This window comes from Nicotiana sylvestris, chromosome 10 (genome assembly GCF_000393655.2).
Source record: "Nicotiana sylvestris chromosome 10, ASM39365v2, whole genome shotgun sequence".
Taxonomy (NCBI): Eukaryota; Viridiplantae; Streptophyta; class Magnoliopsida; order Solanales; family Solanaceae; genus Nicotiana; species Nicotiana sylvestris.
Genome location: NC_091066.1, coordinates 49,945,562 through 50,017,650, shown reverse-complemented (window position 1 = coordinate 50,017,650; position 72,089 = coordinate 49,945,562). Strand labels below are relative to the sequence as shown.

General features: G+C 37.6%; 4 protein-coding genes across 7 annotated transcripts; 3 read left to right on the top strand and 1 right to left on the bottom strand.

Moving 5' to 3' along the window:
* Positions 1-17,210: 17,210 nt before the first annotated feature.
* On the bottom strand, positions 17,211-36,786 carry LOC104238294 (uncharacterized). 4 transcript variants are annotated; one of them, XR_011403162.1, is made up of 3 exons: positions 36,582-36,786; positions 33,588-33,695; positions 29,602-29,921 (listed from the first exon to the last, which is right to left on the bottom strand). XR_011403162.1 is itself a non-coding variant. In XM_070160661.1 (2 exons), the coding sequence occupies exons 1-2, from the start codon at positions 34,791-34,793 to the stop codon at positions 17,269-17,271; spliced, it is 1,218 nt and encodes a 405-aa protein (XP_070016762.1). In that variant the 5' UTR covers positions 34,794-35,084; the 3' UTR covers positions 17,211-17,268. The 4 variants fall into 4 exon arrangements, 3 of the variants coding, with proteins under 3 accessions (XP_070016762.1, XP_070016761.1, XP_009790923.1); XM_070160661.1 differs by lacking the exons at positions 29,602-29,921; positions 36,582-36,786 and adding an exon at positions 17,211-17,280 and having other exon boundaries at positions 33,588-35,084; XM_070160660.1 differs by lacking the exons at positions 29,602-29,921; positions 36,582-36,786 and adding an exon at positions 17,455-17,516 and having other exon boundaries at positions 33,588-35,084.
* Positions 36,787-39,963: 3,177 nt separating this feature from the next.
* On the top strand, positions 39,964-44,926 carry LOC104238296 (laccase-14-like). The gene is made up of 6 exons (XM_009792622.2): positions 39,964-40,150; positions 41,482-41,633; positions 41,742-41,986; positions 42,086-42,214; positions 42,807-43,754; positions 44,599-44,926. The coding sequence occupies exons 1-6, from the start codon at positions 40,031-40,033 to the stop codon at positions 44,727-44,729; spliced, it is 1,725 nt and encodes a 574-aa protein (XP_009790924.1). The 5' UTR covers positions 39,964-40,030; the 3' UTR covers positions 44,730-44,926.
* Positions 44,927-49,726: 4,800 nt separating this feature from the next.
* Positions 49,727-50,719, top strand: LOC138879311 (uncharacterized). Its single transcript, XM_070158917.1, has 2 exons — positions 49,727-49,995; positions 50,089-50,719. The coding sequence occupies exons 1-2, from the start codon at positions 49,727-49,729 to the stop codon at positions 50,717-50,719; spliced, it is 900 nt and encodes a 299-aa protein (XP_070015018.1).
* Positions 50,720-54,280: 3,561 nt separating this feature from the next.
* On the top strand, positions 54,281-54,775 carry LOC138879310 (secreted RxLR effector protein 161-like). Its single transcript, XM_070158916.1, has one exon. The coding sequence runs from the start codon at positions 54,281-54,283 to the stop codon at positions 54,773-54,775; it is 495 nt and encodes a 164-aa protein (XP_070015017.1).
* Positions 54,776-72,089: the final 17,314 nt, after the last annotated feature.

The window sequence follows — 72,089 nt, the reverse complement described above, 5'->3', positions numbered from 1 at the left end:
TAATAAATATTTTGTTATTGAATTTATTGTATTGAAAAATGAGATGACAATTGAAATTTATTAAATTAATACGATCTAATATATTTAAATAATTTTGATTTCAATTTAATTTAATTAATATTTTTTAATATTGATCGCGTACCGCGCGAGTACGATTACTAATTTTCGGAATAGATATATTACGGTTGAGAACTTAATTCGCCAATTTTTCTATGTAGTATCGAAGTAGAAACCATGTTTTGAGTAATGGAGATATGATTTTCAGGTATTGGTATTGATATAACAGAAGGGGGAATATTTGGAATACTGGAGACGGTAAGTTGTGTATTTGCATATTCATCATGGAGGGCTTCACATGATGTGGAGTGATTATGTTGCATTGGAAGTGTAGAATTGATTGAGTGAATAGGTTCCTAGGCTATTGTAGCATGCATTTTACTGTGGTTAATGCTGAGTCGGGTTGGTGAAAAAGAAGGGAGTGGTCGGTGGCGAATGAGTTGTCTTTTGATGGTAGGTTTTTGTGTATGCTGTGTTAACACGTGGAGCGTGATTGTTACGTGGCTTAGTGATGTTTATTTGCATAAGTAGGCTACAGGTTGTTTCTAGGTTTTGGGTAACCAATGCACTTTAATCAGAGGTATTAGAAGGAGGAGTATTATTGGGGTTTTTGGTCCGTGGGATATCGCGAGAAGGGAGATTTTGTATGCCCGTAGTGATAGTGAGGTCTAGTTGGGTTTTTTTTGTTTCTATACCCATTTTGTGTCACATTTTAATTTGTGCCCGTTTTACAAAAAAAAAAAAAATAAGTGTATCCGTTTTTTCGTATAACTTCAGCATACGGGACTGAAGTAACAAAGGCAATTACACAAAACTTCAGCATTCTAGTAGCTGGGCCTGAAGTTCAGCTCTAGAGCTGAAGTTTTTGTGTTGTAACTGTTTTTTGTGTTGTAACTCGAAAATTTCAGCTCTAGAGCTGAAGTTTTTATTTTATAACCGGCGAACTTCAGCTCTATAACCGGGAAACTTCTTGTCGAACAATTGTAGCGACCTGTAGACACAACGAACGAAAATTTGTTCAAGTATATCGTCAAGCACATGGGCTGCATCAAAATTCTCCTCTAATTCAACTTAGCTTCTGTTTAGATGCAATTCAGTCAGTGTGACCCGTATCGGTGGTAATGTGTCGGATTTTCGGTGTGTAAACCTATGCGTAAAATTTTCATAAGGTATTTGAACAAAGAATCGCATGCATATATAGAATACACCAAGAAAAGATGAAGAAGAATAATAAATCCAAATTCATCTAATTTGTAATCTCTTCAAATTTGCCGGTAAGCACAAAGATGAAGAAAAACAAAAACTTCAGCTCTAAAGCTGAAGTTTCCCGGTTACAAAAGTGAAATTTTTATTTTATAACTGGCGAACATCAGCTCTAGAGCTGAAGTTTTTGTCTTTGTAACTGGAAAACTTCAGCTATAGAGCTTAAGTATTAGTTCATTGTATGTTTACTACCCCAAAAGACACTCTTTTCACATAATTTTTACCTGGATTCGTTTACTGTTATTGTTATGGCCCAGTCCTCAGTTCCTTTTCTTTTCAATGGAACGATGACATAATATACAAACCTGAAGTTCATCATCCAGGAGTAAAAGCTAGATAGAAAACAAACTTCTGGTGCAATATCTCGCCTTCACAAACGGTAGCAGTCACACAATGTCACATGGAAATCATTTAAGCATGAGATTTTGTAAGCAAAGTCAACCTATTGCACCTTTTAGCAAAAAAAACATATTACACCAGCAGATCATCTTTTCTCTAAGGTATTAGACTAGTAGACTAGATAGAAAATAGCAGCAGAAGAAAGCAGAAGCAGAAGAAGAAGAAGAAGAAGAAGAAGAAGAAGAAGAAGAAGAAGAAGAAGAAGAAGGGGAGCTGAAGTTATTTAAAAAGTGAGTACAATTTAAAAGTTTTAAAAAAAATGGGTATAGGTTAAATGGGGGCGACCAAATAGGACACCCCGTGTAACTTTTACGTCTAGTTTAGTATGACTATTAGCTAATATAGTGGGATGTGGAGATGGACAAATGATTATTGGGTTTGTGGGTGTGTATCAGTGGGGTCCATTAGAGTGTCCATATCCGTTAGAGCTTGAAATTTATTAGCTGTGTTATTAGTAATAGTGGGCCTTTCAGATGTAGAAGAGGTAGAGCATTGTAATTGGGCCTGGACCTGCCCATTAGGTTTAGGAAACTTACCTGGTATTGGCTGCTTCTGTGCCGTTGTCGCCTCTGTTGCTGAGTTTGTGTGGTTCCTTGGCAAGTAGAATTGGCGTAGGTGAGGTCGCTTAGGAAAAGTTACAGTTTTTCATTCCATTTCGGTGTGGTGGAATGACTGTGTGATGGAGGCGAAAAGAGCAGTGTGGTTGTAGACGAAGGAGAAGGTGAGGGAAGGGTAAGGAAGGTGCAAATCGAAGGTGTATGGCCAAAACGGTCGCATTTGGTGCAAAGGAGGTTTAGACCCTCATACAGTTGTGTTTGCTTGTCAGGGGCGGCCCGACGAATTTTGGGTCCTAAAGCCAAACTTTAGGGGAGCCTTAACTTTTTAATTTTTCTTTTATTATTTAGTTGAAATCTATATTTTAGCTTTTATTATATACAAAGTTATTAATAATTTTCTTATAATCAATAACTCTTAATAAGTATTTCTCAATTGACAATATAACTAATCCATTTAATCTTTCTTGTGCCATTGTTGTTCTTAGGTAAAATTTTATCAATCTGAATTTTGAAAACTTCTTTCCGTTGAAGCAACGGTACCACAAGTTATTAACATTATTCCATAAGCAATTTAGGCATTTGGAAAAGAATTAAATCTTTTTATTTGACTAAGTGTATTAATTAAACTGTTATCTTCTAAATGTGCTATTTTTTTAATATTTTTAATTCAGAAAATAAATTTAAACCATTAATATCGAATTGATTATTACGTTTTAAGGAACATTCACGATTAAGACAATTTTTTTTCAAATTTCCAACATCTAGTGATCTTAGTTTTTACTGCTAAATAGAAAACCAAAAATATTTTCATATGCTTCGAATTGTCCAAATCTACTTTGAAGTGAAAAATAGTCTTGTCTATTATGTATAAAAGTAATCAACTCTAAAGGACTCTTTGAAAGATTTTGAGATTTCATTATCAATATTTGTATCAAATTGTTACTTCCTATTTATCACACATTTCTTAAGAAATTCGGGTTCGATATTCATTTCAAGTGCAATTTTCTTGGTAGAAAGAAATCAAACTTTTTCACTGTACAAAATTCTTTTTTAAACTTATACATAGTCTATTAGGTGTAACAAAAAATGGGGCCCCCACAAATACGGGGCCTAAAGCGATTGCTTTATTTGCTTTATGAAAGGGACGCCCCTGTTGCTTGTGATGACAAATGTGTATATGTGTTTTGAGCGGTTTTTCTAATGGAACCTCGATACAAACACGTGCGTACCGGCCCCTTGTAGTTGTGATCGTGCAAGCATCAACTTTTAACAGTTGTCCCAATTTAGACCCTACTTTTCGTAGGATTTCCAAATCGTAGAACTCGGTAGGTAGTTCAGGGAGTCGCAACCATATAGCGGAGTATGTGAGTTATGTGTTGGAGGCGATGAACTTTGACTCCCATTTGCGTACTGAAAGGAAATGATTTAATACAAATCAGGGGCCTCCGTGAAGAGCCTTATGCATGTTTTCTTCTTGTTGGAATTTCATTAAGAAAAAGTTAGAGCCTAAATCAATTAGAGGGATCTGCTCAGTAGGCTGCCATAATAAGGTGAGCTTGTTTTTTAGTAGCTGATGCCCTATTTTCTTGCCAAAAACTTTTACAATGACTGAAAATTTCCATAGGGTGTATAGTCGAGATTTATCATCCACTGTAAGGGGTTTAAAAATCTCCTCATCCATATCAGGAATAGTACTTTCATCCATTAAATCAAGTGTATTTTGTTGAGGAGTTTGAGTGCCAGTGATGTTTGCAGATGAAGTGCTCGAAATCAATATATCAAGGAAGGTCTTGTGTGGGTCCAGTTTTGGGGGGTCTACTATCTGCATGGAACCTAAATTTGGTGGTTCGCTGGGATTGTGTGAGATTGCATTATTGATGGTGGGGCAGTCATTGAGAATATCAGAGCATTAATGGTGGAAATTTGGTGGATTGGAAAACTAGAGAAGAGTTATTGAAAAGAGAGAACAACCAGGGAATCGATTCACCACAACAACCAGTTTTTTCATATCCCTCGTCTCACAATGCAAGGCCCACAGTTTCCTTATCCAACAACACCACTAATCTACACTTCCCAACCTCAATCCATGGACCAGCCACTCAAATCATGGCTGGAGATGGGCCTTTAGGGTTATGCACTGATTTTCACACTGGAGCTCAACAACCAGGAAGTAGTTCTTCTAGTCCAAAATCTGATACATCTTGCCGAAATTGTAACCGAGGGAATGCGATTTGGCATGGAAGCTTATGCTCAATCCCAATGATATACGACCCAAACACCTCTACTATCGTCCACCAAGCATCCACTTCACAACTACCTCACTGGTCCTACCCCATGCACCATCCACCTCCTCATGTGAATCCCAACATGAACCTACTACCCTTTTATACTCCACACTACTGGGGTCCAATATATGCACTGTGGTTTCAGCCAATAAACTCATTCAACCCATTATCCCCTTATTCACCCCATCCAGCATGTACGACCCACTGAATCCACAAACCACTCCTCCGTCGACACCACCCCTATCTCCCAACGCACTAGACGCTTAAACAAATCAGGAGCTAGTGGAGATACTAGCGTAGATGAGGGAAACACGCACGGAGTTTCTATGGTTAAAGGGTATTCATACCTACCACCTCAAAGAGCAGTAGGAAAAAAGGTTCATACTCAAATGCCCGCCAGAGTTAGTCACATGTAGTCTAAATTTTCGTCTGACGATGAATCGCAAAGTAGGAAAATATGCCATGGCATAATTTGTCACGACCCAAATCTACTAGGTCATGATGGCACCTATCGTGGTACTAGACAAGCTGATACACTAACAAAACCAACCAATAATTCCATTTTAAGATAAATTCGAAGTTATTTAACAATAAACCTTCATAAAGGGATTAAGTCAAAACAATAGTGCGGAAGAAAGCCCGACATCGGGGTGTCACTAGTCCTGAGCATCTACAAAGGATTGTTCAATAACATTAAGACATATACAGACTGGAAAATAACTAATAACAATCTATAGGAAGACAGGAGGGAGAAAAGCAGGGTTGTAATCGCCGTACAACTACCTTACTAACTCCAGCAGATCCGCGACGGATGAAAACAACACTCACTAGCACGTCCAGCAATCCCTGGATTTGCACACAAGGTGCAGGGAGTAATGTGAGTACGTCAACTCAGTAAGTAATAAAAGTAAATAGAGACTGAGCAGTAGTGACGAGCATTAAAACATATACAGTTCATATCACGAAATCTCAGTAGAATACAACAGGCTTCTAAATCAGTATATGAATCAAATCATCCCGTTCTAAAAATCCTGTTTTCGGTAAAAATCATTTGAAAATGTGTAAAATCCATTTAAAACACCTTTCAACAGTTTTCAAACAATGTGATGAAATAGTGAGTAAAAATGATGAAAACATAGTCGGCCCCTCGGGCAAAACTCACTCGTATATAGCCCCCTCAAGCAACATAAATCATAAACAGCCCCGAGGACACAACATGAATCAAGAACAGCCCTTCGGGCAAAACATCATATCACTCACTCAGGGTACCCACGCTCACTGGGGGTGTACAGACTCCAGAAGGGCTCGTACAGCCCAAGCGCTATAACAAGCCACCTCGTGCATAAATCAATCAGGCCCTCTGCCTTACAAAAATCATGAATCAGTAACAACATGATGTGGCGTGCATCCTGATCCCACAAATATCCTCACACACATGCCCTCGGTCTCACTCAGTCAGACACCTCTCAAGCCACTCGGGCTATTAGTAAAACAGGGTACTCAGCCTAAAATATCATTTTATGCATCAAAAGGAGTAATAAATACTGAGTTATGAAATCAATAAAACATAACATGACTGAGTATAGATCTTAAGTCAAAACATTGAGGAAATAATAAGGAAAAGCCCCTAAGGGTCCAAACAGCTTGGCACGAGGCCCCAAATATGACATTCAACCCAAATTATAGAAATTCTTTCTAATACACAAAAGTATCATATAGTTTCAGTCAAATATGCAACTATTTAGTTTCTATAGGACGGACCAAGTCACAATTACCAACGGTGCACGCCTACATGCCCATCATCTAGCATGTGCATCACCTCAAAATAGTAAAACAATGTGAAATCTGAGGTTTCATACCCTCAGAACAAGATTTACAATCATTACTTACCTCAAACCGGACAAAACACTAACCCGCAATGCTCTTGCCTCTCAACTCGGCCTCCAAATGCTCCGAATCTAACCAAAATCAGTATATTATCATCAATATAGGCTAAAGGGATGAATTTCACATGAAAATAATCAAAATAGATCAAAAATCCCGAATTTGGCTCAAACCTGACCCCCTGGGCCCACGTATCGGAATCCAAAAAAATCGCAAAACTAGAAACTTCTTTCACTCCCGAGTCTATACATACCAAAATCATCAAAATGGGGCCTCAATTGGCCCCTCAAATCCCCAATCAAAACTCTCCAAAACTCAAGCCCTACCCCTTCAACTTCACCCTAAATTCTCCACTAATTTCATGATTAAATAGTGGAAATATCATCACAAATACAAAATACAAAGCCCAAGTAACTTACCTCGCTGATACCCTTCGATTCCCTCTTGAAATCACAGCTCTAAGCTCCAAACTCGTCCAAAAATGGTGAAGAATGGACTGAAATTCGCGAAGGAGATCTTATATACTTTTTGCCCATAACTTCCGCATCTGCGGTCCATAAATCGCTTTTGCGACGCTGCTTCTGTGGTCAAACCAACCGCATCTGTGGTTTTCATTTAAACACCCTTATCCGCATCTACGTCCATATACCTGCACCTGCGGTCACGGAGGAGCGCTCCTCCTTCCGCACATGCGGTCTCTGGCCTTCTCAGCTGTGGCCGTTTCTACGGCTGCTCACCCGCTTCTGCGATCATTGCACCTGCGGTCCCCCTCCGCATGTGTGGTTATGACAGCTGAAGGAAGTCTTCAGCACTTCCTCAAATCCCATCCATGATCCGTCAAGCTCCCGGATTCAACACGAGGCCCTCGAGGTCTCAACCAAATATGCCAACAAGTCACATATGACCATTCAAACTTATTCAAATCTTCAGAACGCTCAAAACAACATCAAAACACCAATTCACCATAGGATTCAAGCCTAAGGATTTCAAAACTCACCAAATTCCGCACACGATGCCAAAACCTATCAATCCTCATCAGAATGACTTGAAATTTTGCATGCATGTCACAAATGACACAACAGACCTACTCAAATTTTCGGAATTCCATTCCGACCCCGATATCAAGATTTCCACTACCGACCGAAAAATGTCAAATTTTCAATTTCACCAATTCAAGCCTAATTCTACGACGGACCTCCAATTTACCTCCGAACACGCTCCTAAGTCCAAAATCACCCAACGGAGCTAACCAAATCATAAAAATCCAAATCCGAGATCGAATACTAAATAGTCAAGACTGGGTCAAACCTTTCAAATTTATAGGTTCAAGCTGAGAATCACTCTTCCATATCTATTCGGATTAACCTGAAAACCAAAATTAACGATTTACATAAGTCATAATACATCATACTGGACTAGTACTGCCCGAGACCTAGCGTGCAAAGTGAAAATGCTCAAAACGACCAATCAGGTCGTTACATCCTCCCCCACTTAAACATAGGTCCGTCCTCGAACGTGCCCAGAGTTGTTCTAAAAGCCAACAAATCACTGTATAACCTTACCATCCCATATAGGCTCGATAGCACAACATAACTGAAATTTCATAATCCAACCTAGCCCATTAACCTTAGAACCAAATTTTCACTTTCAAAATTATTTATATGATTATAACCTCACATCTATACTCTGAATAAGTCCGAACAAGATTTAACAAACCATATCTGTAACCCTAGATGTAATTACATGATATACCATATAACTCAAACACTCGTAGCGATAATTTTTAATCACAGCAGCTGCTCAAAACAACCGAATACCGATAATAAACCTCTTATCAAATAAATCCCCATTCCAACACTTTCGTATACTGCCAATGATGAAAGAAACATGCAGAAATCATAATCATTCCTCAAATCAACCAGTCATGGAGTTCCCTCTCCTTCGGCAAGAACCATAGTAAATTTCTAAGCCGAATTCCAATATTATCCTTCCAGCATGCTGAAATCGAATCCAATAGTATTCATTCTAGATCCTAATGACCTCATATCACCCAACACGACTACTCTAGTGACATGGAATATCGAAACAATCTAAAGCCACAAACCGTGCAACCCGCGCACCAATAAGCAACAATCCAAATGTACTCAATTTATGGAAAATGAATCAAATGAGAGAGTTGTACCGCAAGCTCACCAGTACTACCACAACATAATTCTAAGAACGCAATACACATCGTAGAACTAGAACAGACGAATCTAACCCGAAAGATCACACCTACACATCACTTCACTACAATGCACTACCCTTTCCAAACACTGGTACACATGAATCACCTCAAGTCACCATGCTTAAAATCATCAACCACGCGCAATTTGATGTCTTGTACCAAAGGTGAATCAGCCTAACCACGGAGAAGTAAATAAAACAATGCCATACCATCCCGAGAGAATATATCCAATGCGCAATCAGTCACGCAACACCCAAATACGCATCTCACTCAAATTCCGCTATAAAGTCCAAATAGAACCATATCATTGGTGCATAAAACCAACGAATCGCAACTCCTCGTAACACAGAAGAGTAACTCATGCATCACTCCAAAACACAAATAAGCTCAACGATAATCGAATGGCACCTCCCTAAACAATAGCAATTCAGAGTCAACAAATCCGACTCGATGCAGAACACACATCCATATTGGTCTACCAATGAACCTCTTATCAAGGAGTTCCTGAATCTACTCCTTCAACTCCTTTAACTCCTCCGATTCCATACGATACGGTGAAATAGAAATGGGCTGAGTGCCCAACACCAAATCAATACCAAAATCAATATCCCTATCCGGCGGCATGCCCGACAGGTGTGTAGGAAACACATTCGAAAAATCCCTCACCGCCGGGACTGAAACAATGATAGAAGTCTCTGCACTGACCCCCCTCACGAAGGTCAAATAAGAAAGACAACCCTTCCCAGCCATCCGTTGGGCCTTCAAAAATGAAATCACTCTACTGGGAACATAATCTGTCGAACCTTGCCACTCAATCCAGAAAGAGCATAACCAACATCACCGTCTTAGCATAACAGTCCAGAATAGCATGACACTGAGACAACCAATCCATACCTAATATCACATCAAAATCCACCATACTAAGCAACAATGGATCCACTCGGGTCTTTAAACCCCCGATAGTCACCACAAGGCCGATACACGCGGTCCACAACCACGACATAACCTATTTATGAGACCTCCCAGTCTCTAAATACATATAGCACACGAATTATTATATCCGATCCTAACTTCACCACCCGTACATCTAACGCACATCTAATACTCGATCATTCCACGAGGGATACTCCTATAATCTTTCTGTTCCACCAAGCAAACTTGAATATCGGCAGTCGATCAACAAGAGAGTGCCCCAATACTAATGAAGTATCTTTAACTCAAACACATTGCCCTTTCTGAAAATGTATACCCTCATCAAGCCACACCAATTAATAATATCATTTACCTAGTCATCTGAAACTGTCCATGCTGCCTAAGAATTCATGACCTTCCTTTCGGAACTGAATTGTGACCTTACACATGCAATTCTCAATCCTACACAACATACCGCATATACCATGCCATCTCATGATAAATATGAGAACTTCATAATCCATTCCAAGCCATGAGCAACTACGTACTTAACTAGCCAAGAACTTTCCATTTGATCCCATCTAGAAGAAAATTACTATAAATCACATGCTCCTCACGCCAGTAGAAAATATACATCTCTAACCATGGTAGAAACCATCAAGAACTCTCCGAATCCCATTTGCACAAAAACAAACCGCCAGGACTGGATCCTTTTAACTCAACCAAGTTACGCAGGTCACCAAAAACCTAAGAGCATTTCCATGAAACACCTGTAGAAACTTATTATCTCATAAGCACCCAAAGAATTAATCATATCCCTTACCATGCTGATCCGACCTAATACCAAGCTATCCTCTATATCCAAGTTCCTTCAAATTGATACTTATCCTCGCCATAAATCTGCAATCCTCAACTTAGACTCACAACATGAGACCCAAGCATAAAACTACACCATCTAAAGGCTCATAAGTCACTGAATACTCTCTTAAACATCCCCAAAAGCACCACATTCAAAATACCTACCCTGAAAAGACTTCCTACGAATCTAAAGCCATTACATTCACCTTCTAGATACTGATATGCAGAATCCATAATGATATAGAAATGCCACAAGTCTTGACATCCTCCAATGTAAACCTCAGTTTCTAGACAAATACACATCCTGAAGATCTCTAATTATTACATGTAAATCTTGAATCCTTTAAAACCATTCTCGGGAGTCATCCACTCTACTCAGGTTTCAATTAATCTGATCAAATGAACCGAATGACATGTGCCCCATTAGTACGGCAACACCTAAGGAAGTAACCCATCCTTCTAAGCAACCGAGTGATATCCTACTCTATACCCATTACATCCCTTACGACAACAACTAATTCATCCAATGATTTGTCATATACCCATAGAGCATAACACACCATTATCCAAAATTTCCTTTACTCGAGTCATCCTCCATCTCAACCTCTGTAAGTCACAACTGATTTGCAGTATACCACAAGCTAAAACTAATACGACGTGCAATCAACGTATCAATAGAAGATTCCCCTACTTGGCTCAAAGCCATAGGTCAAAACACACAAAAACTCACAATGCTCATACTCTATTACTGACATAATACTATAGGGAGATGAAACTAAACCCTTCATACGCTCGTGAAACACAATCATCTAGTACTTCAAATCATCTACAATCTCGCATTCACCCTCATAACAGTCATGCTCACTCTCATAAGCGATCCAAACTCAAATTGCAACACACATATTTCACTAGTAAAAGAGGCTCCCAACAAACAGCATAGGGATCATACAAACCTCAGAACACCACGCGGAAGATAACCCACCTGCTTTGCCTCAAATTAATATCTCTTCATACCCTTCTACTGTCATAACCATCACACAATCACTTAATCTTCCTGAGTCTGAACTCATATCACAACATGAAATCTACTTCACTTCCCAGCTAGACAAATGAAAAGATCCTTCAGCACACCTACAACTCAGGGCTATGCATCAAATTATGATGGAAAACAAGCACTAGATAGTTCTTTCTACCTCAATCAGACCCGCCTCGTCACGTTCAAATCATATGAACGCATCACGCAATCACATCATACTCATCACGTAGTCATCCAGTCATCACTTCCCCTACTAGGGACACTATCGAACATTTAAATCCAAAGCAAGTGCTCACATAATCAACACCTTAGTGCTCAAGCTACAGGCAAAGATCGGCCTTAAGTCTTCCAGACTGGCCCAATATCAACACACATAAATCACATCTCGCCCCTCGTTTATGGAATTACACGTCGTCAATACACAGCTGATACCGAGCGCTCGTGCACGCATACGAACGCATGGAATGAATTCAAAGAGTTACATTTTAAGATGAATCAATGTCGCATGATAAGAATTCAAGAATGTGGGATTTTCTAAAGGTTCTGCAGCCTCTTGAAGATAAGTACAGACGTCTATGTACTGATCCACGAAACTCTACTAAACTTGTTCATGACTCGTGAGACCTATGTAATCTAGGCTCTAATACTAACTTGTCATGGCCCAAATCTACCACATCGTGATGGCGTCTATCGTGGTACTAGGCAAGCCGATACACTTCGAAAACAAACCAATATTTCCATTTTTAAGATAAATTCGAAGCTATTTAACAATAAACTTTCATAAAGGGATTAAGTCAAAACAACAATGCGAAAAAAAGCCCAACATTGGGGTGTCATTAGTCATAAACATCTACAAAAGACTGTCCGATAACACTAAGACATATACAGACTGGAAAATAACTAATAACAATCTATGGGAAGATAGGAGGGAGAAAAGCAGGGTTTCGATCGCTGTACAGCTACCTTACTAACTCCAGCAGATCCGCGACGGATGAAAACAACACTAACTAGCACGTCCAGCAATCCCTGGATCTGCACACAAGGTGCAGGGAGTAATGTGAGTACGCCAACTCAGTAAGTAATAAAAGTAAATAGAGACTGAGCAGTAGTGACGAGCATTAAAACATATAGAGTTCATATCACGAAATCTCAGTAGAATACAACAGGCTTCTAAATCAGTATATGAATCAAATCATCCCGTTCTAAAAATCCAGTTTTCGGTAAAAATCATTTGAAAATGTATAAAATTCATTTAAAACATCTTTCAGCAGTTTTCAAACAAATTGATGAAACAGTGAGTAAAAATAATGAATACTTAGTCGGCCACTCGGGAAAAACTCACCCGTATACATCTCCCTCGGGCAACATAAATCATAACAGTCCCTCGAGAAGTCATCACTATCACTCATATACAGCCCCTGGGGCATACCTCATAATCACTCGTAAACAGCACCTCGGGCACAACATGAATCAAGAACAGCCCCTCGGGCAAAATATCATATCACTCACTCAGGGTACTTGCGCTCACTTGGGCTGTACAAACTTCGGAGGAGCTCCTACAGCCCAAGCGCTATAACAAGTCACCTCGTGGCATAATCAATCAAGCCCTTGGCCTCACATAACAATCCACCTCGTGGCATAAATCAATCAGGCCCTCGGCCTTACAATAATCATGAATCAGTAAAAATATGTTGTGGCATGTAGCTCGATCCCATAAATAACCCCACACACAGGCCCTCGGCTTCACTCAGTCAGACACCTCTCAAGCCACCCGGGCTATTAGTAAAACAGGGTGCTCAGCCCAAAATATGATTTTATGTGTCAAAAGAATAATAAATACTGACTTATGAAATTAATATAACATAACATGACTAAGTACAGATCTTAAGTCAAAATAGTGAGAAAGTAATAAGGAAAAACCCCTAAGAGTCCAAACAGCTTGGCATTAGGCCCAAATATGGCATTCAACCCAAATTACAGAAATTCTTTCTAAAACACAAAAGTATCATATAGTTTCAGTCAAATACGCAACTATTTAGTTGTTACGGGACGGATCAAGTCACAATCCCCAATGGTGCACGCCCATATGCCAGCCACCTAGCATGTGTGTCACCTCAAAATAGTAAAAAAAATGTGAAATCCGAGGTTTCATACCCTCAGGACAAGATTTACAATCATTACTTACCTTAAACCGGACAAAACTCTAACCCGTGATGCTCTTGCCTCTCGACTCAGCCTCCAAATACTCTGAATCTAACCAAAATCAATATATTATCATCAATATACGCTAAAGGGATGAATTTCACATGAAAATAATCAAATTAGATTAAAAATACTGAATTTGGCTCAAACCTGGCCCCTGGGTCCACGTCTCGAAATCCAACAAAAATTGCAAAACTAGAAACGTCTTTCACTCCCGAGTCTATACATACCAAAATCATCGAAATCAGATCACAATTGGCCCCTCAAATCCTCAATCAATGTTCTCCAAGACTCAAGCCCTAACCCTTCAACTTCACCCAAAATAGTAGAAAAATTATCATAAATACAAAATCCAAGTAACTTACCTCGCTGATACCCTTTGATTCCCTCTTGAAATCACAACTCTAAGCTCCAAACTCGTCCAAAAATGGTGAAGAATGGGATAAAATTTGCGAAGGAGATTTTATATACTTTATGCCTAGAACTTCCACATCTGCGGTCCATAAGTCGCTTCTACGACGCCGCTTCTACGGTCAAACCAACCGCATTTGCAGTTTTCACTTAAACGCCCTTATCTGCATCTACGTCCATATACCTGCACCTGCGGTCACGCAGGTTCGCTCCTCCTTCCGCACTTGCGGTCTCTGGCCTTCTCAATTGTGGTCGCTTCTGTAGCTGCTCACCCGCTTTTGCGACCATCGCACTTGTGGTCCCCACTACGCAGGTGTGGTTATGACAGCTGAAGGAAGTCTTCGGCACTTCCTTAAATCTCATCCTTGATCCGTCAACCTCCCGGATTCAACCCGAGGCCCTAGGGACCTCAACCAAATATGCCAACAAGTCACATATCACCATTAAAACTTATTCAAATCTTCAGAACGCTCAAAACAATATTAAAACACCAATTCACCCTAGGATTCAAGCCAAAGGATTTCCAAACTTATCGAATTCTGCACGATGCCAAAACCTATGAAACCTCATTCGAATAACTTGAAATTTCGCACACATGTCACAAATGACACAACAGGCCTACTCCAATTTCCGGAATTCCATTTCGACCCCGATATCAAGATTTCCATTGCCGACCAGAGAACGCCAAATTTTCAATTTCGCCAATTTAAGCCTAATTCTACCACGGACCTCCAATTTACCTTCCAAACACACTCCTAAGTCCAAAATCACCCAATGGAGCTAACCAAATTATAAAAATCCAAATCCGAGATTGAATACTAAAAAGTCAAGACTGGGTCAAACCTTTCAAATTTAAAGCTTCAAGCTAAGAATCATTCTTCCATATCTATTCCAATTAACCTGAAAACCAAAACCGACGATTTACATAAGTCATAATATATCATACATGACTAGTCTTGTTCGAGACTTGGCGAGCGAAGTGCAAATACTCAAAATGACTGATCAGGTCGTTACATAATTTTAACACTTCGGGCGACCCTACCAATACCGGATCAAGAGTAGACATCCATGCAAGCTGTCAATCCACAGATACCACTTCCAATTAATCCGGATACTACATCTCCTTCTAACATGAATTTCATAATCTAAAGTTGTAGAGGTTCCCACAATCATAAATTTAGGCGTCACTTCCGGTCCTTGTTAGATAATCATAGACCAGCTCTAGCCATGCTCCTAGAAACCCACATGCAGGATCATGCCATATTTCGCGACGATTTCCACTTCACTAATATGTCATAGGTATCCGCTAATGGTCTTAGAGGAGGTATAGTAGTATTGTGGCAGGATGCTCTCATTAATGGAAGAATTAAGAATGTCAGAACAGGAAATTCATTGCCTCGTTCAGGTATGTCCCTCTAAACCTAAATGGTATTTATATGCAATTTATGCTAGTAACAATTATCGAGGTAGGAATATTCTTTGGGAAAATTTAATGCATTTCAATAATACAATTGCTCAAGGTCCATGGTTATTAGGGGGAGATTTTAACGAAATTCTAAGATCGCAAGAAAAATTTGGAGGAAGACCCATAAATAATAATAGGGCTGATAATTTTGCTAACTCTATAAACTATTGTAATTTGATGGACTTAGGATACCAAGATAGTCGTTATACATGGACTAATAAATGTTGTCATGGCCATACAATTCTAGAATGGTTAGAACGTGTTAGCCAATTATGATTGGTTAAGTCTTTACCCCGAGGCAACAACGCAACACTTGCCTAGAACATATTCAAATCATTGCCCTCTTCTACTAACTTTGGAATCTAGGAGACCTTTTACTAAAAATATATTTTGTTTTTAGACGATATGGACATCCCACCCTAAGTTTCCACACTTAGTTCATCAAGTATGGGAAAAAAATTCGGATCTAATAAATACCACTAATTTATTCAAAGAGGTAGTACCATACTGGAATAAATATACTTTTGGCAATATCTTCAATCGTAAGCATAAACTATTGGCTAGAATTTTAGGAATCCAAATCCTCAATACATTATCCTACTAGTACTTTCCTTCAGAACCTCTAGAATCCCAATTAATCCTAGAGCATGATAACATCCTCCGCTTAGAGGAAGACTTTTGGAAACTAAAATCACGAATAGCTTGGCTGAATGATGGCGACGCTAACACAAAATTTTTTCATATGTCCACCATTCAATGCCGAAGGAAAAATAGGATAGCTGCCTTAAAAGACGGTGCTTTAACCCAGTTGAGATCCACCAACAAATTTTGGAATATTACAAGAATTTATTTGCAACGGAACATACTCAATCTGCTAAGCGGGTTGAACATGCTCATTCTACCATGCTCAATCATGATGATTTCTTCTCACTGGAAGCACCTCTTAACGACTTAGAAATCACTCATGCTCTTCATGGTTTTCAACCTTATAAAGCTCCTGGCCCAGATGACCTACACCCCTATTTCTACCAAAAATACTGGCAAGAGGTTGGTCCTAAGGTCAAGCAGTTCTGCCACCAAATTTTCTCGGATAAGGTGATCCCTCCTGACCTTAATCATACATATTTATACCTAATTCCCAAAGTCAAGAACGCACATACCATCCAGCAATTTAGGCCTATTAGTTTGTGTAACATCGTCTATAAATTCATCATAAAAATTATTGTTAATAGGCTAAAGCCTATCCTTTCAAAAATAATTGGGCCTACTCAATCTAATTTTCAACAAGGAAAAAGGGCTTTGGATAACGCCATTATTGTTTAGAAAATCCTATCCTATTTTTAAAAAAATGAAAGGCAAAACCAACACCATGCTCTTAAAATTAAACCTTGAAAAAGCTTTCAATCCTTTGGAATGGTCTTTCATCAGGAAAACTCTTCACCATTTCAAGCTCCCTCCTTCAATAATTCAATTAATCATGTCCTATATTACTACTACATCGACTTTCATACTCATTAATGGCACCCGTACGTCATACTTCTATCCATCAAGAGGCATTCGACAAGGTGATCCATTATCACCATACATATTTATAATGTATATGGAAATGTTCTCGCATCTTATTAACACTTCAGTAGATCATCTTCAATGGCAACCTATCCGCATCTTCAAACTTGGTCCAGATCTTTCTCATTTATTCTTTGCAGATGACATCATTTTGCTTTCTAAAATCACCACAAAAAGTTGTCATGCAATTATAGATGTTATTAACCTATTTAATCATCACTGAGGCCAAAAGATAAATTTCAATAAATCAAAGATATTTTTCTCAAACAATTTCTCAGACACTAATAAAAATTTTGTGCTACAATCTTTCTCCATCAAGGAAGGGAACTCTTTCGGAAAATATTTGGGATTTTCCATAATTCAATCACGCCACAAACCGAGTGACTTCCAATTCCTGCAAGACGACTTTAAAAATCGGTTAGCAAGTTGGAAAATCAAATTCTTAAATATGGTGGGACGTGCTACTCTCATTACATCTACACTCAACACTCTACCCAACCATGTCATGCAATACATACACATTCCAACCACTGTAATAAACAAAATGGAGCACTACCAAAGAAACTTTCTATGGGGCGCCACTATTATTCGGAAAAAATTACATCTTATTAAATGGAAGAAAATCACTACTACAAAAGAAAAAGGTGGATTGAATATCCAAAATCTTAGAACAAAGATTAACACTTTGCTAGCAAGCTTGGCTAGGCGGATTTTTTAAAATACCCATTCTCTCTGGGCTCCAACACTCTTAAATAAATATCTTCCGCTCACTAAGGCCACTAATCACTCTTTAACATGGCGCAATATTCTGAAAGGTTGGAACCACTGTCAACTGGGTCTCCAGTGGCGAATTGGCACAGGGCACCATATTAGGTTATGGACCGACACTTGGATCAAATCAGGGACAACTTTGCGATCTCTCCTTATAGGACCACTACCTCAATCTCATCAAACGTATAAACTATCTCACGTCTTAAAACCCCAGGGATGGAATTGGGCCAACTTACCTTTTGAGATCCCGTGGGATATTAAAAAATATTGTACTAAACTATATCGTTCTGTCTATACACAAAACAAGACAACCTCTATTGGGCACTCACAAATAACAGAAGGTTTACTGTCAATACTATGTATAAAACTCTAGCTGATAAGGATATACAACTTCCCAACGAGCCAAATCCTTTCAACGGGATTTGGACCTTGCCAATCCAACCAAAAATAAAAAATTTCCTTTGGATATTACAACTCAATAAACTACCAACAAGACAATACCTCAATTATATTGGCATTTCACAGGTTGCAACTTGAACTTTCTATCAAAATGCACCCGAAATAGCAACTCATATCTTCATAACATGAACTAATGCTAAACTATATTGCCTTACTATAGGAATCTCTAGTTCCGTTCATCATTTCTTAACAATGAACTCCCCTAATCTATGGCTTCATAACCTCATTCACTTTAAAGGGCTTCAACTTCCTCATAAACCGAACACTCGCACCTTTTTATCATTGAGTCTTTGGCATATTTGGGTCACTCACAATCGAAATATTTTTGATCAAAAATCTTAAAAACCTTGTCCTAGGGTTGTTTTACAATGATCAACTGAATTTGCATATATGGCTGCATCTCCGTCCATACCACCAAAAAGGGTTCAACTCAATCTTAAATGGATACCACCAAAATCTAACAATTATAAACTAAATTCTGATGGGCAACTTCTACAAACAATGATACAGATGGCATAGAAGGGGTAATTAGGAATCACTTAGGCGATTGGATAGTGGGCTATGCTGGCCCAGTCCCACATGTTCATTGTCTAACAGCATAGCTGTAGGCACTCATAAGAGGGCTAAATCTAGCCATCCAAATGCAACAAACACCACTGGAAGTGGAAATTGATGCGCGGGAGGTAACCACCCTTTTGGCTACAGATAACTCAAAATATGCTAATCTTATTTCTGATTGCAGTTACCTATTCAAGATGCTCCGTGAGCCACTAGTTTGACATGCGTACAGGGAATAAAATGGAGTGGCAGACCAACTTGCAAAGTAAGGATGTAGGTTGCAAGATGTTGCTACGGTGCAAGTTTTTGTTGAACCACTTTTTTTTTGTCTCAAACCAGTTGTAGGTAGATAAATTGGGAATCAAAAGGCCACATTTTGTACCGATCACAGACACCGGATAAACAACCTATCACAATAGCCAATAACGTTTTGTTAGTACCCAAGTAATTATAGCCGTTGTTGTAACACCTATTTTGCCTATACCTGAATCAACAGCTGCTACATGCATAGAGGATCGCCCATATACTAGCTTTAGCCTTTAAGGACTAGACCTCGTGTGTAACTGCTAATGTATCTAATATCACTATGTGTAATATGGTGCAAGAGCACAACACCCTGTACGCGATTTTTAATTAATGAAGTGTAACGACCCGACCGGTCATTTTGAGCTTTTGTACTTTGATCGCCAGTTTTCGGGCATGACTTGCCCCGTATGATGTATTATGACTGATGTAGATCGATGGTTTTGGTTTTCAGAAAAATCAGAAGGAATTTGAAAGAACAGTCTCAGATGAAAGTTTTGAATTTAAAAGGTTTGACCAAGAGTTGACTTGATTGTATATGATCTCGGATTGGAATTTTTATAATTTTGTTAGCTCCGTTAGGTGATTTATGACTTAGGAGCGCGATCGGAATGCATTTTGGAAGTCCGTGGAAGGATTTGGCTCGAATTGGCAAAGATAGTATTTTGGCGAATTCCGGTTGACAGGTGAGATTTTGATCCGAGGGTCAGAATGGAATTCCAAGAGTTTCTATAGCTTTTTATGTCATTTTTGATGTATGTGCAAAATTTCAAGTTATTCGGACATCGTTTGGTCGGGTTTTTTATCGAAAGTATATTTCGGAAGTTTTTGAAAACTTAGGCTTGAATTCGATGAGTTTTGGGTAATTTGATGTTGTTTGAGGTGCTTTGATGATTGGAACATGTTTGAATAATGTTATGAATTATGTTGGCATGTTTGGTCGGGGTCCTATGAGGCTAGGATAAGTTTTGGAAGAGTTTTTGGAAGCTTTTTGCCGTTTTGAGCATAAGCATGTAATGATCCAAAGGTCCATATTTAGTTCTAGAGATCAAAATTTAATTTCGAGACTTCCAAAATTTTAATAATGAATTATAGGAGTGATCTGGAAAGTTTGGTCAAATTTCATCAAGTTGCGGTTGGGTTTTTGACGCGAAACATGAGTTAATTGTTTAACGAGCGAAATGTATATCGCACTGAGCAAACGAGCTCCGAATTGAGTTTCGATTGAAGGACTATGTTCGTATCATTATTTGTAACTCATAATCGAATTCCGAGTTTGTATGGTGGAGTTAAGAGCCTTTTTAGTGAAAATAAATATTGCTGGTGCAGCAGGATCTGGTGTGCACCTTTAGCGACCAGATGTGGGACTTTTAGCGACGGGAATGGGTCTTTTAGCGACCAGAATCGGGTTATTAATGCTGTTCTGTTTTTTTTTGCTCATTTTCACGTTGAAAGAACACGGCTTGGGGCAATTTTCGAGCAAGAAATCATGGAAAATCTTGAGGTAAGTCACTTGTGATCATTTCTACTCCATAATATTGAATTATCATCGAATAATCCGACTAGATTACATGTTTTTGAGGTGTAAATTGGGAATATGGACCTAGGGATTTGAAAATAAGATTTGAAGATTTGAGGTCGAATTGTTATCGGAATTTAGTAATTTTGGTATGGTTGGACTCGTGGTTGAATGGGTTGTCGGATTTTGTGAGTTTCGTCGAATTTCGAAGCATGGGCCCGGGGGCTGGGTTTGAGAAATTTCGGGATTTTGATGTTAAATTGGATTATTTCAAGTGGGCTTCGCTCCCTTAGCATATTTTAATGATTATGTACTGATTGTGGCTAGATTTGGAGCATCCGGAGGTCGATTCATGCGGGCAAGGCATCACGGGCTAGGGTTTGGACCGGATCGAGATGAGTAATGATTGTAAATGATGTTTTGAGGGTTTGAAACCCCGAATTGCACATCGTAGTGCTAAATTGAGGTGAGACACACGTTGGATGATGAGCGTGGGATCTTTTACTACTGGGGATTGTGACTTGGTCCTTCTCGATTGATGATTTTACCGCGTATTTGACTAAAACTTATTTGTTATCATCGTAATTTGGGTTGATTGTCATATTTGGGCTCCGTGCCAATTATTTGAACCCTTCGGGGATTTTTATCACCATTTCCTCACTGTTTTGACTTATTACTTGAACTCAGTCCTGTTGATATCTGTTGTTTTACAAACTCAGTCACTTTTACTCAGATTTGAAACGTAAATGATATTTCTAAATGATGTTTTGGGTTGAGAACTACTATTTTACTAATGCCCGAGGGGCTTGTGATAATTTTTGGACTGAGTGAGGCCGAGGGCCATATGTGAGGATATACCGAGTGATATGAGGCCGAGGGCCTGAGATACTTTATATGTCACACGGTGGTTTGAGTGATATGAGGCCGAGGGCCTATGATACTTTATATGCCACGCAGTGGCTTGAGTGATGTGAGGCCGAGTGATATGAGGCCGAGGGCCTGAGATACTTTATATGCCACGCGGTGGCTTGAGTGATGTGAGGATATGCTGAGTGATGATGCCACGAGGTGGCTTGATATAGCGCTTGGGCCGTAAGGGGCCCCTCCGGAGTCTGCACACCCACAGTGAGCGCGAGTACCCATTGTTCTGAGTGATTGATACTATGCCCGAAAGGCTGATATGAGTGATTGTGAGGTAGTTCGAGGGGCTAATACTATTCTGAGAGTGAGCCCGAGGGGCTGTTACTGTTCTGATATTGAGCCCGAGGGGCTGGCACTGTTCTAATATTGAGCCCGAGAGGTTGGTTCTGTTGATATTATGCCCGAGGGGCGGTTTGTTGTACATGTTTTGCCCGAGGGGCTGTTTACATTTCTATCATTTTTGTTACTCACTTGTAAATTACTTGTTTTACTTGTTGGAAAAAGGGTTTTTCACTTGATTTCTCACTGCCTTACTGTTTAAAGTGATTTTTATTGCTTCAGTATGGATTGCCTTGTGTTTTTACGTGATTTCTTGCCTTCAGTCTTTATTTATTATTATTACTCACTGAGTCGGAGTACTCACATTACTCCCTGCACCTTGTGTGCAGATGCAGGTATTTATACACCCGGTAGCGGTTTTTGGCTGATCAGAGGCAGAGTTATCGGAGTTTAGCGAGGTGGCTACCGGCGTTCGCAGCACCACTTTTCTCCCTTTTGTTCATTATTCCTGTTTTGTATAATTTGACCTTGTAGTTGTATTTACACCCTAATAGATTCTCGTGACTTGTGACACCCCGGTTTGGTCTGTGTCGGGATGGTTTCTACTGCTGTTATCATATTTTCGCAAATTATGGTTACTATATCTTGTCTTAGAACAATTTATGATATTTAACAGTTTAAAAGAGGTGTTCTGTTTTGGTCTGGCTGGTCTTGTCTTCACAAGAGGCGCTATCACGACCGGATTCGTGGATTTGGGTCGTGACAAATTGGTATCAGAGTCTAGGTTACATAGGTCTCACGAGTCATGAGCAGGTTTAGTAGAGTCTCGCGAATCGGTACAGAGACGTCTGTATTTATCCTCGAGAGGCTGTAGAACCTTTAGGAAAAACTTCACATTCTTGAATTCTTATCGTGCGTACTTGATTCAGCTTGAAAAGTGACTCTTGAAAATTCCTTCCACGCGTTCATATGCGCGCATGAGCGCTTAGTATCAGATATGCATCGATAGCTTGTAATTCCCCGATCAAGGGGCGATATGTGATCTCTGTGAGTTTGATGTGAGGCTAGTCTGGAGGACTTGAGGCCAGATCTTTGCCTATGACTTGAGCACCGAGGTGCTGATTCTGTGAGCCAGTGTTTTTGAACTTATATATTCGGTATCATCCCTATTAGTGGAAGTGAAGGTTGGATAACTATGTGATGAGTATGTTAGTACTGCGAGATGTATCTATATGACTTGGAAGTGACGAGGAAGGTCTGCTGGGGATAGAAGAACTATTAGGTGCTTGATTTTCATCTTGATTCGAGGTGTAGCCCCGAGTTATGGATGTATGAAGGATCTTTCAATGTTTCCCAGTTGAGAGTGAAGTAGATTTCATGTTGCGGTATGAGTTCAGACTCAAGAAGACTAAGTAACTGCGTACGATTTGTGACGGTGGAAGGTATACAGAAATGTTAATTGAAGGCAAAGTAGGTGGGTTATCTCTTGCGAAAAATTCTGGAGATTGTATGATCCTTATGTGTATGTTAGAAGATCTCATGTGTAAGTGAAAAGTACGTGTTGAAATTTGAAATTTCGGTTCGTTTAAGAGAGTGGGCTTAACTTTTGCGGGGATGAATGCGAGATTTGCAGAAGATTAAAACTACTAGATGATCTGTGTTTTCACAAGCTTACAAAAGGATTTGATCTTAATCTCACTATGATATTGTGGCATCAATAGAGTATAATTGTTATGAGTTATTGAGTGTATTTTGATCTATGGCTCCGAGCCAAGTTGGGGAGTCTGTTGTGAGTAGTTGATTGCACAGTTAGGCGCTATGTTGGTTCCAGTTTGAGGCGTGTGGGCAAATCAGTTATGGCTTGCGGAAATTGAGACCGAGGATGACTCGAGTAGAGGAATATTTTTTTTAACAAAGGTTATATTATGCTTCATAGAGTAAGAAAAATCATGGAATGTCTTATGTTGTTGGTAAAGAATGCTCGGTGCATAGAGTATGAAGTTGCTTGGATGTGTTGGGATGAGGATTTCATTCTGCGGTGTCAGAGTGCTAATGAGGCACGGGCGGTTCTGTTCATTTGATCAGGCTAATTGCAGTTTGAATAGGGTGAATGACTCTCAAGAATGGTTCTAATGTGTTTAAGATTTTACATGTAACAATTGGGTATCTCAAAGTTGTATATGGGGTTAGAAACTGTATTTTCATTGGAAGAGGTCAAGACTTGTGATATTTCTATATTGATTATGAGATTCTATGTATCAGTATCAGGAAAGCAAAGGTAACGGATTTAGATTCGCAGGAAGTTCCTCAGAGTAAAGTGTTCCGGAATGTGGTGTTTCTGGGAGCAATTGAGTGAGTATTCAACGGCGTATAGGTCTTAGACAATGTGGTCTTGTGCTTGGGTCTCATGTGGTGAGCCTGGGTTAAGGAATTGTGGTGCTACAGCAAGAGAGAATATCAAGTTGAAAATGAATCAGAAGGAAATTTAGATAGGTGGAATAGTTTGATAGTAGACCGAATCGGTATGGTAAGGATATGATTAATTCTGTGTGTGTGTTCGAGGTAATGAGTTCTTTCAGGTATTTTGCGGAGATGCTCTTAGGTTTTGATGACTTGCTTAGCTTGATCGAGTTAGAAGGATTCAGTCATGACATGTCTGATTTGTGCAAAGGGAACTCGGAGAGTTCTTGATGGTTTTACCGCGGTTTGGGAATGTATATTTTCTATGGACATGGGATGTATAGTGATTTTCCTTCTAGATGGGACCAATGGAAGGTTCGTGACTAGTGAATATGTAGTTGATTGTGGCTCGGAAAGGGATTTTAAAGTTCTCATATTTATCATAGGATGGCATGTTATATGTGGTATGTTGTGTGGGGCGGGGATTGGCACATGTAAGGTCACAATTCAGTTTTGAAAGGAAGGTCATAAATTCTTAGACAGCACATGCAGTTTCAGATGACTAGGTAAATAATATTACTAAATGGTGTGTCTTGATAACGGTATGCACTTCAGAAAGAGGGAAATGTGGTTGAGTTAATAATACATCATAGGTATTGCGGTTGTAGACTGTGAGAAAATAGCTAAGGTTTGTCAGAGGGTAGTATGTGCTATGATTTAGTCGTTGTGAACCTTCGGAGGATTATTTATCTATTGTGTATGACTAGACTTGATGTATGGTCCATTGGTAGACCTATATGAATGTGTGTTCTGTATTACGACGGCTTGGTTGACTTCGAGTTGCCAATGGTGAGGTGTGTGTTGATTCGTCTGTTATTGAGCTTATTAGTAATCTGGGGAGACCTATGAGTTACCTTTCTATGTTGCGAGGTGTTATGATTTGTTGGTTATAGGCACATATGGTGCAGTTCTATTAGGGTTTCATAGTGGAAGTCGAGCGGGAAGAGTAATTTGGTGTTGCTCGGTGAATGGCGTATTGGTTATGTCCTATCGGGTGTGTGTGGTGTATGTTATTTGTTTCACCGTGGGTGTAATGATTGCTTTGGTTCCAAACATCAAATTATGCGTGGTTGTCGATTTCGAGCATAATGACTTGAGGTGTTTCATGTGGAACAGTGTTGGATAGGATCGCGCATCACAGCAAAGTTATGTGGAGGTATGACCTTGCGGGTTAGATTCGTGTGTTATGTTCCTACAATGAGAGACGGGTTCTCAACCTTGTGTTGTGGCGGTACTGGTGAGCTTGAGGTACAACTCTTTCAATTGAGTCATTTTCATGATTTGTGTATGTTTGGACCGTTGCTTATTGGTGCGCGTATTATGCAAGTGGTGTTTTAGGCCTGTACGGATGTGTCATGTCACTAGAGCAGTGTGTTGGATTAGAGGAGATCGTTGAGATCTTTAATGAATACAAACAGATTTGATTTCAGCATGTCGGGAAGATAAATATCGAGGTTCGGCTCAGAAATTTGCTATGGTCCTTGCCAAAGGAGAAGTGGCCTTATGATTGGTTGATCTGAGAAATAGTTATGGTTTATTGCGTGTTTCATTTATCATTGGCAGTATATGGAAGTGTTGGAATGAGACTTTAGTTGATAAGAGGTTTTCTGTCGGTATTCGGTTGTTATGTGCAGCTGCTGTGAATAGAAGTTATCGCTACGAGTGTTTGAGTTATGTGGTATATTATATAATTGCACCTGAGGTTGCAGGCATGGGCTATTACAGTTGGTTCGAGCCTATTCAGTGTATGAGGGTGAGGTTTTGATCGTATTGATGGTTTCAGAAGTGAAAGTGTGGTTCTATGATTCATGGTCTAGATTGGGTTGTGTAATTTCAGCTTCTATGTGTTATCACACCTATATGAGATAGGGTGACATGGGATCACCCCCGGGTTATGCATGGTAAAGTTATTCAGCTATTGGTTGGCTTTTAGAACAAATCTGAGTACGTTCGAGGAAGAACGTGTGTTTAAGTGGGGGAGGATGTAACGACCCGACCGGTCGTTTTGAGCTTTTGTACTTTGATCGCCAGTTCTCGGGCATGACTTGCCCCGTATGATGTATTATGACTGATGTAGATCGATGGTTTTGGTTTTCAGGAAAAATCGGAAGGAATTTGAAAGAACAGTCTCAGATGAAAGCTTTGAATTTGAAAGGTTTGACCAAGAGTTGACTTATTTGTATATGATCTCGGATCGGAATTTTTATGATTTGGTTAGCTCCGTTAGGTGATTTATGACTTAGGAGCGCGATCGGAATGCATTTTGGAAGTCCATGGAAGGATTTGGCTCGAATTGGCAAAGTTAGTATTTTGGAGAATTCCGGTTGATAGATGAGATTTTGATCCGAGGGTCGGAATGGAATTCCGAGAATTGTTGTAGCTTCTTTATGTCATTTGTGATATGTGTGCAAAATTTTAGGTTATTCGGACATCGTTTGGTCGGGTTTTTGATCGAAAGTGTATTTCGAAAGTTTTTGGAAACTTAGGCTTGAATTCGATGAGTTTTGGGTAATTTGATGTTGTTTGAGGTGTTTTGATGATTGGAACAGGTTTGAATGATGTTATGAATTATGTTGGCATGTTCGGTTGGGGTCCCATGAGGCTAGGATAAGTTTTGGAAGAGTTTTTGGAAGATTTTTGCCATTTTGAGCATAAGCATGTAATGATCCAAATGTCCATTTTAAGTTCTAGAGATCGAAATTTAATTTTGAGACTTCCAAAATTTCAATAATGAATTATAGGAGTGATCTGAAAAGTTTGGTCTAATTTCATCAAGTCACGGTTGGGTTTTTGACGCGAAACATGAGTTAATTGTTTAACGAGCGAAATGGATATCGCACTGAGCAAACGAGCTCCGAATTGAGTTTCGATTGAAGGACTATGTTCGTATCATTATTTGTGACTCATAATCAAATTCCAAGTTCGTATGGTGGAGTTAAGAGCCTTTTTAGTAAAAATAAATACTGCTGGTGCAGCAGGATCTGGTGCGCACCTTTAGTGGCCAGATGTGGGACTTTTAGCGGCGGGAATGGGTCTTTTAGCGACCAGAATCCGGTTACTAATGTTGTTCTGGTTTTTTTTGCTCATTTTCACGTTTTTCTGGTGAAAGAACACGGCTTGGGGGAATTTTTTGAGCAGGAAATCTTGAGGTAAGTCACTTGTGATCATTTCTACTCCATAATATTGAATTATCATCGAATAATCCGACTAGATTACATGTTTTTGAGGTGTAAATTGGGAATTTGGACCTAGGGATTTGAAAATAAGATTTGAAGATTTTGAGGCCGAATTGTTATCGGAATTTAGTAATTTTGGTATGGTTGGACTCGTGGTTGAATGGGTTGTCGGATTTTGTGAGTTTCGTCGAATTCCGAAGCGTGGGCTCGGGGGCTGGATATGAGAAATTTTGGGATTTTGATGTTAAATTGGATATTTTCAAGTGGGCTTCGCTCCCTTAGCATATTTTAATGATTATGTATTGATTGTGGCTAGATTTGGAGCATCCGGAGGTCGATTCGTGCGGGCAAGGCATCGCGGGCTAGAGTTTGGACCGGATCAAGGTGAGTAATGATTGTAAATGATGTTCTGAGGGTTTGAAACCCCGGATTGCACATCGTAGTGCTATATTCAGGTGAGACACACGCTGGATAATGAGCGTGGGATCTTTTACTACTGGGGATTGTGACTTGGTCCGTCTCGATTGATGATTTTACCGCGTATTTGACTGAAACTTATTTGTTATCATCATAATTTGGGTTGATTGTCATATTTGGGCTCCGTACCAATTATTTGAACCCTTCGGGGATTTTTATCACCATTTTCTCACAGTTTTGACTTAATACTTGAACTCAGTCCTGTTGATATCTGTTGTTTTACAAACTCAGCCACTTTTACTCAGATTTGAAACGTAAATGATATTTCTAAATGATGTTTTGGGCTGAGAACTACTGTTTTACTAATGCCCGAGGGGCTTGTGATAATTTTCGGACTGAGTGAGGTCGAGGTCCATATGTGAGGATATACCGAGTGATATGAGGCCGATGGCCTATGATACTTTATACGCCACGCGGTGGCTTGAGTGATGTGAGGCCGAGTGATATGAGGCCGAGGGCCTATGATACTTTATATGCCACGCGGTGGCTTGAGTGATGTGAGGATATGCTGAGTGATGATGTCATGAGGTGGCTTGATATAGCGTTTGGGCCGTAAGGGGCCCCTCCGGAGTTTGCACACCCACAGTGAGCACGGGTACCCATTGTTCTGAGTGATTGATACTATGCCCGAGGGGCTGATATGAGTGATTGTGAGGTAGTCCGAGGGACTGATACTATTCTGAGAGTGAGCCCGAGGGGCTGTTACTGTTCTGATATTGAGCCCGAGGGGCTGGCACTGTTCTAATATTGAGCCCGAGCGGCTGGTTCTATTGATATTATACCCGAGGGGCGGTTTGTTGTACATGTTTTGCCCGAGGGGCTGTTTATATTTCTATCATTTTTGTTACTCACTTGTAAACTACTTGATTTACTTGTTGGAAAAAGGGATTTTCACTTGATTTCTCACTACCTTACTGTTTAAAGTGATTTTTACTGCTTCAGTATAGAATGTCTTGTGTTTTTACGTGATTTCTTGCCTTCAGTCTTTATTTATTATTATTACTCACTAAGTCGGAGTAGTCACATTACTCCCTGTACCTTGCGTGCAGATGCAGGTATTTATACACCCGGTAGCGGGTTTTTGGCTGATCAGAGGCAGAGTTATCGGAGTTTAGCGAGGTGGCTGCCGACGTTCGCAACACCGCTTTTCTCCCTTTTGTTCATTATTCTTGTTTTGTATAATTTGACCTTGTAGTTGTATTTATACCCTAATAGATGCTCGTGACTTGTGACACTCCGGTTTGGGCTGTGTGGGGATGATTTCTACTGTTGTTATCGTATTTTCGCAAATTATGGTTACTATATCTTGTCTTAGAACTATTTATGATATTTAACAGTTTAAAAGAGGTGTTCTGTTTTGGTCTGGCTGGCCTTCTCTTCACGAGAGGCGCCATCACGACTAGGTTCGAGGATTTGGGTCGTGACATGAAGTTATCTTTCTTACCAAAAAAAAAAGAAACCATGTTTTTTTTTTGCTAAGGAAAGAAACTTTTATTCAAAACAAAAACTTATTACACATTAGGAACTGGGCATTTAGAACCCGTTCCTAATATGTCTTCTTTTAGTACATCTAAGATAAAAGTGGGAGGGGATACAAAGATCATTATATTTCTTCGGATTTCTGGCTGACCGCCTTTCCCATAGCAGGCCAGCTTGTTTGTAGCAGCTTTTCTTTCTCTAAAAATATGGCCCACCTGTGGCCTGCCCAGCTCCTCCAGTAGATGCTTGCAATCCGTTAATATGTGTGAGAAAAGTAGGTTATTTGATGACAACATTTGAAGTAATACCTGAGAGTCTGTCTCCACAATAAATGGAGTTAAAGTATGGTTCATTGCCAGCTTTAGACCATTGTGTAATACCATTAATTCCATGTGAACTGCAAATTGTGAATGGTGTTAAAATGCGAACTCAATAATCCACTCCTCATTATTGTTTCGGATAAGACCACCTCCCCCTCCTGTATGTGTTTGCATCAAAAGTACCATCTATGTTAAGTTTAAAAAAACCATTTGGGGGCGGAGTTCATCGAATTATTTTTGTTACGCGAATATGTTTTTCCTTGTGCTTATGCACTAGGTGATAATACTCTAAAGTTTGGAAAATTATGTCGTAGTGAGTTATTGGTTTGGTGGAATTTCAGAAGAGGGTTATGTTCCTATTTTTCCAGATGGACCAAAGAATAATGGGGTTAGGATTTTTAAAGGAAGTGATTGGTTATTTATGACAATGCATTTTGTAGATGCTGAGCATAGATGAAATATTTGAGAATCCATTTGATTTGCGGGGATGTGCAAGTTGAAATGTTCCCAAATGGATCTTGCTTGTGGGCAATTTATGAATAAATAGTAGTATTTGGATAAGAAGCACAAGTGGTTGACACAATTATATTACGATGGAATAAATTTTCGGCAATTGGTAATTTATTATTGAGGAGAAGCCACATGAAAAATTTAACTTTGTTTAAAGCATGTATTTTCCATACCCATTGAGTAAATTTTTCAAGGGGGGTTGGAGTACTTTTTGAGTGGTGAAGGTAAGTGGTGTAAGCTGATTTATAGAGAAGAATCTCGATAAGGTGTTTTTCCAGAAGAAAGAGTCTATTTTGGATCGGATTCTTGAATGTAGGTATTGTTAATGAGGCGTAGGATAGTAGAAGGGATTTGCATGGATATTTGGGAGAAGTCCCATTCATTATTAGGCAGCATAATATTATTTAATGTTTGTACTGAGTCGGTTTGAGTTAGTGGTCTTTCTATGATTGATCATAGGGAGTCATTTGATCTTATCCAATTATCATCTCAAAGCCTTATATTATAGCCTGTTCTAACATTCCAAGCTAATCCATGGTTAAAGAGTTGAATATTCTTAGTATGCTTTTCCAGATGTAAGAGTCAGATGGTTTCATAGTGAAGTTATTGAGGAGTTGTCTTGTTTGGTATTTTTCTTTTAAAATTTTAACCCATAAGTGATATGGGTTTGAGATAAAGTGCCAAGTTAGGCTTAAAGGAGGGCTGAGTTTTTTGCTTTAGTGTTGGTGATACCCAATCCTCCCCAACTCTTTGGTAGTGTAGCAGTCTCCCAATTTACTAGGTGTATCCTTTTCTTATGTTCAGTGGAACCCTAGAGAAAATTGTGTTGGATGCGATAGATTTTCCCGATGCAGTTTTGGGAATCATGTTAATTTGCATTGCATAATTAGGGATTATTAATATAGTACTGGTGATGAGAGTAGCACGATCGGCCATGGATAACATTTTTGCCTTCCAACCTTGTAGTCGGCTATTCATGCGGTCAATAATGCATTGGTAGTCAGCATTTTTTGGGTGGTGGTTAGTGATTGGTAATCCTAGGTATTTTCCAAACTTTGTGTTGAGGGAGTTTACAATAATTCTTTGTCTGCGGGGGTGGACATTTTTTGAGAAGTAGACTTTAGATTTTGCAAAGTTTATTTTTTGACCAGATTGGGATGATAAGTTGTTGAAAATATTTATAATGGTAGAGCTATTTTTGTATCAGCTTCAACAAATAGCACCAGATCATCTACAAAAAGGAGATGCAATAGTTTTGTTGAGACTCTTCCTATTTTGATAGGATTCCAAAGGTTATGGTTTATTTCTTGGCTGATTAAGCGGGTTAGGGATTCCATGCAAATGATAAATAAGTATGGTGAAATGGGGTCACCTTGCCTATTCTCACGAGTTGGTTTGAAAGAAGTGGTAAGTTTCCCATTGACAAGTATTGATATGGATGAAGTTGTGACGCATGACATAATGATTGAAATTAGCTTTAGGGGAAAATTGAAGCTTGCCAAGGAAAATCTAATGAAGGACCATTCGAGACGGTCAAAGGCTTTTTCTAGATCAATTTTTAGCATCATATGCCCTTTTTTACTATTATTCTTATTGAAGGAATGAATAGCTTCTTGGACAATGATGCTATTATCAGTAGCTCTGCGACCGGGAATGAAGCTGTATTGGTTAAGGCTAATAATTTTGTGCAATAGTGGTCTTATACGGTGTTAAATTATTTTAGTAATAGTTTTGTAAATCGTATTGCAAAGGCTTATGGGTCTATATTGAGTGATCAATTCAGGGTTTTTTACTTTAGGGATTAAAACTATAATTGTATTATTAATATCATGTGGGATCTAGTTGGTTGAAAAGACATCCATACAAAAATTAGTGATTGCAGTTTGAGTATCGCCCCAAAATTGTTGGAAGAAAATGGAGTGAAGTCCATCTGGACCTGGTGCCTTTAGAGGTTTAAAGGAATTGATGGCATTTTTTATTTCTAAAGTTGAAAGAGGTTTGGTGAGTTGAAGTTGATCTTCATGTGTTAGTGCGTGAATATCTGTGGGTATGAATTTTTTAACGCTATAAGGAAGTTCAGTAGTATACACATTTTTAAAATGCTCAATGATAGTGGTTGTAATGGCATACTTATTTAAGGTCCAGTTGCCAACATTATCTATTAGGCCCATAATCCTATTTTTGCGCCTTTTATGGATTGTAGTCGTGTGGAAAAATTTTATGTTGGCATCACCTTCATTTAGCCATTGGACTCTAGATTTTAATTTCAAGAAGTCCTCTTCTTATTGAAGAATATTATTGTAATCGAAAATAAGGTTTGTTTCAAGGTTGTGGTGAAACGTCTTTTTATGGATCAGATTCATTTTTTGTAGACCTTCAATTCTAGCAATAATTTTCCTTTTACTAGCAAAAATGTTTCCAAAGCATGTGGAGTTCCATTTTGGGCATTATTTTTAGAGCTGGCCATAGCACTTGTATACTCGGCGTTAGAGTGCCAACAGCTTGATACTAAAATTTTAAAATCAGGGTGACGTAGCCACATTGTTTCAAACTTGAAAGCACTAATAGGTTTGTTAGAATGACGTATGAGGTTAAGGAGTAGCGGACAGTGGTTTGAGTATATGCGTGGGAGATGTGTAACATTTGAGTCTTGGTATATTTCAAGCCAAGCCGGGTTACTCATAAATCTATCTAGTCTTTCTAGTTTAATGGAATTATTGTTTTGGCTGTTAGGTTTGTTAGTCTAGGTGAACCTTGGTCCAGTAAAGCCTAGGTCTAGCATGTTCATTTCGTTAATACACTCCACAAAGGCCGAAATTCTGTTATTCTTGGTGAGGTTTCCTCCTAATTTTTCAGAGGCATTTGTAACTTCATTAAAATCCCCACATACTAATCATGGGAGATTAATAATTGAAGACATTTCTTTGAGGTTTTTGAACAGGATATTTTTATATCTACTACTCCCTCCGTTTCAGTTTATGTGAACTTATTTGACTGGGCACAGAGTTTAAGAAAAGAAAGAAGACTTTTGAACTTGTGGTGTAAAATGAAACACATATATTTTGTGTGGCTATAAATCATTGCATAAAGGTAAATTATTTCCAAATAGGGAAAGAGGTTATTCCTTTTGGCACGAACTAAAAAGAAAATAGGCTCACATAAATTGAAACGGAGGGAGTATTATTTTTAGCATATATGACAGAAATAATCCACGTGGGTGATGATGTACTTACTTTCACAGTCGCATGAATTTCTTGCTCAGTGAGTACCATTGGTTCTATGGTGACCTCATGATTATTCCAAAGCAATGCGATTTCTCCGGAGAACCCAGAAGCTGGTACCTGCAGTAAATCAGTAAAAGGCAACTGTTGTAGCAAAATATCATGGTCTGCCATTCGATTTTCTGTGAGAGCTAGAACAGATGGTGTGTTTGCATGGAGAATGGCGTCCAAATTACGCCTGAAAATGGGATTATTAGCTCCCCTACAATTCCATAGCAGTATTTTCATATGAGGGTTGGTGTGATAATTCATTCCCTGGCCCCGAGTGAGATCTAGGTTTGTTGCAACTGCTGGGCATAGGTTGAGGACATATTGCTGCATGGGCGACCATGCACACGACCTTATGTTCAGCGACACTTTCCGAATGTTTGGCGGAGTTTGAAGCGAGATTTTTTCTTCTGCATTTTCTAGGAACGTCAGAGTCAGACACTCCTCCGTCAGGATGATGGGATCCATCACAGGGCCTTGAGTGTTTGGATTGCTTCCCTCCTGTTCCGGGACCTGTGGTGGAGGGGAATTTTGAGTAGTTGAATGGAATGATGGACTTGGTGTTTCCATCACTGGTACTATCTGTTCCATGGAGAATCGCTGCAGTTGAGCTTGTGTGACTGGTGTGTGCAGTGTTTGAAGTACTTGATTTAGCGATAAATTCGCAAAGTTGCTTAGTTGGTATGATGGCGAGTTGGAGTTCTGGTATTGCATGTTGTTGGAGGGGTTCATCAACATGTTTCCCAATGATAGTAGGTCTTCTTGCTGGACAGTTTGGTTGTAGAGAAGCGTTTGGTATGCTTGGATCATTTCTGGGGTGGTCATTTGTATTGGGAGAGTTTCTAGTGGCATGTTTGGGTGGAAGTTCATCATGTTGTTGTTCCAGCTTGGGATGGGCGACTGGATTTGGAAAGGGTCTAGTGGTAGAGGGAGAGTTCCCTGGATAGGGTTGAAGTTGAAGTGGTGGAATTGGTTCTGGAATGGAGTGACAGTGCTTGAGCCTAGAGTCATTGGTGCTAGTTGGAACATGCATGGCGGAGGTGGAGGTTGCGTGAGTGTGCATGGAGGTGCAGTTGTTTGGTTTGTTGATATTGAGGACTGAGTTGGACGTCTGTTTTGGTTCCTCAGACGTGGAGGATGGCTGGTGGAGGAGTGTTTTGAGCGAGGCATTTTTGGAGGTTGGTTGTGGTATTGTTTTGGTGAAAACTGGAGATGGTGAAGGAGCGTGAAGAGATGAGGGTGGTTTTATAGATGGCTGAAGGGGCTGGTGCTTTAAATGCTGAGATTTGCGTTTATGTTTGGGTAGTAGTTTACGTCAGAGTTCTGCAGATTTTGTGGTAGGAATGGCATTGAAGGAATGGGAGGTCACAGGTGTAGGGCTACTGTTAGAGGAATATATGGGATTTTGGGTAAGTATTTCAGAAGATTTGGCTGTTAAAGCACTTATGAGTGCTTGTACTTTCCCTCTTTGGGGGATGTCCTTTTCGTTCGTGTGGTTTGATTTGGCAGGTATACTTGATGAATGGTTGGTTTTACTTGATGAATGAATTTTTCTTTTGTTTGTATCGTTACTGGAGATGTCGTTGGTTTGTAACGATTTGGAAATTATCAGGTTGGCATTGGTTGCTAGGGGTTTGGGGTTTTCCTGTTGTGAATGGACGAGAGGTTTGGTTGAGGTGTAGTTGATGTGGTGGATTTAGTTAGGTTATGGTTGAGGAGGGATGAAGTAGTTGCAGTAGGGGTTTTAGGGTTAGTAAGGGTAGTACTTGTTGATTTGGTAGATATTGTATTTGTAGTTGGTAGGTGTATTTGGTTTAGTTTTGCTGGGGAAGTAGATTGTGGATTTGCTATTTCCGCGTTAGTCAACTGTGCATGTATAGTTTGAGGAGTGACAATGGTATTGTTATTGTTTTGTAGTTGGGTTGTAATTTGATTAGTTTCGTTGGCTGTCGTGGGTGTATTTGGGAGGGATGTTTCTTGGTAGTTTTCTAGTTTGGAAAAATTGTTATGGGTTTTGGGTGGTAAAATTGGGTTTTTTGTAGTAGTTGTTGAAAATTGTTTTTTGCTATTTTTGGGGAAGGTTACTGTTGTCCATGGGCCTTCCGATACCTCAATGTGATTTTCCTTGAAATTTTTTTCTTTTCCATTTTTTTTCTGATCTTTTTCTTTTTTTTCATTTTCTTTTTTTTCTTCTTTTTTTTCATTTTTTGCAGTAGTCGAAGAAGTACCTTGTTCCATGTTTGATGAACTGTTGCAGTGGTACAGTGTGAGTCCTAGGCATCCACAGCTTTGACATAGAGGAGTTGAGCTCTCATAGTGAATTTTCTGTAGGTGCTTGCCAATGAGTATATCCCTGGGCACTGGTTTTCCTAGCTGGACTAATATACAAAGTCTTGCATAACGTCCTCTACTAGTGTTCCTTGTGCAGCTATCTATTTTTAGTATTGATCCAATTTGACTTCCTATTTTTCGGAGGATTGTCAAGTCGTAGTATTCTGTTGGCAATTCTGGCAGTCGTATCCAAATAGTTGAAAAAGGCATTTGATCATTAGTGGGATTGAATTTTGGCTCCCATTTTCTAACGGAGAGAAATTGTGATCCTATAAACCAAGGGCCTTGGTTTAAGATTTTTGCATAATTTTCTGAGGTTGTAAATTTGAATAGATAATAGTCTTCACCAAGATCTATCAAGTTTAAATCCTCATTTAGGTTCCAAAGGGTTTTTAGTTTATTTCTAAGTAGCATGAATCCTAACCGTTTTTCTAGCAGTTTTACTATCACTGTATGTTGCCATGGTTCGTAGAGTCTTGTTTTTTCTGATGAGGAGATTGGTATGAAGAAGGGGTGTTTAGTTGGGTTATCATGTTCATCATCTAGATTAAAATGAGCAAAATCGTGTTGTATGCTATCTGCTGGGATGAAGCAATTATCTATTAGAAGTTTGTCACGAAACCTTACTTTATTTTCAGTCGGTTGCTGATAATTATTTGTACTTCTATTGAGTAGATCTTCTTCTTGATCGGACATGTGATCATCAGTTGAACCCATTGGAAAAGCTTGATATTGTTAATTCGAAGAAACTCCAAATTTTCCTCAGGATAAGGCTCAGGACACAAATATCTGCACAACAATCAATCACTAATTACACCAAACAAAATATTTAACACAAACCCAACAAAAGAAAAATAGAAATTTGCAATTCATAAAATAAACAAAAAAAGATTTCTTTATCAATCGCGCTTCAACATCTCCATCTTCTCATCTATCATTTAAAAAGTTTCCCATTTCTATTATCCATCGCCTCTCTTCCGTGTTAGCTTCTCACTAGGTCCTCGTCCTGAAAGACGGACAACGCTAATTCATTCCTCAGCTTCATTGTCACTCTCAGAATCAATAAATTTAACAGCTACATCACCAGTGTCAAGGCCAACAAATCCATCTTCCAATTTGAACACTAGATAAGCAACATATTTGGTCCTTTTCGACAGTATTTTAGTTTCAAACTTGCCTCGGATTTCAAGCCAACAAACGTGCCCGAGTTGCCAAATCGCCAATTTTCATTGAATTCTCCTTTATTCTGTTTAGTCTTTGACTTCTCCTCGTAATCAAATGTTTGTTATGGAAAAAAAAGATATACTCAGCTCATTTTAAAACTTGTTTTAAAAATCAAATTCAAGAACTTTGTTGAAAGATTTTACTTCACATAAGCTTATTTTAGTAATTGAAACTGTATAAGTCTCGTAATACTTTCTTCTTATGTCGTTAATATTATCATTCTATTCTAAAAAGATAGCAGCTTCTTTGGTACTTCAAAATTATTTTTCTTGAACTCGAATTTGACATTTAACTTATTAAATATGTACCCACAGATTATGAGATAAATAGAGTATTAAGAAATAAAGTCAAAAGACAAATCACGCGATAATTTGTCCGACAATTCTAAATGATCAGAGAGTGCAAAAGGTAATATAATTGTGCTAGCATGTGAAATACTGTTGACAGGGGCGGGAGCCAGAAGTTGATATATGAGTTTGGCCGGACACAATAGCTTTAGTTCAAATTTTATATATGTATTAAAAAAGTTCACTAAATGTATACAAAATTAAATATAAAACCCAGTTACTAAAACTAGATATTGCTATCCTAAAATTTAAAATCACTAAAGTTCAAATCCTAGTTTCGGCTCTCAAGGTTAGTAGCCATTTTTGTTGGAAAAGCAAACATTGTTAGAAGATAGAAAAGAGAATACAGTCATATTATACTATAATCCTCATAATTATTCTTTATACAATTGGCATCACAAACCAGTTAAATTAGGTTACGGATAGGGGTGATAAAAGGACGAGTCGGATCTAATGTGATCGGGTCAAAAATGAATAATATAAAAATTGATAAATTGTCCGACCCCGATCCATAATTAATACGGCTAGAAAATGAATTAACGGATGGATAATATAGATATCCATATTATTTATGGCTTCTTGAATATGCATGATTACTTTTGGGAAAATTCCTAACCTCTCAAATATGAGGAACCCCCAATTTGAGTTTTTGCAAATGTAAAAGTTAAACCATTAGTTATTCATTTTTTAATTGGATAATATGGTTCTTATCTATATTTAACTAATTTTTAAAAAAATTCATTATTCAATATTTTTTTAGTGAATAATATAAATGAATAACTATTTTTTATCCATTTTGCCAAAATTAGAGAAAACTTTCCCACCAAAAAATTAGAGACATTAGCGTTGTTTCTTGACCTCCCTTCTACCCTCACAGAAAAGAAGAAAAAGAGAGAGAAAGAAGAGAGAAGCAATACCGCATATATTTGGTGTATAATTCAAGACAAAAGCCAGATGTGAAGGAAAATATGAGAGAAGAAATATAATATAATGTTGTCCGAAATGGAAAATCACCTAACTGTATAGTAGTACTTTTTTTGAGTGCTATACAACTGTAAATACGGGATAGGAACGTTGACAAAGTAATCTAATAACAAAAGAATTTCAACTTATTTTGCCAAACTATGAGACTTTTAAGTTTAACAATTGGACCAGTCATAACAACTTACCACAGTAATTGATCTTTTCCACAAGCATGCATGACTGATGAAAATTAAAATGTAGAAACATCTTAACTCACATTTAAACCATGGGGCAGCTAACGAAACTACAAATTAACAGCAGTATAGCTGCGTTCATGTTGACAAATAGGTATAAACTTATTTTCCAATTATGGAAAAGTAAATTAAGAAAAAGAAATCAGTTCTCCTTTTAGTCCACAAGATGAAACTGGATGCTACTTTCCTCTAATATCTTTAATTTTGGTGACACGGCAAAGATTACGATATATTAAATCAGGTTGACTAACGACGAATATTGTACATGTATCAAACCAACCCTTTCAACAGGCTTATCACTAATTTTAGTAGTGATAGTGTGTAACGAGGAGAAATATGTCGAATAGCAGGTAAGAGTCTATGATTAGAAAACGAATATCTATTATAAATAGTAGATTTATCATCGAATTGAATACAAATCCTACCATTCGGATTTTGAGTAACATGCGAAAATTCACTGTTTGACAAGTCATTAGTGATCTGACTTGGGGATATAACAAAATTTAAAGTCCAAGTAGTTGGAAAATTAATTTCTTCCCGCTTAATAGATTAAAGTAAAAGATGCATATGCATTAACCATGTTTATGTGATTAAGCTTATATATGTAACACTGACATGCACATATTTATTTGTGTTATGCATTGATGGGACTCATGCGAAATGACTTTCATGTCTTCTATTGATCATAGAAATATTATTTAAGAAATTCATTAAATATGTATAAAAATTAAATTCAAAACTAAGTTTCTACTATGTGATATAACTATTCTAGAATTTAGAACCTATAAAGTTCAAATCCTTGAGTAATGATCAAACAGTTTTTGCTTCTAGACATCTTATCATAACGGGGGGAAACCACGAAACAACAAAGGGAGCGGAAGAAAATAAGTGTAAAAGAAAAGTTGAGCATCCAAATCAAGAATGACTATTGTCGTCGTAATATTATTTGGCTATTTAACTTTTTATGTGTTTACTTTTCTAAATTTAAGCCACTAAAAGAAGAAACTAAGAATAGAAATGTATGACTTTCTTGATAGAATCGAGTTAATTTAACAAAGGGTGGTCATATTCAAAAGGATGAAAAATCAAAGCAGACAAAGAAATAAGATGCAGTTTATATGTTTTATACGTTAAATGGTAATGATAGTTGTGTTAATGTTTGCTACGACATTCTTATTCTTGCAATCTTGCCTTATAAATACGTTGATCTTCTTGCCATAACTTAATTCAAGAATAATAAGAAACTTCTATATATAGCAAAACAACAGTGATTTTAAGGAAACTATTGATGGTTTATCTTGGAAAAATGAGGTTTATAATGAAGGTTTTCATCCTTCAATTTGTAGGAGTTCTCTTCTTTTCTGGCCTTTTACTTACTCAGGCTTTTGTTCACCGTCATCGATTTGTCGTAAGTTTCATCTTAACATTCTTCTTATTACGATATTTTCATTTTCAATTAGTATTAGCAGCTCTTCCTTTTTATATATGAAAGGACTCTTGGTTACATAAAAAATGTGGAGTTCTGAGAATTTTAATATGTTAAATTGCATTTAGTACTTCACATATCATAATATTTCATGGACAAGGCCACTTTTTGTCCTATTTTTCTTTTCCCATAGTTATATTCCTATAGAGTTAACATTTTTTCTAAGCTAGAGGAAGCCACTTCATGTGCCCATAAAAACTTTTAAAAGTAAAAGGATTTCATTACCTGCTACAACAGGTAAAGTGGTGTAAAATTTTCTTACAACGTACATATAATTTAAATTCTTAAAATAAATCCTAGTATATATTGCTTATGAAGGTAAGATTTTCAGGGACTGCTCTTTCATAAAGCAAGTAAAGCAACTGTTGTCCCATTTTTTGTTACACCTAATAGGCTACGTATAAGTTTAAAAAAAGGTTCTATGAAGTAAAAAAAATTGATTTTTTTCTTTAACAATAAGTATAGTGAAGAAGGATTTGCAACTGCTACGATTTCGCCAAGAAAATTGCACTTGAAATGAATATCGAACCCGAATTTTGTAAGAAACATGTTGTGATGTATCGATAATAAAATCTCAAAATCTTTCGAAGAGTCCTTTAGAGTTGATTACTTTATACATAGTAGACAAGACTATTTTTTCACTTCAAAATAGATTTGAACAATTCGAAGCATATAAAAATAATTTTGGTTTTCTTTTTAGCGATAAAAATTAAGATCACTAGATGATGGAAATTTGAAAAAATATTCCTTAATCTTGAATGTTCCTTAAAGCATAATAATCAATTCGATATTGATGGTTTAGATTTATTTTCGAAATTAAAAGTATTAAAGAAAATAGTACAATTAGAAGATAACAATTTGATTGATACACTCCGTCAAATAAAAGATTTGATTCTTTTTCCAATGTCTATATTGCTTATGGAATAATGTTAATAACTCTTGTTACTATCGCTTCAACGGAAAGAAATTTTCAAAATTAAAATTGATAAAATCTTACCTAATATCAACAATGTTTCAGAAAAGGTTAAATGGATTAGCTATATTGTCAATTAAAAAAATATTTATTAGGAGTTATTGATTATAAGAAAATTATTAATAACTTTGTATCTAAGAAATGCTAGAAAAATAGACTTCAAATAAATAAATAAATATCTATTAAAAAAAAATTAAAACCCCTCGTAAAGTTTTGCTTTAGGTAACAAAACTCGTCGGGCCTCAAAGCTGAAAGACTTTATGTGTGGCCGGATATGCAGGTGAAAGAAGCTCCATACACTAGACTTTGCAGCACAAAGAACATATTAACTGTCAATGGAAAATTCCCAGGGCCAGTTCTTTATGCCAATACCGGCGATACGCTCGTTGTCGATGTGTATAACCAGGGAAGCCAAAATATAACCATCCATTGGCAAGTATCTTTCGCAAAAATCTGTAACATATTGAATTATATAACCATCTCAATCAAGTATAGGCTGATGTTTATTGAAAAAATAACATAATTAAATTATATATGCAGGCATGGTGTGAAACAACCAAGATATCCCTGGTCAGATGGTCCTGAATTTATTACTCAATGCCCAATCCGACCGGGAACAAAATTCAGTCAGAAGATTAAGCTTTCAGATGAGGAGGGCACATTGTGGTGGCACGCTCATAGCGATTGGTCACGAGCCACAGTGAATGGTGCTCTCGTGATCCGTCCTGCAAATAAAACTCAATATCCTTTCCCTAAACCTGATGCTGAAATCCCCATCATAATAGGTACATTCACAAAAACTAATTAATGGATTCTATCCTGCTTTCTTTTATGATTTTTGTTTTTATTTTGATGAATTGTTATATGTGGTGTGTGAAATGCAGGGGAATGGTGGAAGAGTGATGTACAAGAGGTGGTTGATGAGTTTCTCGCAAGTGGAGGAGATGTAAATATTTCAGATGCTTACCTTATAAATGGTCAACCAGGGGATTTATATCCTTGCTCAAGAAATGGTCCAAAACTCTTCCCTTCCCCTTCTTGTTTTTATTTATGAATTTAACTTTTATACTAAATCTTTACACAAATAGTTGGTTGAATTCAGTATTTACTTTTTCAAGCCAATATACATAGAATATATACGCATTGTATATATAGATTGTACACATATTATATATCAGTTGACTAGTTTTAGTTCAAGCAATTAGGTAAGCGACTATTTAGGTTAATTCTTCTTAAGTCTTATACTATCAGGTCACTTAAAAAGATAGTTATAAATAACTATATATTCATAATAAGTAGAACTATTTACTAGTTGAAAAATAAGACTGACAACCTGCTAGAACATGTTAAATTAATAATATAGTAACATATATTTAAATCCTTATCTTAGAAGCTAGCAAACTTATTGCATTGTTCTTAACAACTACATTATCCTAAATACTTCTTAAATATAGTGGTTATAGAAAAATCCGTTTTCTATCACGTAAAATAGGATAATGAATATTTCAGTATACAAGGGATGTCCTTTCCACAATTTATCACACATTTGTGCATTTTCAAATCCAATATTGAATTACTGATGAACAATTTCTTGTAATTTAACAGGTACATACAAGCTAACAGTTGACTATGGCAAGACTTATTTGCTTCGAATGGTGAACGCTGTAATGAACAATCAAATGTTCTTCTCCATAGCAAATCATCAAATCACTGTAGTAGGATCAGATGCTGCCTATTTAAAGCCATTCAAAACAGATTATATCATAATTTCTCCTGGACAGACCATTGATTTATTACTTGAAGCAAATCAACCCCTCAACCATTATTACATGGCTTCAAGAGCTTACAGTAGCAACCCTGGAATTCGATACGATGACACAAACACCACCGCCATCCTCCAGTATCGGGGAAATTACACCCCGTCTTCACCACCATCCTTCCCGAATAATCTCCCTAATCACACCGATACAAATGCATTTGTTAGTTTCACGGGGAAATTCCGGTTTTTGGCTAATAAGGAACATCCAATGAACGTGCCATTGAACGTTACAAAAAATTTGTTATTTACATTTTCGGTTAACACATTGCCATGTGCTAATGAGTCGTGCCTTGGACCAAATGGAGATAAATTTGCAGCTAGTGTGAATAATATAAGTTTTGTTATGCCTCAAATTGACATACTTGAAGCTTATTATAAGCAGATAAATGGGATTTATGGAGATGATTTTCCTAGTGTTCCACCTTTGAAATTCAACTACACAGGGGATTCATTACCTGTGGAATTTCAAAGAGTTGATAGGAGAACAGAAGTGCATGTTCTTGAATATGGATCAACGGTGGAGATTGTTTTGCAGGGGACTAATTTATTGGGTGGAGTTGATCATCCCATTCATTTGCATGGATACAGTTTTTATGTGGTTGGTTTGGGTTTTGGAAATTTTGATAAGGAGAAGGACCCTTTGAATTATAATGTTGTTGATCCTCCTCTTCAGAACACTATTGCTATTCCAAGAAATGGCTGGGCAGCCATCAGATTCACAGCCAATAATCCTGGTATGATCACATTTATTTAAACATATTTGTCGTCATAATACATATACCCTTTACTCCATTTAATTTAGATGGTACTATTTGATTAGTATCGGAGTTTAAAAAAGAAAAAAAATTTTGAATTTTGTGGTCTTAAACATGTATGGTATGATATTTATATGTCTATAAAAGTATGTTACTGAGGTAAAATCAGAATTTAAAGTTAAATATTTCAAATATAAAAATATGTCATTCTTTTTAAAATAAATAAATAATAAAAAGATTGCCACGTAAAATGAAATAGAGGAATAATTATTTAGGAGCTATACTCAATTTGACAAATGCGCAAGGATTTTATTAAGGTGCCTGTATGCCTATTTTGGTGTGTTGCTCTGTTAAAATTTGAATACGCATAAAATAATGGTTTTGCTTAATGGTATGTATGATATAAACCATTTAATTATTCAAGTTGCTGAGATTGAAAGGAAGAATTAAGTTATATACATTGATACTTTGATAGTATAAGAAATTTTTACTTCATCACAGTAAATTAATCTATATACATTATAACAGAATTATTACCAATTTTTGTTACAAATCAATATTTTTTAAATAGAGTTACATGTAATAATTTCCACATAATCAGTACATACAGACGTTAAACCAAATTTGTACTGCTAAACACTAAACCAAATTATTGATAAGGAGAACTTCTCCCAAATGGTGTCCTACGCGGTATGAATCGGGGTATAATCGGATTCCAATATCAGTACCGAACACCGGATGGGAAGTAAAAAAAAATCTTTACTGCCAATTTCACATGGTGCCGTACTTAGACATTTTTTTTTTCTTTTAATTGGCTGATCAGGTGTGTGGTTTATGCACTGCCATTTCGAGCGTCACATAAGCTGGGGAATGGATATGGCATTCATTGTTAAGGATGGAAAAGGCTTGGATCAGAAACTTCTGCCTCCACCTCCAGATATGCCCAATTGTTGATTCGATTAATCTTAGAATATATATATACAAATTATTAATTTTGATTCCTTACCGAGTCCCTATAAACATTAATTGTTCAGTGATTTAATTTATTAGTTTGTTGTATAACGTAGCTTTGGATTATCTATGATATTGCTTTTACAATGTTTACTAAATGTATAATGGGTCATGAATAAATGAAAGTCTTGTTACTTTTATGAATTTTCTTGAAGAAGGTTCACTTTAATTTTGTGATAATTAATTTTGAGAAACCACCGGTGGTTATTTTTGTCTTGAATAAATTAACTTTCTGCTTCTGCTTTTTGGAAGAAGCTAGAATTTGTAGCTTCTCCTCAAAATTGTTTATGCTGCTGCTAAGAAGTATTTTTTCATTTTGGCCAAACACCTTAAATTTTTCAAAAAGTACTTTTTTGGCTAAAAAAAAGTACTTTTGGCCTCCTAAAAGCTTGGCCAAACTGGCTCTAAATGTATAATGAGTCATTAATAAATGAAAGTCTCGTTACTTTTATGAATTTCTTGAAGAAGGTTCACGTTAATTTAGTGATAATTAATTTTGAAAAACCACCACTGATTATTAACATTGTCTAATTAGTAAAATCAAGTCACTAAATCAAAATACGTCTTGGGTGTAAGCTAGTAAGAAGATGAATAAAATCTCCCATTTTAAGTTAATAAGATTGAGCAGTGAAATGTCGAGAGTTCAAAAAAAATAAAAATGAAGGATCAACCCAAATAGTCGTTTACTCAATATTTAAACTAAAAATAGCTAGAGAATATATAATTTATTATAATCGTGTATAATTACAGTATAAATTATACCAGGTAAGAAAAATAAATAGTGAATTCGAGCGGCGATTTATGTAAAGATTTCTATCATTGGATAATTTAAGGGTATTTGCATCTATACCCGCTTTTTGGGTCACGTTTTAATTTATACCCGCTTTTACAAAAGAATTACAAATGTACCCACTTTTCGCATAACTTCAGGCATACGGGCCTGAAGTAGCAAAGGCAATCACGCAAACTTCAGCATTCTAGTAGAGGGGCCTGACGTAGCAAATTGCTGAACCAAGTGTTGGCTGAAGTTTTTATTTGTAATTGATGAACTTAAGCATTCTAGTAGCTGAAGTTTTGTTCTATATTTGTTGAACTTCAGCACGTTTTAGCTGCACAACCCATGCTCTCAAGATATGTCAACAATCTTACCATAAGTTGAATATGAGGACAAAATCGTGAAGTACTCTGAAAACTCAACACATGTTTGTGAGGATTTCCCCATAAAACCATCAGATATGAATGGACTTCGTATGATTTCAAGTAATATAATCTAATATATAGTTAAAACCCACATTTAAATTCTAATCTATAGTTATATATAAACTTCCAAATTTGGACTGAAACTAAATCATCAAGCTCAGGTGAAGATTGTAACCTATGAACTGAAGTTTCATAGCAGCACCAACAGCAGCAGAAGAAAAGAAGAAGAAGAAAAAAAAGAAGGAGGAGAAGGAGAAAGAGGGCTGAAGTTGTTTAAAAGTGGGTACAAGTTACAACTTTTTAAAAAAATGAGTATAGGTTAAAAAGAAAACTACCTTGTATGGCCATTGAAAAAAAATGAAAAGAGCCAAATATATCCCTCTACTTTTGTTTATTGTTCAATCCCATCCCCCGTTATACTTTCAGCTCATATATACCCCTGCCATCCAACAAAGTTTTATATTTATCCTTATTTTAACGGACATGACACATGGCATCCTTTAAGCACAAGACCTGACCCACAACTTAAAAAACTCATACCCACTTAAAAGTTAAAACCCACGACCAAAGTACCACATTAAAGAATTTGGGTCGCGTTGGACACTTATGCTCTGAGATTTCTCCGATGACTAGTGATAGTTGTTTCCTTCATCTTGTGGGTTTTGGGGGTTGTGAAGGGAGGAGAGGAGAGAGTGGGGATAGACAGGATCGGTTATTGACCAGAAATAATGGAGGATCAGTGGCTTTTCCGGTGATGGTGGTCGTTTCCCGGCCAGGTAACTGCCGGAAAAGAGGTGGAGGAAACGATGGACGCATAATACGATGTCGTTTTTGAATTTTTCACACTCTCAATGGGCTAATCTTCCTCCACTAATGGTCCGATTTTAGAGCCTATAAATATCGTAATTTCACTGGGCTGCTACTGCTCTTAATTCTCTTGAATGGGGTTTGTCTATTTTATGTAAAGTTTTTGACTTAATTGTTTAATTGGATTGTTTCCTTCTTTAACTATCTGTTTGCTAGGTTCCTCTGATTTTGATTTAATCTTTTAGTTCATGATTTGTATTAATTTATTTGAAAAATTGGAAGATTAGTATATTACATGTTTGATCCTTATTTACTCACTAAATCTGATACTTTACTTATTGGAAATTGCAGTTTCGATCTGATGTTTTCTTAAGGTTGCAGCTCATTATAATAGCTGTTTTGGGGGGCGGGGGTAGAAGAAATGAGTTTTAATTTTAGGAAATTTTTTTAAAAGGGGAACCGGGTCAGATGGTTATATTTTAAGCATGTTTTGGTTTTTTTGTTTTGTTTTAGGATTGGTTCTTTCAATCAGACGGTGTCACATGTCATGTCCCTTAAAATAGGGATAAATATAGAACTTTGTTGGACGGTAGGGGTATATATGAACGGAAAGTATAATGGGGATGAGATTGAACAATAAACAAAAGTAGAGAGATATATTTGGCATTTTTCCGTTGAAAAAAAGTATTAGCCCAAAGTTTTGCACGTAACCCGAAATGTGCAATCGGATAAAACCAACAGACAAAAGATAAAAGTAAATTTTGGTACTAACTTTTTTATCTTCCCTAGATATTTTTCCTTCTAAACACCAAATTGTTTTCTCTCTTTTACGTATCACATTTGACTTTTTACTCTTTCTATATTTTTTTACTTCTTTTCTTCAATTCTTTTAATTCTAACACCTTTTTTTTCTCTCTCTTACTTTTACTTTTTTTAATACTATTTAATATTGGATTTAATGATAGGCGAAGTGCAGTATATATATAAAGTGTGTGTGCGCATATATATGTATGTATAAAGTTGTACGTACTGGATAATTTTAATGAATTATAGTTTTGTAGAAAAGTTATACTTTCCGTTCATATATATATATATATATATATATATATATATATATTTATATATATTTTGAAATGTATAAATATTGTATCCTAAGTTCGGCAGTGTATCCTTAGTGTATATTGAGCCTATTTCGAGTGTGCTTGTGTATCTAAAGTGTATATATTTGTGTACCCCAAGTGTAGTTTTTATTGTGAATGTATAATCTGTCTGAACAATGTATCAAAATTGTATATGCATGTGTATTTTCTAATATGTAAACATAGTGTATATAAATTATATATACATTTTTTATGCGTAATGTGTGCACACCGTGTATTTAGAGTGTATCATGTATTTTTGTATAATGACAGTCTTATTTGTATATATTTTGTATAGTTACATCTATTTTGTATATTTTTTGTATAGTGACAGTCTATTTTGTATATATTCTATATAGTGACATCTATTTTGTATATTTTTTGTATAGTGACAGTCTATTTTGTATATTTTATGTATAATGACAGTCTATTTTGTATATGTTTTGTATAGTAATAGTCTATTTTGTATATTTTTTGTATAATGACAGTCTATTTTTGTATATATTTTGTATAGTGAGAGTTTATTTTGTATATATATTATGTAGTAATTGAACACAATAAGTAAACACAATTGTGTAATTGAAATAATCGTCAAACAACATGTTACCTCATTAAAACTGAAATTAATTCACAGGCAAGACAAATAAGCATAAATAAAGCAAAATAAAACACTTCATTGATGTAAATACAATCTACTAAGCACATTAATTTCTTGGTTGCACATATTTAAATTAACTGCATTACTTGCATTAATCCTAAATCCACATAAACTAAAAAACCCACCTAAAACAGCAAAGTATATGTCTGTCACACGTGCCACCTACATAAAAGTCACACAGTTGTGCTTTTTTAGAGGACAAAAACTAGTGAGTGCCTCGTTGATCTCTATGTATCCCATGCTCACCACTTCTCTTTTGAACTTTCTTGAGAATAACACCAAACAGTACACACACAAAACAACAGAAAACTTAAAGAGAGAGAGAAACAATTCAATATCTCTCTCTCTCTCTCTCTTTTTGTATTTAAGCTTATCAGCTACCTCTATCCATATCCAAGAACATCAATGGGCAATGTTTGCTTTGCTCTTTATCCCATTTTTTTTTTTGGAATTTCTGATTTTTTTGGGTTATAGGAAGAGAAGAAGAAACCAGAAGAAGTAACACAATTTATATAGTGACGGTGGTTAGCAATCTTCAAATTGAAACAAGAAATTAAGCCCTCTGTGGTTGGTGCTAAAAGGTCTGTTTTGTGTTGGGTATTTGTTAGCACATTGCAATTGGAGATTGAGCATCGTTTGGTCTTGATTTAGCAGTAATTTTGGAGATCCTGAGTTGTGCCAACGCTCCTGGCTTTATGTATGTATAATACGACGGCATTGAAGATCTCAAATTCCTACTTCTTATCTTAGATTTCATTTTTCTATTTTGGAACTTGGGTTGGAATTGGAGAAGAGCGATTTTTGGATGAAGGACGAGATTGTACTTCCGTGATAGTTGGATCGGTGGCTAGCCTTTTAATTAGTTTTGGACTATAAAATGCATACTGTTATGAATAGGATTCTATTTAGGGTGAATGTCTATCTTGTAGAGAGTTTTACTTTGTGGCTAAGTCATTTTCCCCCTATAAATAGAGGGTCTTACCCAATTGTAAATCATCCCAAAATTCAATAAGAATTTCTTCTCTCTCTTTCTCTGCAATATTGTTCTTCTACTTTTATTGTTTTATAACGCGTTATCAGCACAAGATTCTACCGTCTCAAGAAGATTAAGGTACAACTTTTCTCCTCTTTTAATTATGACTGGTATTATGAAAAGAAAGGTCATTGCCCTTGAAATTTCGGGCAAGAACTATATGACATGGGTGTTGGATGCTAAAATTCATTTAGATGCAATGGGTCTTGGAGATACCATTAAAGACAAAACTAAAGCATCCACCCAAGACTGTGCTAAGACCTTGATTTTCTTGCGCCATCACCTTGATGAAGGGTTGAAAATAGAATATCTCACAGTCAAAGATCCAATTGCTTTGTGGAATGACTTAAAGGAAAGATATGACAACTTAAAGTTGGCCACTCTTCCACAAGCACGATATGATTGAACTCATCAGAGGCTCCAAGACTTTAAGTCTATTTCTGAATATAATTCCGCAATGTTCAGAATTACTTCTAAATTAAAAATCTGTGGAGATACTATCACTGATTATGATATGCTTGAAAAAACGTTCACAACGTTTCATGCCTCCAATATGGTCTTGCAACAGCAATACAGAGAGAAAGGTTTCAAAAAGTACTCTGAGTTGATTTCTTTTCTCCTTGTGGCTGAGCGAAACAATGACTTGCTCATGAGAAATTACGAAAATCGATCCACTGGGTCTACACCATTGCCTAAAGTGGATGAGGTATATTCCCATTATGCTAAGCGTGGAAAAGGCCGTGGCCCTATTCGTGGTCGTGGTCGTGGTCATGGTCATGGCCGTGGACAAGGAAGAAATTTTTCTGGTGTTAATCACCCCTCAAAGAAAAATAACCACCAAAAGTGGAAAGGAAAAGATGAGAAACCAAAGGCAAATGGTTCAGAAACCGAATGTTATCGTTGCGGTGGAAAAGGTCATTGGGCAAATATTTGTCGTGTACCAAGAGCATCTCTAAAGAATAAAGGTCCTAAAGCCAATTTTGTCTCTGACAATGATTTTGACATCACCCACTTGGATGTGGCTGACTTCTTTGAGCACCCTGATGGGAAAATAGACCACTTGATCGGTGATAGATCCGTGGTTAAAGAAGATTGAGTAGTTTAAATTTTATTTTTGCCAATTCATAGTAGTTAGTGAAAAAACATCATGTAATCATAGTTCTTTACATGAGTAGTAGTCATTAATATCGATTAGTATTATTTGTTTTATGAAATAGTGTTGGTACGTTTTGATTAAATCTGATTCTTATATTTGTTTTAAACAATAAACTTGATTCCTAACCAATCACGTGAACTGCAACACAAAATTCAATGTTATTACGTACATTTTTTTTACTACAGTCATTACAATTTCAAAATAGTTATTTAATTGTAAAAGCTAGCAATTGCACATGAAATGTACATTAGCATTACTAATGATAAATAACATAATCATAGCATATAGTATCATAGAATCATTTAATAAATAGTTTGTTTGCATTACTACTACACAAGTCTGATATAGTAGTATACTAGTTAATTTTTACGACATTTGTTTACAAAAAGTTGTTGATACTTTTTCAGTTTTCCAAAAGCTTTCCAGCTAAACACTATTAGAGCAAAGCTTTTTAGTTTTCACCAAAAAAAAAACGGAAACCACCTATTGAATTGAATTTTTCAAAAATATCAAATGACGTTTGGGTAATATTTTTTTTTTGCGGAAATTTCCAGTTGTTTTAAAAAAAGTATCTATAATAATCATTACCATACTGGGTCATTGGTGTATAGTGTGCTTATAATTGTATAATCTTTAACTACGTAATTGTTTGTATTATATATAATAAGAGTTTACTCAAAATTGCATTAAAATGTCATTATCAAATCATTTGTTTAACTTTATTTCTTTCCTTGTTCTCTGAAAATACTAATATTTATTCGTCTATTTCTTTTGTATGCCAAATCATTGGAAGCAAATATGGATATCCCACAAAGCAAACTTGGATCAAAGTTCAATTGCAAAAATATTTGTTTAATTGATTCATGTACGACACATACAATATTCAAAGAGAAGAAATATTTCTCTCATTTAAATATATGTAAGGCAGATGTTACTACAATTTCTGGTAGTAGTAAATTAATTGAATGCTCTGGAAGAGCTACTATAACTCTGCCTAAAGGAACAATACTTATCATAGAGAATGCAATGTTCTCCTCCCAGTCCAAGAGGAACTTGTTGAGTTTTAAAGATATCCGTCGAAATGGATATCATATTGAGACAATAGATGAGAATAATCTTGAATATCTCATCATTACCAAGAATGTCTCTGGACAAAAGAGGGTTATTGAGAAGTTCCAATCTTTATCTTGTGGCATGTATTGGACAAGAATTAGTGCAATTGAGGCACATTCTACCGTAAACCAAAAGGTTACTGATTCCAATACTTTTGTACTTTGTCATGATCGATTGGGATACCCTGGATCAATTATGATGAGACGAATTATAGAAAACTCAAATGGGAATTCATTAAATAATTTAAAGATTCTTTTAAATAATGAATTTTCTTGCACTTCTTGTTATCAAGGCAAGTTAATTATTAGACCATCACCAACAAAGGTTGGAATTGAATCCCCTGCGTTTTTGGAACGTATACAAGGGGACATTTGTGGACCTATTCACCCATCTAGTGGGTCGTTTAGATATTTTATGGTCTTAATAGACGCATCTTCTAGATGGTTTCATGTGTGCCTATTGTCATCTCGCAACCTCACGTTTGCAAAATTAATGGCACAAATAATTCGATTACGGGCACAATTTCCCGATAATCCAATTAAGTCTATTAGACTTGATAATGCTGCTGAGTTTTCATCCCAAACATTTAACGATTATTGCTTATCAATTGGGATAAAAGTGGAAAATCATGTAGCTCATGTTCACACTCAAAATGGTCTTGCAGAGTCTTTAATTAAACGTCTGCAATTGATAGCAAGACCGTTACTCATGAAAACGAAGCTGCCCACTTCTGTTTGGGGTCATGCCATTTTGCATGCAGTAATGCTAGTTCGTCTCAGACCGACAAATTATCATAAATATTCCCCGTTGCAATTAGTTTTGGGTCATGAACCTAATATATCATATTTAAGAATTTTTGGATGCACAGTATATGTGCCTGTAGCACCGCCATATAGCACCAAAATGGGTCCGCAAAGAAGGTTAGGAATATATGTTGGGTTTGAATCGCCCTCCATTATTCGCTATCTTAAAACATTAACGGGGGATTTATTCAGTGCTCGATTTGCAGACTGTCGATTCGATGAGACACTTTTCCCAAAATTAGGGGGAGAAGTTGGTGAAACCAAACGGGAAATTTTGTGAAAAAATCCATCATTATCTCATCTTGATCCACGTGCCTCTATTTGTGAAAAAGAGGTGCAAAAGATTATCCATTTGCAGAGAATAGCAAATCAAATGCCAGATGCATTTACGGATTTGAAAAGGATAACAAAATCACATATCCCTACAGAGAATGTTCCAATCCGTATTGATGTCCCGGTTGGACAATCTTCTAGTGTCATAGCTAATGAGTCAAAAGGACGCCTAAAACGTGGCAGACCATTAGGCTCCAAAGATCGAAATCCGAGAAAAAGGAAAATAAATGATCAAAATGGCACTACGAAAGAATCTCATGAAGAAATCCACAATTTAATAAATTCTGAGATTCATGAGGAATCCACTAAGCCCGAGACTCAAGAAAATAAGGAACTATTAATAAATCCAATCGATATTGAGACAAATTTGAATCGAGTAGATATAGTGGTGGATTGTGTCTTTGCATATAATGTTGCATCTAGCATTATGCAAGAAAGTGAGGATCTTGAACCTCAATCTGTTGGAGAATGTCGACAAAGACTTGATTGGCCAAAATGACAAGAAGCAATCCAATCAGAATTGAATTTACTTGCAAAACATGAAGTTTTTGGGCCTGTAGTCCAAACACCTAATGGTGTTAAGCCTATTGGCTATAAATGGGTCTTTGTACGCAAGAGAAATGAGAAAAACGAGGTACAAAGATATAAGGCATGCCTTGTTGCACAAGGATTTTCACAAAGGCCCGGTGTCGATTATGAAGAGACATATTCACCTTTTATGGATGCTATAACGTTTCGTTATCTCATTAGTTTTGCTATCCATGAAAAGCTTCATATGCATTTAATGGATGTGGTTACCGCCTACCTTTATGGCTCACTTGATAATGAGATATACATGAAAATTCCCGAGGGATTCAAAATGCCTAAAGCAAATAATTCAAAGTCTCGGGAAATGTTTTCAATCAAATTGCAAAGATCATTGTATGGTCTAAAGCAATCAGGACGAATGTGGTATAATCGTCTTAGTGAGCATTTATTAAAGGAAGGCTATATAAATGATGCCATTTGCCCATGTGTTTTTATAAAGAAAACAACATCGGAATTTGTTTTACTTGCTGTATATGTTGATGACATAAACCTTATTGGAACTCCTATAGAACTCCAAAATGCAATTGATTATTTAAAGAAGGAATTCGAGATGAAAGATCTCGGAAAGACAAAATTATGTCTTGGTTTGCAAATCGAACATTTGGCAAACGGAATTTTTGTTCATCAATCTGCCTACATAGAAAAGGTATTGAAACTGTTTTACATGGATGGAGCACATCCATTAAGTACTCCGATGGTTGTTCGATCACTTGATGTGATTAAGGATCCATTCCGGCCTCAAGAAGAGAATGGAGAGCTACTTGGTCCTGAAGTACCATATCTTAGTGCAATTGGTGCACTAATGTATCTTGCTAACACTACAAGGCCCGACATAACTTTTTCAGTTAATGTCTTAGCAAGATATAGCTCTACTTCCACAAGGAGACACTGGAATGGAATCAAACACATATTGTGGTATCTAAAAGGGACTACCGATATGGGCTTATTTTATGGCAATAATTGCAGTCCTGATCTTGTTGGTTATGCCGATGCTGGGTATTTATCTGATCCATACAAGGCTCGATCTCAAATAGGTTATGTGTTTACCTGTGGAGGCACTGCTATATCTTGGCGATCGACTAAGCAATCAATTGTGGCTACTTCATCTAATCATGCCGAGATAATTGCTATTCATGAAGCAAGTCGAGAGTATGTGTAGTTGAGGTCTATAATACATCTTATTCGAGACAAATGTGGTTTGAAATGTGACAAACTACCCACGATTTTGTATGAAGACAATGCAACATGTATAACTCAATTGAAGGGAGGATTCATAAAAGGAGATATGACAAAACACATTTCACCAAAGTTATTTTTCACACATGATCTTCAAAAGAATGGTGATATCAATGTGTAACAGATTCGTTCAAGTAATAATATGGTTGATTTGTTCACTAAGTCTCTACCGATGTCAACCTTCAAGAAGCTAATACACAAGATTGGGATACGAAGGCTCAAGGATGTGAAATGATGCTCTCATCAGGGGGAGTTTAATGCGCGTTGCACTCTTTTTCCCTTACAAGGTTTTGTCCCACTGGGTTTTCCTTGCAAGGTTTTTAATGAGACAACCAAAGGACGTATAATTAGATATGTGTACTCCTTTTCCTATTCTAGAATTTTTTTCTCATTGGGTTTTATTTTAGTTAAAGTTTTAACGAGGCACATTACTTATTGAGTAGACATTCAAGGGGGAGTGTTATGAATAAGATTCTGTTTAGAGTGAATGTCTATCTTGTAGAGAGTTTTACTTTGTGGCTAAGTCATTTCCCCCCATATAAATAGAGGGGTCTTACCCCATTGTAAATCATCCCAAAATTCAATAAGAATTTCCTCTCTTTCTTTCTCTGCAATATTGTTCTTCTACTTTTATTGTTTTATAACACATACTGTAATTTTGTGGCCAGCGGCGGCTGATATTTGTTTCTAGCAGCTGGCCATAATGAAGTTTGCTCTAGGTTAAATTTGGTGACCAAATAGAGTGTCCGTGCAATTTTTACAATAATTTAGTGGCGGTTGGGCCGATTCCGATCCATCCTTCAGTGGACCTGCTCAACCGAGTTACTGGGCTGAGTTTACCCATTTCCCTGTTCACTGAAATAGCTCCCTGCGAGGTTCAAATTGCATAAATATAACATTTTTTGGGATGCTCTTTAATTTTTTACCTTTGTTTGCCTCATGGACAAAACTTCAAGGTTTAAAAATTAAAAGTATTGCCCACGAGACCAGCGAGAGGCAACATTTGTTAAATTTGAAATGTTGTCCCTAGGTAAATTTAAGCCAACGTCCAGTGACAGGTGGCGATTAATGTTGCACAAATCTATATATTATATATATAATTGTGGGACATAGCCCGGTGATGTGGCAAGCCTCATTGAGCAGGAAACCAATTATCTTTTTTGTGAATTATTTGGCTTTTATCCTACTTTTGCCTATTTTTACAAGTCCAAACGTCACTTCTTTAAAAACCAAAAGTCACGTCCTTCTCTCTTTCTCATTAAGAAACCAATTATGATAGCCTTAAAAATCCAAACTAGAACGTCTTTTTCAAACCCTTTGCTTGCAACGCTACAAATAACAATTTGCTTGCCCGTTTTCTTTTATCTCTTCACTAATGCCTCTTAAAAGTCCAAATTTCTTTATTCAAGTTGAACTTGCTCGTTTCACATCCTTCTGTGACATCTCGCAATTTTTATTTTTTTACTATAGTAAAATACTGGTGAATCTTTGTCAAATATATTAAAAAAATTAATTTTTTTTTGGCAGGATTGTTTTTGATTTAATCTTCTGATTTTGATATATTAACTTTTCCATGGGTGAAAATTTCACCAAATTTTGCTTCTTTGCAGATACGTCATACAATGCTTGCAAAAGAATTCCATAAAAAATTATAGCAAGTTCTCGGTTACTTCATTAGAATCTAGGCTCAAACTTTATGTTTTTTTCTAGGCTCTTAATTATGGTGCTTGCATGCTTATTACTACTAATTAACATTATTGGAAAATTTCTGTAAATTATTTACGGTTGATGAATCCCTTTTACATTATTTTTTCGCAGTGTCATGAAGCGTAGCAAAGACTTTTATTTTTATACTTTAATGTGACGAGACGAGGGTGGTGTCCAGTTGGAGACAATACAGCAAAGGCTAGACTCCGGAGAAGAGTACAAAGTAATTACATTGAAGCAAATAATAAAATGAAAACAAGATAGTTTATAGAGGCAAAAGCAACAACATTGATAGTATGTAGTTCTGCGCTGGCAGTATAATGTTTAATTTTCTTCCTTCATTCGTTTTCTTACTGTTGGATTTTCTTTTCTCTTGGTTGATTCTAAACTGCATTATGTATAATATGACCTCCTTTTTCATGAAAAAAAATGGTTTCGTATGGTGCACAAATTAATTTTTGGTCTATGTATTAACCTTTTACAACTTGATTGCTTCCATTTTGGCAAGAAGGATAACTACGTTAGTGAACGCTTCATATAGGAAAAAGAGATATAGTTTCAACACTTTCCTGGAAAAAAAAAAATCTTTCCTGTTGCACTAAGGTTTAGCATGTCTGTCGGAAGGTGGCCAGGTAATTAAAGTGTTCTCTGGCTTTTATGGGTATCAGTTTTTCTAATCATTAAAATAACCATATTGTTTGGTATGGAGGATGGAATATATGATGCCACAAATAGCGCAACGGAAAGTCGGAATATGCTTATGAAAATGGCTAAAGAAAAATAGAAGGTATATTTTAGTAAATTGCTTGTGTATAGGTGCCTTGATAGATTTTTATACTGTATTATTCAGTATTTTTCACAATAAATACAAAGTCTTACTTTATACATGAGGTTGAATGTGGTTTTTGGGATAATATCTCTTTTCTTGTAGCTATGAAGTCATTCTGACCTTCATTGCTCATTTGAGAGGAATAATAGGTAATCTATCTTTTTGTTCGTAGAAGCTTCTTTGTCATAGTTACATTTCTTTCTCATATTATGAAATTTCAGTTACTATAAGATAAATTCTTACGTTTAGAGACCAAACACGAACGCTGGTATATATAAATTGAATATTCTCTCTTCAACGTTGACAATCAGAGCAAACAGGAGAGAACAAGTTTCATCGTGTGATTAGAGCTTCACATGGTATAATCTGGTGATACTTGTATTGGCAATTCTAATGGAAGTAAATATATCTATGAGCTAAAATTTGAAGATGAAAGTTTTGAATTGAAGCATGAACGAAAGGGACGTTATCTACGGCTAATGCTTATGACCTAACACAATGATTTTGAGTTTTATCACAACAACTCAAATTTCCGTCTAAATTGACAACATTTGGTTTTCAAGAAAGTAATCAAAGGAGTTGGGTGCTTCCTTTTGTTGAACATGTGATAACTGGTGTTGGAGATCTTTCTTAAGAAATCGTAAATTTTTTAAGACACCATTGTAACCCTTGGTAAAAAGCTAAGTTCCCTCCGTGTAACTTTGGTTCTCATTTGAGTAATATATATTTTAGTACTCATCTTTCTTAATTAGAACAAAGTTAAAATGCTCATAGTTACATATATAGTATGATCTGCTCTAAACTCAAATTTATGAATTAATCCCAAAGTATATTGTTTATATGCACTTTCATTATCATAGAAAGGAGGGTTTAATAAATTTAAACATACTTTTTTATCATTTCGCGCGAGTATATTAACTAGTTTTGAGAATAAATTTGGGGTAGCCTTTTGTTTAAAGGATTCGATATGCGATCATTGGGAAGGCGAACGACTTTAGGAGGTAAACGAATACTTTCGTGTTTCATATCGAGTCCACAAACGACTGCTAATTAGGAGGATTATTGAGTCTTCTGGCTAGTAATGTGACATTTTCTTAAGGTCTTGTCTCTTCGATAGCTATGTATTTTGAAAAGTTGACCTCTACAAAACAAGATGGACTAGATTACCATAGAAGAAAATTTAGGGGTGTACATAGGTCGAGATGTCGAGTTGATTCAGATTTTTTAATTACCAAATTAAACTAATAGTATCGGATTTTAAATCTATAACCAAACCAACCAAGACGTATTTTTAATCTCGGGTTTTCTCAAATTTTTTGGTTTTTCAGGTATTTCAGATTATTCCCCATTCAAGTTTTCATACCACAAAATATATAACTTATGCTCCAAATATTTCTTTAGTCCAAGTAGGATACAACTATGTAATATATTTTTCAAAAAATTAACACAATATGAGAAAAGTCATAGCATTGTACTCCTTCTGGTCCAAAATAAGTGATTTTTTGGCTTTTTTCTTGTGGTCCAAAATAAGTGATTTCTTCATATTTCAAGAATGAATTAATTATTTTTTTCCTACATTGCCCTTGGAGTAATTAATGTTGGAGTATGTGTTATGAGTGTTTATGTGAAGAGACAATAAAGGTTAATATGGTCAATTTCATTGCTAATTAATGTTAAAAAGCGAATTTCTTAATATGTGTGAAAATAACCAAAAAATCACTTATAAGGAAAATGACTCTTACTCAAAGAGAATACTATCCAAGATAAGAAATGAGTTAGAAGTTGAAGTTAACTAGAACTCTTCCACCAAGGAAGAGTAGCATTAGAACTCTAGTTATTTTCTATTCTACTAACTTTATAAATTGCACGATGTTCTCACTTTACAGGCACACGCACAAAAGCTAAAGTTAAACATGAGTTGAGAGCAAAATAGCAAGAAATTTTGCAAGCAATTCTTGTGTGATTCAAGTGTGCGAACTTGAAGCTACATGAACCAGATAGAAGAACCAGTTTCAATTGTCTGTCTTTTATTCTAGTTCAATTGTAGTAGGTGTTTTCATATTGTACCTTCCAACTTTATCTAGAAGCAACTGTAATAGGTACTCTGAGTATTCAAGATAGAGTTAACTTGAAATTGTCGTAACAGTTAGAGGCTGGTTGCCACAACGGGATTAGAGGTAATCCTTAAGTTTACAAAGAGTTTTTGTAAATGCTGCTTTGGCTTAGTAATTTAGTGAAGTGTTGGAGAAAATCCTACGGAGTAGTAGGTCGTGGTTTTTTGACCTTTTGAGCTGGGTGTTTTCCACGTAAAAATTTTTGTGTTCTTTACTTTCCGTATTTATTATTTCTGCAATAGTAGTTTAAGGAACACATAGAAGAACCAGGTCCTTCTATAATCCGTGCACGCAAAAATTGGACACCAACAAATCACCCCTCGTGCGTGACATTGAAGTATAAAACATCACTAATACTAAACCAAATCACAATCGTTTTTTTTTTTCGATTTGATTCGGATTTTGGTGCCATTTACCCGTTTTCTTTTTACACCGTAGAAGGAATCACTTGGACAAAAAGATTTGAGTTTCAACTGCAAGCTCAGGCGCGAGAACGACATCCTTTGCCTACTTCCCCTCCCAATGATGTGTGTTTCTCGATCACAGTACAAGATTATTTAATTTTCTAGATTTTAGATTTGAACAAAATTCGAAAAAAAGATAATTCTACCGATAACATTTGTGTCGTGAGTTATTATTAAAGCCACTAGAGAGAATGAAATATTTAATTATTTGAATATGCTTATAGGAAAATGAAACTTATTTGCCTCGTGAAATAATTCAAGAGACAAAGAGCATAGAGAAGAATGTTGAGGAGAAGTCATTCCATAATGTATTTCAACGAAATGGCCCACTGTAACATAAACATCCAAACAAAAAACACCAACTCGCATACTTGCCGAAACTTCTAGTAAGGGTAGTCGTTTGCCAATAAACTAAACAACATGTAAAACAAAGTGAACGCGCAGGAGTGCACACATATCTACTCAACAGGTTCAACTGAATTATATACGAAGCACAACACACACACATATATATAATAAGTGAAATTACTAAAATTTTGCTAACAAATATTAAAATGTAAAAAAATAAATGCAACGAATTGCATCAAGAATCTGGAAACAAGGGCAAAACTAGATGGCTGGCAGGCTCAAGGAGGCTCAAAAAATTTTGTGGTCTAAAGACAAATTCTATATATTAAAAGGCCCTTAAATTTGCATAAACTCCATATTATAATGAGACACAAAAGAAACCTACATGACTTTTGTAACGACCCGACTGGTCGTTTTGGGCATTTGCATTTCACTCAGTGGTTTGAGTGTACAAATATCTTCGCATGATGTATTATGACTTGTGTGAATCGTCAGTTTTTGTTTTCAAGTTATTCGGAATCTATTTGGAAGAATGAACTTCAAGATTTAAGTTTTAAGTTGGAAGAGTTGACCAAGTTTGACTTTTTAGCATTTGACCTTAGATTGGAGTTTTGATGGTTCTGTTAGGTCCGAATGGTGATTTTGGACTTGGGCATATGCCAGGATTTACATTTGGATATTTCTAGAAGGATTCAACACTAATTGGCGAAAGTTGAAAAATTGAAGGTTTCGAAAGTTCATAAGTTTGACCGGAAGTTGACTTTACAGTTATCGGATTTGGATTGTAGTTCCGGGAATTTAAATAGCTTCGATATGTCATTTGGGACTTGTGTGAAAAATTTGAGTTTATTCCGGGTTGATTTGATATATATTTCACGGCGAGTTTTAAAAGTTGAACGTTCAAAGTTTATTGATTTTAATTTGATGTGCGATTCGTCGTATCAAAGTTGTTATGCGTGATTTGAAGCCTCGAGTAGGTCCGTTTCGTAATATGAAACTTGCTTGCAAAATTTGACGTCATTTGGAGTTGATTTGATATGGTTGAGACGCGTGGTTGTGATTTTAGAGGTTTTCGAAGTTTATAGGGATTTCCATACGTTTTGGCATCCGATTCGTGATTCTAGAGGTTATTTTTATATTGTGATCACACAAGCAAGTTCGTGTTGTATTTTTGAACTAGTAAGGGTGGTTGGTTTGGAGCCTCGGGGGCTCGGGTGAGTTTCAGAATGAATTTTTATGATTTTTGTGTGCTGGTACTGGTGTCATCGCATTTGCGATGTTTTTGTCACAAATGCGACTATCGTAATTGCAAAGTGGCCCTCGCATTTGCGAAATTGGGCTGCTGGAGAGAAATTCACTTTTGCGAAGAAATCCCTCGCATTTGCGAAGAGTGGTTGTTTGCTTTTGCGAGGATTCCTGTCGCTTTTGCGAGGCACCTGTCCTCGCATTTGCGAAGAATTGGGTCGCAAATGCGACCTTAACAGGAAGTCTCCCAGTTCGATTTTGCGACGGATTGTTTCCATGTCGCAAATGCGACATCTGCAATCTGCATTCTGCATATAGCTGGGTAATTCCGAGACTTAGCTTCATTTGTTATATTTTGAACCCTAACGTCGATGGGAGGCGATGTTTTGGTGGGATTTTCATACCAAATTATTGGGTAAGTACCTCTAATTAATTTTTAATTATATTACATGATTATACATTAGATTTAACATCAAATTCATGAGAATCTAGGAAACAATTTGGGGATTTTGTCTAAGTTTTAAAAAATAAAAATTTGGGATTTGAGAGTCCAATAGGGCTCGAATTTTGAAATAAAACACGTATATGGACTCGTGGGGCTATGGGTAGTCAAGACCTACCCTTGGATCCGGGTTTGGACCGCGCGGGCTCGGGGTTGACTTTTGTTGACTTTTTAGAAATTGTATAAAGATCACAACTTTATTAATTAAAATTGTTTTCTCTTGCATCGCGTGATGTATTTCAGTCATTTTTGGCTAGATTGAGCCGAGCAGAGGTGAATTTGTAAAGGAAAAAGCTAAATTAAGTATTGAGTTAGCCGAATTGAGGTAAGTGTCTTGTCTAACTTTATCAAGGGAACTTTTCCTACTTTTGCAACTATTTGCTACATGCGGGGGGTGATACATATATGAGGTGACGAACATATATGCATGTGCCAGGGTTAGTCATGCTCGGGAGTAAAATTATGCTATAAATTGTGCCTTGTAGAATTATGCGACCTTCTTGCTTCATGTCTTACTTGACTTCTAGATATTAAGAATATAGAATTAAATGCTAGAAACCAAGATTTAGTTTACAATAACTTGATTAAAATTTGACGAAAATGTTGAAAAACATTGACGCATCTAATTTGGTCATTATTATGCATAATCGCTCATACATTGCTACGACCGTTATTCTTGAGATATTATATTCTATACTTTAGTTGTAGATCATTTGAGAATTTTTGGAATACTTGAACAATAAGGTTCCCGAGGTTTACTGAGTTACTGTCGGCTTGAAGGTTGTGATTGAGATTCATTTGGAACATTCATTTAACCACTCTCGTTGATGTTATTTATGCTTCATACCTTGCTTGTCATTGACATACATGTATTTGGTGAGGAAGAGTGTAAAGCACGAAGGGTGATGCCGTGCCATTGTATATATATTATCATGTGAGGGAGAGTGTAAAGCACGAAGAGTGATGCCGTGCCATTTCATATATTTTATCATGTGAAGGAAAGTGTAAAGCACGAAGGGTGATGTCGTGCCATTTCAATTGAGTGTAAAGCACGAAGGGTAATGCCGTGTGTCACGACCCAAGTTCTCCCTCTGTGAACTGTCGTGATGGCACCTAGTCTCTACGACTAGGTAAGCCTAACAAATTGCAGAAAAATGAAATAAAATACGAAACTAGCTAGTTGCGGGTAAAACATTATAAAAGAGTTTAAAATGCCGCTCAGCATATACGATATACACTCTCAAAACTGAATCAAAAACTCCTAAAACCCGGATCTCATGAAATCAAAAGCTATAGAAAATTACATAGTGTTCTAACTCCAAAATGTCTAATCAAAACTAAATACAAGAAGTCTAAAGCTAAAGGGGAGAATAGAGAGGGACTTATGGATCTGCGGAAGCGGCAGATATACCTCGAAGTCTCTGATATCAACTGCCTCACTGATAGAACGGCTGAGTAGAAGAACCTGGATCTGCACACGAAAAATATGTGCATAAAAGGGCATAAGTACACCACAGTGGTACCCAATAAATTTCAAGCCTAACCTCGGTCGAGTAGTGACAAGGAAGGTTAGGGCCCTACTGGTTATATACATATAACAAGGTAAAATATTCTGAAATGTGACGGTATAATTAAAATACTAATAGTCGATAAAGCATAAAGTCACAGAAAGAATATAACTCAGTACACATAAATAGAAACAGGGGATCTCCTAGGATGTCATCCCGTAGTCTCAAACATAAATATGTAGAGGATCTCTCGGGATATCGTCCCATAGTCCAAATCATAAATATGCAGGAAAATCTCCCAGAATATAAATCCGTAGTCCCAACGTAAATATCCAGTACAGGGGGATCTCCCGGAATACCGATCCATAGTCCCAAAGTAAACATGCAGGGGGATCTCCCGAGATATCGTCCCATAATCCCAAAGTAAACACACAACAGTCTCAAGAAAGAATCTACAGTTCTATCCAAGTTCGTACCAAGAAAGCAGAGATTTCTATTCTGAACATGCTTCACAGAATTCAAGTAAACAGTTTAAACAAATAGAATAGCTAAGTCACTTAAGCATGCTTTCCTTAGCTAAACAGTAGGCTTTAAAGTACAAGTAGTGTTCAACAAAAAGGAAACAGAGATTTTTACTTAATAAAAATGGGGTATTCTAACAATTAGCACGTGTACGCACTCGTCCCCTCACGTATACGGCATTCATATAACAATAATACCAAATCCTAAGGGGAGTTCCCCAACACAAGGTTACACAAGCCACTTACTTCGAACCAGCTCAAATCAATCTGAAATCACGCTCTTGCCACGAGTATCCAACTCCGAGTGGCCCAAATCTAATCAAATAAATTTCATAATTTAAATATAACTACAAACAACGAATTTAGCTAAAGGAATCGAAACTAAGGTAAGAAAATAGAAAAATGCCAAAAAATCCTCCCCGGGCCCACGTCTTGAAATCGGGTAAAATTACGGATTATGAACACTCATTCACTCACGAGTCTAACCATACCAAAATCACTCAAATCCGATACCAAAACCTTGATCAAAATCCCAAAACTAGGCGTAAGAACTTTTCCTCAATTGCCTCAATTTTTCACCCCAAATCCGAAATTAATTGATGAATTTAAGCTTAGATTAATGGGATACAATCAAAAAGGGACTAGGAATCATTACCCAAGGTTCTTCTCTTCAAAATCCTCATAGAATCACCTTTCCCCGAGCTCCAATTTGATTTTTCCAAGTTTTGAACTCAAACCCTTGATTTTTCATATATTTGCCTGGCGATTTACGCTTCTGCGATCATGGGGATGCATCTGCTATCCCGCTTCTGCGGTGGAGGACCCGCACCTGCGAGATTTCATTAACCCACTAGGAGCCGCACCTGCGCTCCACTCTTCGCAGATGCGGTCCGCTTCTGTGGTTCTTAAGACCGCACCTGCGACCATTGGTCTTCAAGCCCTAGACCGCACCTGCGACCTCTTTCCTCGCTTCTACGGGCTCCTCACGGCAGGTGCGAAAATACCAGAAGCAACAAACTTCAGAATTTGCCTAAGTCCAAATTCACTTCCGATAATCATCCGAAACTCACTCGAGGCCCCCAGGACCTCAGCCAAACATGCCAACCAATCCTAAAACATCATACGAACTTAATCCAACCCTCGGATCACATCAAACAACGATAAAGCCACGATTCACTTTCCAATCCAAGCCTAATGAACTTCAAATCTCAAGAATTTTATAACCGATGCCGAACCCAACCAAACCATGTCCGATTGACCCCAAATTTTGCACACAAGTCACATTCAACACTATGGAGCTATTCCAACTTTCAGAATTGGATTCCGACCCCAATATCAAAATCTCACTATCGATCCGGAAATTTCAAAAATTCAACTTTTGGCATTTCAAGCCTAAATAAGCTATGGACCTCTAAAACACTATTCGAATACGCTCCTAAGCCCAAAATCACCCAACGGTGCTAACGGAATCGATGGAATTCCATTCCGAAGACTTCTTCTCACTGCTCCAACTACGGTCCAAATTCTAAAGCTTAAGCTCTCATTTAGGAACTATATGTCCCAAAACGCACTGAAACTCAAAACGAATCTTCCCTGACAAATCATAATAGCATAAATAAACACGGGGAAAGCAGTTAATAGGGGATCGAGACATTAATTCTCAAAACGACCGGCCGGATCATTATATCCTCCTCCTATTAAAATGTTCATTCATCCTCGAACGAGTATACAGACATACCTAAAGTGGTGAAAAGATGAGGGTAACGACTGCGTATATCCTGCTCGATCTCCCAAGTCACCTCCTCTACCGGCTAACCCCGCCACTGAACCTTCACTGATGCAATGTTCTTTGACCTCAGCTTTCGAACCTGCCTGTCCAATATCGCCACTGGCTCCTTAACATAAGATAGATCCTTGTCCAACTGGACTGAACTGAAATCCAACACGTGTGACGGATCACCGTGATACTTCCGGAGCATCAAAACATGAAATACCAGATGAACTCTTGCCAAGCTTGGAGGTAAGGCAAGCTCATAAGCAACCTCCCCAACACATCACAATACCTCAAAAGGACCAATAAACCTCGGACTCAATTTCCATTTCTTCCCAAATCTCATAACACCCTTCATAGGCAAAGCCCGAAGAAAGACCCGCTCTCCAACCATATAAGATACATCACGAACCTTCCGGTCTGCATAAATCTTCTGTCTGGACTGGCTGTATGGAGTCTATCCTAAATCACCTTAACCTTCTCCAAGGCGTATTGAACCTAGTCTGTGCCCAATAATATAGCCTCACCCGGCTAGAACCAACCCACCAGGGATCTACACTGCCTACCATACAAAGCCTCATATGGTGCCATCTAAATGCTGGACTGGTAACTGTTGTTGTAGGCAAACTCCGCCAGTGGTAGGAACTAATCCCAAAAACCTCCAAACTCCATCAAACACGCACAGAGCATATCCTCAAGAATCTGAATTATGCACTCAGATTGTCCATCCGTCTGGGGTTGAAATGTTGTGCTCAACTCCACCCGAGTACCCAAATCATGTTGTACAGCCCTCCAGAACCATGATGTGAACTGAGTACCTCTATCTGAAATGATGGAAACTGGAATACCATGTAGACAAACAATCTTCCGGATATAAATCTCCGCCAACTGCTCTGAAGAATAGGTAGTACACACAGGAATGAAATGTGCGGACTTGGTTAGCTGATCCACAATCACCCAAATGACATCGAACTTCCTCAAAGTATATGGGAGTCCAACTACGAAGTCCATGGTGATCCGATCCCACTTCCACTCTCTCTATCTGATGAAACAAACCACCCGGTCTCTAGTTCTCATACTTTACCTGCTGACAGTTGAGGCACCGAGCTACAAACCCAACTATATCTTTCTTCATCCACCTCTACCAATAGTGCTGTTTCAAATCCTGGTATATCTTCGTGGCACCCAGGTGGATGGAATACCGCAAAATGTGGCCCTCCTCTAGAGTCATCTCCCGAAGCCCATCAACATTGGGTACACATATCCGACCCTGCATCCTTAATACCCCTTCATCACCAATGGTCATATCTTTGGCATCACCATGCAGAACCTTCTCCTTGAGGACAAGAAAATGAGGGTCATCAAACTGACGTTCTCTGATAGGATCCAACAAGGAAGACCGAGAAATCACACAAGCTAGAACTCGACTGGGCTTCGAAAGATCCAATCGCATAAACTGGCTGGCTAAGGCCTGAACATCCATTGTCATGGGCCTCTCCACTGCTGGTAGATAAGCCAAACTCCCCAAACTCTCCGCCTGGCGACTCAAAGCATCGGCCACCACATTAGCCTTGCCCTGGTGATAAAAGATAATGATATCATAGTCATTCAGCAGCTCTAACCACCTCCTCTGGCACAAATTAAGGTCCTTCTACTTGAACAGATGCTGCAAACTCTGATGATCAGTATAAATCTCACAAGGAACACCATACAAATAATGGCGCCAGATCTTCAAAGCGTGAAAATAGCAGCTAATTCGAGATCATGGACAGGATAATTCTTCTTATGTACCTTCAACTGTCTGGACGCATAGGCAATCAACCTACCATCCTACATTAATACCGCTTCAAGGACAATCCTCGAGGTGTCACAATAGACGGTATAAGACCCCGAACCTGTAGGCAATATCAAAATTTGGGTTGTAGTCAAAGTTGTCTTGAGCTTCTGGAAGCTCCCCTCACACTCTTCCGTCCACTAGAACAGAGCACCCTTCTAGGTCAGCCTGGTCATAGGTGCTGCAATAGATGAAAATCCCTCAACAAATCGACAGTAATAACCCGCCAAGCCAAGAAAACTACATATCTCTGTAGCTGAGGATGGTCTGGGCCAACTCTGCACTGCTTCCACTTTCTTCGAATCCATCTTGATCCCTTCATTCTATACCACGCGACCCAAGAATGCCATGGAATCCAACCAAAAGTCACACTTTGAGAACTCCGCATATAATTTCTTTTCTCTCAAACTCTGAAGCACCGTCCTCAGGTGCTGCTCATGATCTTCCCGACTCCGGGAGTATACCAGAATATTATCAATAAAGACAATGATGAACGAGTCAAGATATGGTTGGAACATGCTGTACATCAAATGCATAAATGCTGATGGGGCATTGGTCAGCCTAAATGACATAACAAGGAACTTGTTATGACCATACTGAGTCCTGAAAGCAGTCTTCGGGATATCTGGCTCCCGAATCTTTAGTTGATGATAAATTTAACGCAAGTCAATCTTAGAAAACACTCGTGCACCATGTAGCTGGTCAGAAAGATCATTAATACGAGGCAAAGGATACCGGTTCTTCACTGTAACTTTGTTCAACTGGCGATAATCAATGCACATACACAGAGAGCCATCCTTCTTCTTCACAAACAAGACAGGAGTAACCCAAGGTGATACACTGGGCCGAATAAAACCCTTATCAAACAATTCCTGTAACTGCTCCTTAAACTCCTTCAACTCAGGAGGAGACATACGATAAGGAGGAATAGAAATGGGCTGAGTGCCCGGCAACAAATCAATGCCTAAATCAATATCTCTGTCTGGTGGCATACCCGAAAGATCAGCTGGAAACACATAAGGGAAGTCCCGTAATACTGAGACTGAATCAACTGTAGGGGTATCAATACTGACATCTCTCACATAAGCTAGATACGCATCACACCCCTTCTCAACCATTTGTTAAGCCTTAAGGATGAAATAACTATACTGGGAGTGTGATCTAAAGTACCTCTCCACTATACTCGCAGTACACCTGGCATAGCCAGCGTCACGGTTTTGGAGTAACAATCAAGAATAACATAATGGGGCGACAACCAGTCCATGCCCAAGATAACATCAAAATATACCATGTTGAGCAATAATAAATCGGCTCTCGTCTCAAAACCACTAAATGCAATCAAACATGACCGATAAACGCGGTCCACAATAGGACAATCTCCCACAGGCGTAGAAACATAAACAGGGGAACTCAAAGAATCCCGAGATACGCCCAAATGTGGGGCAAAATAAGAGGACACATATGAATAAATGGAGTCTGGATCGAATAAAATCGATGCGTCTCTATGACAAACCATGACAATACCTGTGATGATAAAATCGGAGATGACAACCTCAGTAAGGGCAGGAAGGGCATAGTATCTGGTCTGGCCTCCCCCTCTAGGGCGACCTCTACCTTCCCGACCTCAACCTCTAGCTGGCTGGGCAGGTGGGGCAGCAACTAGTGCTGTGATCATAGCTTGGGAACTCTACAGAGCACGCTGTGGCTGAGAAGTCTATGGAGGTGTACCCCTCCTAAGTCTGGGGAAATCTCTCACCATATGGGATATGTCGCCACACTCAAAACAAGCTCTATGAGGAAGTGGCTGTTGTGACTTGCTCAGGCCAGGTCTGCTGGACTGACCACTAAAAGCACCTTGTGCAGGAGGTGCACTAGATGCTAGAGGTGCATAATAAGGCTCCTGAGGTCTAGGAGGAGCTAGAATACCACCGGTTGCTGGAAGAGCTGAATGAACGGGGCGACTCATATAACCCTTACCATGACGAACTGCAGCTATGGCACGGGCAGCCTCCCTCTCCTCTCTATCCCGAGCATGCATACCCTCTACTCTCCTAGCAATGGTAATCACCTGCTGATAAGAAATATCCATCTTTAACTTCCGGGCCATGCTAGACCTGATGCTGGGAATGAGCCCCTCAATAAATCGGCGAACTCTCTCACAAACTGTAGAAACCAAAGTTGGTGCATGCCTAGCCAAGTCAGTGAAATGGTTAGAAAACTACGAAGCAGTCATAGTACCCCAGCGCAAATGCTCAAACTCTATGCGCCATGCATCCCTGAGGCTCTGAGGAAAATACTCCCTTAAAAACATATCTGAAAATTGGGTCCATGTGAGGGAAGCTGCCTCATCTGGGTTGTCCAACTCAAAAGTATGCCACCACTGATAGGCTTCTCCTCAAAGCTGGAAGGCAGTGAAAGAAACCCCACGCGATCCTGATATACCCATAGTGCAGAGGATATAGTAGCACTCCTCCAGAAATCCCAGAGCATCATCTGATGCTAGAACACTGAATATAGGAGGCTTGTACTTCTTGAACCTCTCAAGCCTCCGATACTCATCCTCTGAAGCTGATTCCCTGTCCTCGGGCTGAACTGGGGCTACAGGACGTGCCGGTATAACATCTGGGATCTGATCAACCTAGACCCACTACTCTAGTGTGCGAGTGGCGAGAGTCTGTGCTCCTCCCCCATCTTGGGATGTGGCTGCAGCAAGGGGAATCAACCCTACCTGAGCTAGAGTAGTGTACATACTCACGAACTGTGCAAGGGTCTCTTGAAGAGCAGGAGTAGTAGTAGCAGTAGGCATATCAGGTGCCTGGGCTCCGGTTGGAGCTGCTGGTGGCTCCTTTGTGACAGCTCGCGTGGGTGCTCTAGCTGCACCACATATGCGTCCTCGGCCTCCACCCCAGCCCTAACCTCCGGCGGCTCTAGCAGGGGGCGCGGGTGCCTGGTCATCTCCGGTAGCACGTGTCCTCACCTTCTGTGAGAGAATAGAAGACATAGGCTTAGAATTTTAATATCAAAAGTCTCGCACGACAGGAAATCAAATGAAGTAGAATTTTCCTAACAGTTACATATCCTCTCGTAGATAAGCACAGACATCTCCGTATCGATCCACAAGACTCTAATAAACCGACTTGTGATTCATGACTTCTATGAACCTCGAGCTCTAATATAAACTTGTCACGACCCAAGTTCTCCCTCCATGAACTATCGTGACTGCACCTAGTCTCTACGACTAGGTAAGCCTAACAAATTACGGAAAAAGGAAATAAAATACGAAACTAGCAAGTTGCGGGTAAAAGATCATAAAAGAGTTTAAAATGCCGCTCGGCATATACAATACATACTCTCAAAACTGAATCAAAAACTTCCAAAACCCGGAATCTCATGAAATCACAAGCTATAGAAAATTACATAGTGTTCTAACTCCAGAATGTCTAATCAAAAGTAAATACAGGAAGTCTAAAGCTAAAGGGGAGAATAGAGAGGGACTTCTGGATCTACAGACGCAACAGATATAGCTCGAAGTCTCTGATATCGACTGCCTCACTAATAGAATGGCTGAGTAGAAGAACCTGGATCTGCACACAAAAAATATGTGCAGGAAAGGGCATGAGTACACCACAACGATACCTAGTAAGTGCCAAGCCTAACCTCTGTCGAGTAGTGACGTGGAAGGTCAGGGCCCTACTGGTTATATATATATAACAAGGTAAAACAATATGAAATGTGATGGTGTAATTAAAATACTAACAGTCGATAAAGAATAAAGTCAAAGCAAAAGTATAACTCAGTACATAGAAATAACAATAGGGGATCTCCTAGGATGTCTTCCCGTAGTCCCAAATGTAAATGTGCAAAGGATCTCCCGAGATTTTGTCCTATAGTCCAAATCATAAATATGCAAGGGAATCTCCCGGAATATCAACCCGTAGTCCCAAAATAAATATTCCGTACAGGGGTATCTCCCGAGATGTCGTCCCGTAGTCCCAAATATAAATGTGCAGGGGGATCTCCCGGAATGCCGATCCGTAGTCCCAAAGTAAACATGTAGGGGGATCTCCTAGGATATTGTCCCCTAGTCCCAAAGTAAACATACAATAGTCTCAAGAAAGAATCTACAGTTCTATCCAAGTTCGTACCAAGAATGTAGAGATTTCTATTCTAAACATGCTGCACAGAATTCAAGTAAACAGTTTAAGCAGATAGAACACGTAAGTCACTTAAGCATGCTTTCCTAAGCTAAACAGTAGGCTTTAAAATACAAGTAGTGTTCAACAAAAAGGAAACACGAATATTTACTTAATAAAAATGGGGTTTGTCAATAATTAGCACATGTACGCACTCATCACCTTACGTACACGACATTCATATAACAACAATACCAAATC

Bases quoted from the DNA above. Each gene is read 5' to 3' on its own strand.
- LOC104238294 (XM_070160660.1), bottom strand. From the start codon at position 34,793: ATGCCTCGCTCAAAACACTCCTCCACCAGCCATCCTCCACGTCTGAGG. The intron at 17,517-33,587 runs GTAAGTACATCA...GTCGTCTTGCAG, and splicing joins AAATTCATGCGACTGTGAAA to GAATTGGAAGTCACTCGGTT.
- LOC104238296 (XM_009792622.2), top strand. From the start codon at position 40,031: ATGGTTTATCTTGGAAAAATGAGGTTTATAATGAAGGTTTTCATCCTT. The intron at 41,987-42,085 runs GTACATTCACAA...TGTGAAATGCAG, and splicing joins TGAAATCCCCATCATAATAG to GGGAATGGTGGAAGAGTGAT. The intron at 42,215-42,806 runs GTCCAAAACTCT...GTAATTTAACAG, and splicing joins ATATCCTTGCTCAAGAAATG to GTACATACAAGCTAACAGTT.
- LOC138879311 (XM_070158917.1), top strand. From the start codon at position 49,727: ATGACTGGTATTATGAAAAGAAAGGTCATTGCCCTTGAAATTTCGGGC. The intron at 49,996-50,088 runs GTTGGCCACTCT...CGCAATGTTCAG, and splicing joins GAAAGATATGACAACTTAAA to AATTACTTCTAAATTAAAAA.
- LOC138879310 (XM_070158916.1), top strand. From the start codon at position 54,281: ATGGATGGAGCACATCCATTAAGTACTCCGATGGTTGTTCGATCACTT.